This window comes from Bubalus kerabau, chromosome 14 (genome assembly GCF_029407905.1).
Source record: "Bubalus kerabau isolate K-KA32 ecotype Philippines breed swamp buffalo chromosome 14, PCC_UOA_SB_1v2, whole genome shotgun sequence".
In the NCBI taxonomy this organism is placed as follows: domain Eukaryota; kingdom Metazoa; phylum Chordata; class Mammalia; order Artiodactyla; family Bovidae; genus Bubalus; species Bubalus kerabau.
In genome coordinates, this window is record NC_073637.1 from 70,305,133 (window position 1) to 70,377,038 (window position 71,906).

A 71,906-nucleotide genomic window follows, 5' to 3' on the forward strand; every position below is an offset into this window, starting at 1 on the left:
GCATTAATCTGAGATGCAGGTTTCAGATGTTTTAAGGTGAATTATTAACAAAAGGATGCTCCCACAAGGACAGCGAGATTTGCAGGCATCCAGATGGTTGGCCCTTCCCTCAGGCTCTCTGCTAGGGATTTCTCATGGGTTTCTTCATTAATTTCCTTAGAGACATTTGACTATCTGGGTCTAAAGCATGTTAGTACACCTGGAAGATATCCAGCATGGATTGAGTTTTTCTAAGTGAATGAATTTCAGAAACAGGGATTTGATGGGAGCCAGAGAGAGAGCTGGGTTTCCCAGGTGGTGCCAATGGTAAAGAACCTGCCTGCCAATGCAAGAGACGTAAGAGACGTGGGTGTGATCCCTGGGTCGGGAAGATCCCCTGGAGGAGGGCATACAACCCACTCCAGTGTTCTTGCCTGGAGAATCCCATGGACAGAGGAGCCTGGTAGGTTACAGTCCATGGAGTCACAAAGGGTTGGACATGACCGAACAACTTAGCAAGCACTTAGCACACACGCATGCAGGGAAAGGGCCAGGAACAACCAGGTTAAGTTTGCTGCCTATGTATTTGAGTTTTATAAAAGAGTCTCGAATGAAATAATCACTTTGGACAGTTGCTGTGAAGATCTCTTCCAGTTTGTGTGTGTGTGTGTGTGTGTTGGGGGTGGGGGAGAATGGCAGCTTGAATTAATTGGCCTCAGTTATTGGTTTGCTTTCATCTGCAGCCACGTAAGAAAGATAACCCCAGGACTATGCTAATTGTAGAGCCAACAGAACAATTTGTTAAAAGGTAAGCCTAGCTGGTGGAGTCCTAGGGATTCTGTAAACATTTTGTCAGTTTGCACATTTTGCAGACAACCTTTAAGGAAACATCTGCTTGTTTAATGGGCTTCCTTGGGTGAGCTCTGTCCTGGGAGACACTGACTCCAGCTTTTAATCCTCCTTGCATTCAAACTGATGGCCTCTAATGTTTTTTTTTGGCCATTAATCACATGGCCAATGCACCCCGTCTTGCTGGAAACTTGGAGGCTATGGTCAGGGCTGGTCCCAGATGGTTTTCTGGAGAATGGCCACCGTGAGCAGCCGCTCGCCTTCCCTGGAAACTGCCCCCCTCTCCGCCCCCTCAATACATGACTCCTCTGTTCTCCTCTTCTTTTGCCTGGAATGAATGACACTGTTGAAGTAGGTGAGCACTCAGGCAAAGAAATTAGTAGAATAGGGCATTTATTCCAAAGGAATATCTGTATGCCTTGCTAAAAAGTATTATGGAATCCTTTCTAAAAAAAGTACTTTAAAGAATGTTGGACTTTCCTGGTGGAGCAGTAGATAAGGATCTGCCTACCAGTGCAGGAGACATGGGTTCGATCCCTGGTCCAGGAAGATTCCACATGCCGTGGAGCAACTAAGCCCGTGGGCCACAACTCCTGAAGCTGGTGCACTCTAAGGCCCTCGAGCCAAAAGTCCTGAGCCTGTGTGCTGCAAAGACTGAAGCCCGCGCGCCTAGAGCCTGTGCTCCAAAAGAGAAGCCACTTCAATGAGAAGTCCAAGCACATGATGAAGTGTGGCTCTCCACCCAGTCCCCCACCACCTGCAGCAACTAGGTAAAGCCCTTGCACAGCAACAAAGACCCAGCAGCTCCCCCAAATTTTTACAGGGGCAACCCACAACACACACACACACACACACACACACAATGGTTTTCCAAGAGAATATTTGTACTATGTAGCATAAGACATGCTGGTATTTCCTATCCTATTGTATTTTATTCTATCTCATTCCATTCTGTTCTTTCAGTGAAAAAAAGCTGAGGGCCATGACTCATGACTCTGATGTGATAACCCACTAATGTGTTACAACCCACAGTTTGTAAAACATTGTAATCTGGAGCATTTGGAATTGGGTCACAATATTAAAATCCCATTTGTTTTTAATCCAGCATGCCTGGAAAGTGATTAGAAGGCACTCTCTACACTCCAATCAGTCCTCTTTCTGATCTAAACAAATCAGCCTTTCGAATCATGTTGAATCTGATGAAGGGGCAGCCCTCTTTCTCTTACCTGGCTGAACAGGAGTTGGGAGGACGTGGTTTTGCAACCCATCTCTTGTTCCAGTTCTGCCACCAACAGTGAGACCCTGTTCAGGACACACCTCAGCCTGTTTTTCTAGTCTGTAAAATAATAATGTAGCTAACATTTAAGATGTTTCTATGTGCTGATCTCTATTCCAAGTATTTTACGTGCACAATTCACTGCAGATCTGCCAGTGAGATGCTATGTTGGCCCCCATGTCATAGCTGTGGAAGGCAAGCCCAGGAGAGGTTTTGCTAAGGTCTACATGCTAAGGCTGGTGGAGAGCCAGGATCTGTGCCTGGGCAAGCTGTACCATTATTATACACCACCCATTTGCATGCATGCTAAGTCGCCTCAGTCGTGTCCAACTCTTTGCGACCCTATGGACCATAGCCTGCCAGGCTCCTCTGTCCATGGGATTCTCCAGGCAAGAATACCGGAATGGGTTGCCATGCCCTTCTCCAGGGGATCTTCCCAACCCAGGGATGGAACCCGTGTCTGTTAAGTCTCCTGCATTGGCAAGCAGGTTCTTTACCACTAGCACTACCTGGGAAGCTTGCATCTATTTGGGGCCCATTGAAATAAGTGACCTCTCAGGTTTTCCTCAAATCTGACTTTCTGTGTTTCTCCTTGTCATGTGGTTGGGAGTTTCTCAAAGACTCAAACTATCCTCCTTGTGGTGTTTTGGGAAAATGTTTGTGATATATGGCCCTAGAATATTATCACCTCTATAAGATGAACCCCAACCAATGTTTCTTACTCTCAGAAGAGGTGTGAGTGTGTGTGTGCATGTGTATGTGTAGGTGGTCAAGGAGCACGGAAGGCAGGGAAGCTGATAAAAATCATCCAAGCACGTTTCTTTCTTTGCCCTTCGCATCCACACCCGCACAGTCCACATCAGGCTACATCAGGTGCTGGGTGGAAGTGGGCACCATGGAACTGTAACTGTTACTGCTAAGAGCTGATGAGGAGAGGATGCAGACAGGCCAGCCTTCCAGGTGAGGCCCGTGCCTGTGCAGGAAGTCAGTGGTGAGGGTACACAGGCGGGGTCAAAGGTTCCAGGACATCAGGTGTTAATGGAACTGCCGGGAGTAACGGGAGAGAGGTTAGGGCTAGCCTGCAGTAGGAGGCCTGAATGCCAGGAGAATCAAAGATGCTTGTAAAAGAGACCTTTAGCAATGAAAATCATAATGTCAGGTATTAGTGTGTTACACTTCTACGCTGATATTCTTGGCCAGTCGGGCACTGTCTAATGTTGCTAAAATATGAACTGACTTCTAACAGAGGGTCAGACAATCCTCAGCAGCCATTTGAACCTAGAAAAAAAAAAATGCAGCAAGGGAATTGTCATGTTGGTTCCACCCAATTGTAAAAATGTACTTCACAAGGAAGCAGTCCGTATTTACTTGATGCTCCATTTTAACAAATATCAAATAATAAAATCCTCATGGAGGAGATAGGCTCCCCACCTCCCACCCTTTTAGGACCACTGTGGGAAAAGAAATCTCTTAAGGGACACACATGTAAATAAACAGGAAAGTAAACAGATTTGTCTCAAGGGGTAGGTTGTTTTTTGGTTTTTCTTAAAGAGGAAAATTTTCTTAAAGAGGAAAATATAAATTCCCTCTATAAGAGGAAAATATAAGCACCAAATATCCTAATTGGTGCTTTAATTAGGATTAATGTGAAAGGAAAGTTTTTAGATAGGCTGCAGTTCCCAATGGCAGCTACTTAAAGGAGACTAGAAACAGTGATGAAATGAACAAGAATGAAACACATGGCAGGGAGAAAGAGGAGGTGGGGGGTGGGGGTGTAAAGAGAGACTCAGGACCCAGGAGTGCGGACAGGTGACACCCGGGTGCTGAGCTGAGTAGCAAGAGCTCAGGGTGAAAGGGACAGTGGTCAAAAGTCTGAAGGAGGCGGGAGTGGAAATAACTGAAGGCAAAGTGAAATGGTCTTATTTAAGGGAAAATATAATCATATGAAGAAAAGGGATTTAGCACAGTTGCCATGTATTTTGGAGAGGTGAAGAAGGGATGGATTTTAATCCTAAGAGGACTAATGTTGTTTGGTTACTGAGTCCTGTCTGACTCTTTTGCAACTCCATGGACTGTAGCCTACCAGGCTCCTCTGTCCTTTGAATTCTCCAGGCAAGAACACTGGAGTGGCTTGCCATGCCTTCCCCGACCCAGGGATCGATCCCGCGTCCTGTTACGTCTCTTGCATTGGCAGGTGGGTTCTTTACCACTAGTGCCACCTGGGAAGCCCCAGACGACTAATGCAATTTTCCATTGACATTTGTGTAGTTAGGCATAAATCCACTCCTGGTTATGCATACTGATAGGTTCTGTGTAAAGGTGTTAAAAGCCAAACTTGTCTACAAAGCTGTCTAGAAAGTTCTGCCCTTAAGCATATTATTTTACAAATGGGCATTTCTTGAATTGTGTTTTATTAAATCTTTGTATTTTTTTTTATTGTGGTAAACTACACTTTAAAAGGGACCATTTTAGCCATTTTTAAGTGCACAATTCAGTGGCATTTAGTATATTCACATTGTTGTGCAACAGCTATGATTATCCAACTCCAGAACTTTTTCATCTTCTCAAATAGAAACTTTGTACCCATTAAACACTAACTCTCCATTCCCCCTCACCCTAGCCTCTGGCAACCGCTATTCTACTTTTTGACTCTGTTTTTAAAGACCAATTCATTATAAGTTGTAGCTGTGGCATTTCATCATCTTAGCATTTGAGAAGCAAAGTCATGGAGGGAAAGCTTTTCAAGGAAAAGTAGGGCTTATGGTGACATTTCAAATTCTTAAATCCCATATTTATCAATTTCCAAATAAAGTTTCAACCATTTTTCACATTTTAAGTGTTCATTTAATTAATTCTAAATGAGTAGACAACAAATTTGTCTTTGTTTTTAGTGATTCCTAGGATTGGATACATTGAAGTATCTTCAAAAAGAACAGGAAATCAATTGTTGTTCCACCAAACCTTTCTATTTGACTAGAATCTACTGAAACTAGTCAGTATAGGCTTCTGCCCTAAATTCTAACAAAATATATGGAATTGTTTCTATAATGATTGAGAAAACATTCACCAAGTTAATTGTTATTTGCCATTTCTTTTACAGATAAAGCCTGGGATATTAACAAATAGACAAGAGAGCAATAAACAACAGATACTGTGATCATTTAGCTAATTCTACTTAGAGTTCTGAAGCAAGAATAGATTATGATACATTGATAGTAAACATGACATTCTCAGCACATGTAAATAAACCCTGAATTTGAGAACCTCTGTTTTCCCAGAGCCCTAGTAAATACACTTTTAACAGAGATCTCATGTAAAGTAGCCATATGCTTATAATTATCCAAATATTGTAGATCCCCTGTGTGAAATTTCACATCTTTATTGCTTCTATTTTAATGTTGACAAAGTTGGTAGTGATTTTTAAAACCAAGTCTGATCCTAAATAGGAAAGACAATTTCCTATGTAATTGTAGTTTTCTATGCAAGATTTGGCAAAGATCAAATCATTTCTAGAGTTTAATTATCTTTACTCTCATAAGCATACTAGATGCTCATTTGAGAAGGCATTTTGTCTGCTCAATTTAAGTATCCCAATACTTATTAGCGAACTGCAATGTGTTTTTAATCTAGACGATTTGGACAAACATAAAACATGTCGAATCATTATAGAAGAAAAGTGTTGCCACAAATTCACAGTGAAATACAGTAAAAGATCACTATGTCAAACAAATTAAGCTTTTTTAGAGAAGCAACTTAACAAAAGAAATTCTTAAGAGAATATGAGAGCTGGTTAGATTGAAGTTTTAAAATGTAATTCCAGAGCAAAAGTATAAAAATTGAGAAATAATACAGTTACCAGCGAATTATTTTACATTTAAAAAATCCAAATGGCTGAGTAATTAATGGTCACCATATTTACATACGGGTTTCCCCAATGGCTCAGCAGGTAAAAGAACCTACCTTCAATGCAGGAGACTCAGGAGACTCGGGTTCGATCCCTGGGTCAGGAAGATCCCCTGGAGAAGGGAATGGCAACCCACTCCAGGATTCTTGCCTGGCAAATCCCATGAACAGAAGAGCCTGGTGGGCTATGGTCCATGGGGTTGCAAAGAATTGGACACAATTGTAGTGACTGATCACAGCATATACATCAGATCAGATCAGATCAGTCGCTCAGTCGTGTCCGACTCTTTGCGACCCCATGAATCGAAGCACGCCAGGCCTCCCTGTCCATCACCAACTCCTGGAGTTCACTCAGACTCACGTCCATTGAGTCAGTGATGCCATCCAGCCATCTCATCCTCTGTCGTCCCCTTCTCCTCCTGCCCCCAATCCCTCCCAGCATCAGAGTCTTTTCCAATGAGTCAACTCTTTGCATGAGGTGGCCAAAGTACTGGAGTTTCAGCTTTAGCATCACTCCTTCCAAAGAAATCACAGGGCTGATCTCCTTCAGAATGGACTGGCTGGATCTCCTTGCCATCCAAGGGACTCTCAAGAGTCTTCTCCAGCACCACAGTTCAAAAGCATCCATTCTTCGGCCCTCAGCCTTCTTCACAGTCCAACTCTCACATCCATACATGACCACAGGAAAAACCATAGCCTTGACTAGACGAACCTTTTTTGGTAAAGTAATGTCTCTGCTTTTCAATATGCTATCTAGGTTGGTCATAACTTTCCTTCCAAGGAGTAAGTGTCTTTTAATTTCATGGCTGCAGTCACCATCTGCAGTGATTTTGGAGCCCAGAAAAATAAAGTCTGACACTGTTTCCACTGTTTCCCCATCTATTTCCCATGAAGTGGTGGGACAAGATGCCACAATCTTCGTTTTCTGAATGTTGAGCTTTAAGCCAACTTTTTCACTCTCCACTTTCACTTTCACCAAAAGACTTTTGAGTTCCTCTTCACTTTCTGCCATAAGGGTGGTGTCATCTGCATATCTGAGGTTATTGATATTTCTCCTGGCAATCTTGATTCCAGTTTGTGTTTCTTCCAGTCCAGCGTTTCTCATGATGTACTCTGCATGTAAGTTAAATAAGCAGGGTGACAATATACAGCCTTGACAAACTCCTTTTCCTATTTGGAACCAGTCTGTTGTTCCATGTCCAGTTCTAACTGTTGCTTCCTGACCTGCATACAAATTTCTCAAGAGGCAAATCAGGTGGTCTGGTATTCCCATCTCTTTCAGAATTTTCCACAGTTTATCATGATCCACACAGTCAAAGGCATCTTTAATAAGAATTTGCATAATTTGCTGTATGCAATCTACATACAAACCCCAGAGGGGTTTATTTTTACCTCCATCTGAAGTGACAGACGATTGCCAAGGCAGACAGACATAGAGGCACAATAGGTCTCCATTATCACACTGGGGAGAGCAGGGGGAATCGGGGGCTGGTACCTCTAAGGCTAAATTGTGCAAGAGTTTTATCTTCATGTGCACCATTTCCTAAGGGGCTTTTTTTTTTTCCCTCTTTTGCCTTCTCCACCACTTTTCGTCTTTCTTCCTGTTGCTCAGGATTCTGTTGACTATTCACCCTTGACCTCCTTTGAGCAAGATTGCTCAGTACCCTTAAGTATTTTCTTTTTTCTTTTCTGAGGGACTGTCGCCTGAAGATGAAGTCAGGAAAGGTCAGAAACACAGAGCAGGGATGCTCAGCTTGTGGAAATGTGGGGCGCCGGGGCCTCAGTAGTAGGTTTCCTCCTCACGCCTCTTGCTGAAAGCTCTAGGAGCTCAAAGGAAGAGAATTCTAAACCCACTGCCCCGGTTCTTTTCGTCCTTAGCCTTCTTTCAATCAAAAACCTGCCAGTCTTAAGTCTTGTTTCTCTTGGACCATACAGGTATCAACTAGTTACTGTTCTCAGATTATCAGTGTCAGTTTATTCAGAATAATATAATAGTGGTAGTAACACATGAATGGGGATCATACCTGATCCCCATTTGTTTAACTGGGACATTATGAAAACAGTACCACAAACTAAAGAAATTATTTCATTTGTGCAAATTTCAGGTGTTAGACTATCCTCCTAGAATATATTGCAGGAAACTTAACAGAATGTCTACTTCCCCTGTGGGTAGGCCCCCTTCCCCAGTGGCTCAATGGGTAAAGAATCCACCTGCAGTGCAGGAGACACAGAAGACGTGGGTTTGATCCCCTGGAGGAGGAGCTGGTAACTCACTTGAGTATTCTAGCCTGGAGAATCCCCATGGACAGAGGAACCTGGTGGGCTGCAGTCCATAGGGTCGCAGAGTCAGACATGACTGAGCGGCTAAGCACGCAGGGCCCATACTAAAAAGTTAATCTCGTCTGTCACTTCTGTCATAAAAGCTGCTTTTCAAGTGACAGTCTAATGAAAAGAATGGCATAATGCAAGAGATGAGCTCTTTTTAAATTAATGTATTATTTTAATTGAATATCGTTAATTTACAATGTTGTGTTAATCCCTGCTATACAGTAAAGTGATTCACTTATACACATTCTTTTCTATATTCTTTTCCATTATGGTTTACCACAGGATATTGCTGGTTTGTATAGTAGGACCTTGTTGTTTATTCATTCTCTCTATATATGTCCCTAGTTTGTATCTGCTAAGTCCAAATTCCCACTCCATCCTTCCCCTACCCTAAGATAAACTATTTACTTAAGAGAATCTTCTCTCTCTGGGTTAGTATGAAATAATGCTTTAAAGACAACAACAGCACAGATTTCAGAGAGTAACAGGCAATTCTGTTTGCTTTGATTCTGTATCTCTGGGCAGGTAGATCTTTATTTATAGATGTTTTGTTGCCAAATGCTTCACACACCTAATAGAGGACCCTCTAATTTCTCAAACTAGTGTTAATGTAGATGTCACTGTCCCTTGCTTATCTTGCAAGCCCCTGAAAACTTCACCAGGTCCAGCGCTGTTTGGATTCACCACCGGTAACTCCCTCAGTGTCCACAAGGGGGCAGGACACACCATACTGCACAGCTGTCGGTATTCCCTTCTCTTCGGGGGGGAAAAATGTAACCATGAAAAGAATACTAAGCTGTGAAAGGTGCCTATACCAGACCTTCTCATTTCAGCTCAAGAAACTCTCCCCCTTTTTGCTGTTCCTCGTAGAAGAAACAGCTAAAGAAATTACAAGAGAATCTAAGACTGGACAAGAAACAGCTGAAGAAATTACAAGAGAATCTAAGACTGGACTGAAAAATTCTACAACATTGTTTCAAATTCTTAAAATGTTCTGAGAAGGTCTAGAGGCAGATCTTCGTAGTTTGTTCTCATATCTTTATTTTTTACAACACATAAACTCACACACACACACACACACACACACGGAGCAAAGGCCTCTATGTGGCCTTGTTAATGTTGAAATTCTTATTTGAAACATATCCACAAGGGAGGAAGAGGTACAGCTTTATTCCTTACTGAGGATCATTGTCATAATACCTGAGATGTGAAATGTTTTTTAGTATAGGGAAAGCACTGGATTAAGAGTCAGAAAGACTTGCCTCCCTCCTAGTAGTGCAGATCCCTGACTGGCTTGTGACCTTGGGCCCCATTCACTGAGCTTGTCCATCTGCTCATCAGTGTCATTAGAAGTGGTTTCAGGCAAAGGAGAGCCATCACCTCCTTTGCTTGGACCTGAGTCTGGGAGCAATGCAGGAGGATAATATCTGCACCAGTGGAATCCTGCTGGGAGAACAGACCACATCCTCTGTGGTCCCTGTTCTGGTGTCACATCCTCTTACCCATGACTCCTTCCAGTGTTCCTAAGGTACAATAGGCTGATGACTTTGGTTCCTGTTTACTGATAACTTGTGGCAGATAATAATTGCCATGAGCAAAAAGAAGAGAGAACATACAGGACAGCAGCTGCAGGCAGGAAGCCTACTTACTGACTAGGGGGATCTGAAACCATGAATCACCACTAATCAGACTCCATACTGATAGAAATTAAAATACTGATAACCCAAACCACAAGTGTTTGTTTCCCCGAGGGAAGGGATGGAGAGAGACCGCAAGGAGGAGGCCTCTCTGGGTTGACACGGGAGAATACAAGCAGCAGGCGGAAGGGGAAATGCTTCCTCTACAACTGGGAAACAAGGGGTTTTAGTCTGTGGTTTGGGAGAGGTGGCATGTGCAGGGAGGAGGAGGGCTGGTGAAGACCTGCAGAGGGGGACAGAAAGGACACGGAAGAGAGACGTCCAAGGAAATGGCCTTGGCAATAAAACAAAATCAAACCAAACAACGTAAAGGGACCAGCAGACATGCTTCGGACATAACGTTAAGTGACAAGGGGCGGATATGACATAACATCTATCCCTGTGTGGCAATCATAAGTACATAAAAGACAGAGACAGATTACAAGGGGACCCATAATGGCAAGCACATTTTGAAAGTCTGTTGTAGTGGCAAAAATCTGAAAAACAATTTGTTTTGTTCAGTTCCACTTCCTTTTATGTTGTTAAGTTTGAAAAAAAAATTAACTATTTGGAAGCACAGAGAAAGGAAGGAAGAAAAGGTTATGTATGGTAAGGCATCTTGGAGTCTAAAGTCTCAGAACTTGATAATCTTGAAATAAAAACTGGGTCATAAGTAGGCCTGTGATAGAGCCAGAAGGGACAACCACAACAGATCGAGAGGAGACTGGCCAGTTCCATAGCCCAGTGGTTAAGAGCTCAGGTTCTGGAGCAGTGTGAACTTGGCCCTCAGTTCCATTAGCTGTAAAATGGGGATAATACAATCCTGACCTCATAAGATCGTGTTGAAGATGAAAGGAAACAGGTTCTCTTGGGTGTTTGCCATTACCTAGGGAGGCCAGTGTCCAGACCTTAAGGAAGTTTGGAAACGAAGGGAGCAAGGAAGCAAAACTCCCTCTTTACGCAGTCAGGTGACTGGTCTTTGCAGGGACAGAAGAAGGAATGAAATAGCAAAAGGGAGAAGGGGGAAGAAATTGAGAGGGTGAGGAGTAAGAAGACTGGGAACACGTGCGCACACGCGCGCACACACACACACACGCACAATGAGGTGTAGGCGAGGAAATCATCTGACAGCAAGTAAAACCATAAAGAAAAGAAAAAAGCAAGAAGGAAGTAGAGACATCGGCCCAGGAATGGGACCAGCACTGGGTCTAGAGCCTGCGCCCTCAGATTCTGTTTCTGGCCGCACATCCTGTTGGCGGAGCGTCCTTGGAAAAGTCATTTATCCCCTCTCAGTCTCATTGTTTATATCTGTGAATGTGGAAAACTGGAAGGCCAACCTCCCATAGAGGCTGGGGCGATTGAAGAGCATGTTATGGTTGGTGCCGGGGAGCACCCAGTAAACGCACGGAGAAACTCGACGTCCACAGCGCTCCAGGGGCACGGAGATCAGCGAGTGAGAGCAGCCCCTCCGCCTCGATTTCAGCCGTCAGGCCCGGGAATGAGTGAGGCAGTGGGTGGAGAAGACAGGCACGGGGAATCTGGGGACAGATAAAGGAAACTCGTGACGGGGCGAGGCTGAGCTGAAGAGAAACAGATTGGGGAAGAGTTGCAAAGGGAGGGGTCCACCGAAAGGGAAGAGGGGGGTCCGAGGAGGGAGAGGGTGGGAAGGCAGAGAGAGATGGGAGGGCGGTGTGGGAAGAAAAGTAGGCTGGGGAAAGAGGGTTGGAATGCAGAAGGAACTTGGGGAAGGAGGAAGTATGGAAGGCGGAAGGGAAAGAAGAGAGGGGAAAATGGGGACGCACTGGAGGCGGGGGCCAGGCCTTCAGAGGGGAGAGGACCGGAGTGACAGCTGGAGGAGAAAAGAGTCGCCTAAACGCAGCGTCCGAAGAGGCTGGGGACTGCGAGAAGAGAGGCTGGGGCCTGCATGAGAGCGCTGCAGCTTTCAGCATCCATCCAGACTCTAAAGACTCGTGGCCTTTGCGTGACCTCGAGGGTCGGGAACAGACGTCTGGTCTTTGTGGAAAGCGGTAACCCCAGTGAGAGAACGGGGCTGTTCTGGGCTGAGCCCTACGCCTGGCGTGCGCGGCGAGAGGCTTCCCTGGCCCCTGGGCTGGCCATTGAGGGGGAGCGATCGACTGGCCCGGGAGGCCGGAGCCGGGAAAGGAAGGTACCACTGCCCGGAGTCGACGCGCAGTCGGCTGCAGAGACGCCTGCTCGGAGCTGTCCCTGGGGGGCGCCGCCGCCGCTTGCCTCCTCCGGGGCTGCACGTTCCCAGCCAAGTGGAGGCGACCGAGGTGGTGGTGCTGGTGGTGGGGGCGGGGGAAGACCAGGAGCCCGCGCAGCGCGGTGCTGCGGCGGGACCGAGCTTCGAACAGAGCTGGAGGGGCTCTGGCTGCGGAGGACCCTGGCTTCCTTGCCGCCGAGCGGCCTCGCGAGCCTACTCCTGCCCGCCGCGCCGGGCCCCGCTCGGCGCGCACCGCCCGGCAACCCCGCGTACGTCCCGCGGGGGCGCTGCGTGCCCCCTCCCCGGCCGCCCGGCCCACAGCGGCCCCCTCTCCCCCACACCTCCTGCCCACACCACCCGGCCTCTCCTCCCACCCTCTCCTCCCCTCCCCTCCCCTCCGTCCTCTCCCCTCCCCTCCCGGCGAGGGGCGGGAGGGGGCGTGGCAGGGCCGGGATTTGTGTGGCTGGGACCCGGCTCCTCGCACTCCGAGTCCGCCGGAGGAGCCGGGCCCCGGCCGCTGTCCAGCCGTTCCGTGCCGCCCCTCGCGCCCGGTGCCGCCGCCTCTCGGGGAGACGCTGGCCATGGATACCTCCAGGGTCCTGCTCTCGGCCGTCTTCCTCATCAGTTTCCTGTGGGATCTGCCGGGTTTCCAGCAAGCTTCCATCTCTTCCTCCTCGTCGTCCGCCGAGCTGGGCTCCGCCAAGGGAATGCGAAGCCGCAAGGAAGGAAGGATGCCGCGGGCGCCGAGAGAGAATGCCACGGCCCGGGAGCCCCTGGATCGCCAGGAGCCCCCGCCGAGGCCGCAGGAGGAGCCCCAGCGGCGGCCGCCACAGCAGCCTGAAGCTCGGGAGCCTCCCGGCAGGGGCCCGCGCGTGGTGCCCCACGAGTACATGCTGTCAATCTACAGGACTTACTCCATCGCCGAGAAGCTGGGCATCAATGCTAGCTTTTTCCAGTCTTCCAAGTCGGCTAATACGATCACTAGCTTTGTAGACAGGGGACTAGGTAAGTGGCAAAGAGGACGCCCGACTGCTTTCTCCCTGGAGGTCAGCCGCCAGGGCTCAGCTCCGGCGCTGGCAGGAGGCTGCATCTGTGAATTCGCCTTTCCGCTCTGGATACCTCCCCCTTTTCTTTTCTTAAATTGCTTTTTCTGAAGCCCAAGTATGTTTCCAAACGCGGCTGCAGATTTTATTCCAGTGTGCAATTCTCCCTGCCTCTCTTTCGTCTGTTTCTTTCTTTCTCCATTCCTTCCCTCTTCCTCTAGCCTTTTGCAGAAAGCAGCGTGGGGGCCGCATGTCTGGTGGCTGCTGGAGGAAGCGTGGAAGGCGGGAGGTGGCGGGTAGATGACCCGGGCTGGAGAGGAGTCGCGGCGAGCACTGATGAAACCCGCGGCAAGGTATCCCGGATGGTACCGGGTGTGTGGTCCAAGGCCCCGAGCTGCGCGTTGCGAACCGAGTGGCTCTGGGACCCGAGCAAGCCCTGGGAAGCCCCGAGCTCCCATCGGCTCCGGGAAAAGCCGTCAGAAGCGAATGCTGCGGTCCAGAGCAGCGAGTTCTCGAGCGGCGTGTGGCAGTGCCCTGGCCCAGCCGCTCCGCTGGTACCCGACCGCTCCTGGCGCTGGGTGTGGGCATGGTCAGTCGCATAGGAGCCCCGCGCCCTCGGGGTCGCAACCGAGTCATTTCTGCAGAGGCAGCGGCAACAACTGGCTGGGAGAGCCGGGAGCAGAGGCAAGTGGGCTCAGTTTGGGTGTTTTGTTGGTACTTAATCCACGTGGGTGCCTGCCTGTGCTCACCCACCTTTCTCAGCCAGGCAACTCGCCTCTCTCTGCGCATCGACCCAGGGGCCCCGTCTTTGGGCCCCTCCGTGGGCTCGGGTGCATGTGTGGGTGTCTGCAGAAACCCCTGCGCCCCCTCCCTGCCACCCGCGCGGGTCTGCAGCGTGGCGAGTGCCTTGGAGAGAACCTCACGCTACCCTGGTCCCAGAAATTGGGGAGGGATCCGCCGGCGCCGGGCACTCAGCTCCTAAAGAGACAATAACGTGGAAGGAGATGGGATGAAGGGGAATAAAGCAAAGGGAGGGCAAAGGGGAGGTAGGGGGGTGAGGGGAAAGGAAGGAGGCATCGGTCCACTCCGCCACCCGCCCAGACGTAGCTCCTCGGCTTCGATATACCTTCCCAGCCCCCCACTTCGAGGTCAGTGTACGTGAGGTCTCCCAGGAACTGGCCAGCGCCGGGGTTCGGACCGAGACGACCACCCGGCTGACCTGGGTACTGGCACTCCCTTGAAATTTACAGAACAGGCCCCGAGCCCCCGGCTCTTTCCAGGCTTCAGGCCCCAAGCCCCCTTCCTTGCCGCCGCCTTCCTGATCCGCATGGGTCCAGCCCACGAGGCGTTCGCGGCTGCAGCCGGAGGTCAGCGAGGTTCACGAGCTGCCGAAAGGTCTGGGCGGCAAATTAACGCCAGGTTATTTTATGGTGATTTCAGGACTAGTAAAGCCACCTTGGCAAATACAAGTGGCTTCTTCGCAGCTTTGCATCAGGGTCCCCGGCCTCCCTGCTGCCGGCGCCGCTCGCCCTGACCCCACTTCCAACCCTCGCCCTACCTCTGTTGTTTCTCTGCCTCCAGATCCTCTGTGTATCCCTCATCCTCTCTAACTCCCTAATCGAAGACTTCCCCCAGACTTCCCCAGTCGAGAGACTAAGGAAGAACAGAGGGGATTACTCTAAAGGCCTTTTTTCCCCGGGGAAAGAAGTCCCGGAGGCCCAGGGTGGCCAGCGGTTGGGCGCGCCTTTTCTTCTCCCCACGGGAAGTTGCCAGAACCTCTGCCCCTCCCCCAGACAGACGCCCCCTAACTCGCAAGCTGCGCCCCAAGAGTTTGGCAGAGGACCAGGGGACCCTGCGGGCTGCTGGGAGGTGTCTACCGAAGCCTGCGGCGTCGGGGCAAGTGTGGGAGGTCTCTGGGGACTCCAGGTCGGGCGCAGACGCGGGCTCGCTTCACCCTGGCTTGCGCGGCTGCCTCTCCCCGGGCATCGCGCTGGGCGCCCCTGGGCGCCGGAGGTAGGGAGGAGACTGGCTGCGCGCCCAGCCTGGGGGAGGCAGGGGTGGGGGGCGGGGGGCTCTGTTCCTGAGCCAAGCTCTCCAGGCTAGCCGGACCGAGATACAGACGTTCGGCTTCCACTCCCGAACGCGGTCCCCAGCCGGAGGAGACGCGGCGTGACCACCTGGCCCTCCGCGTCCGAGGCGCGGTCTTCCCCGAACCCTAAGGTTCCCAGAAAACGGGAAGAAAAGGCAGTTCTTTGAGCCGGAAGGCTGTGCGGCGGGTAGCACGCCGCGCGGGGGCGAAGGAGTGCGAAGCCGCGGGCTGCAGGGGGCGCGCGGAGGAGGGGGCGCGCAGGGGAGGGGGTGCGTTGCGGGCCACAGCCCCAGCTTGATAAAGGGAAAGCCTCACTTTCCCTCTCACTGATTTTGATTTGATGTGTCACCGGCGGTGACCTCGGGCTGGACCTTCCGGGGCTTGCTTAGCATCGGGCCCCTGATTGGAGTGTTTCAACTCAGCGATCTAATTGAGGGTTCATGTCATAACACATCAAACGGTGTCTAGTCTCCCGTGATGGAAGGGACCCGCCAGCCGCGCATCCCGGGTTCCTGGCGAGGACTTCCGCCCCTCTCACGTGGGGACTCTCAAACCGCGCCAAACCCTCGGGCCTCCCCTCCCCCAGCTGGGGATGGCAGGACAAGGAGCAAAGAGAAGCGGCCAACCGAGAGCCGCGCCGGCCGCGCTGACTTGGCGCCTTGCCTCGGGGATGTTTAAATCGCCGTCGAGTGTGGCAGGCTTGGCTTTGAGAAGCAGCGGGTCCCTCGGGGGCACAAGCAAAGACCACGTAAGGAATCCTGAAGCCCGCTGTTGAGGTCTGAACTACTTAACGTACAGTATTTCTAAAAAAAAAAAAAAAAAAAGTCTTCCTCACCTGGGGGCTCCCGGAACCCCAAAAGTTGCACCTAAAGCTTGCATTTCAAGAATGGGAGCGTGCGGATGAACTTTGCCCAGCGTGGATGGATTCAGAGCGCTTTAGATCTGTGACGACTGCATGTTCAGTACTGCCTCACTCCCTGCCCTCCTTCTCTCAACCTCCCTGCCCCCCCAGGAGACTTGATTGCAAGCTTTTAAAAATATGTCCACCCCTTCAGTTTGCTCTCCAATATAACTGGGATATGTTGACATGCTGAGCATTTACTGTGTACCGAATGCTGGGCTAACATCTGTTACATGAATCATTTCATTTAATTCTAACAACACCTCCCTCCTCCAGGAAGAAAGTGCTACAATCCCTGTTTTACAGATGATTTTAAAGAAGGCAGAGAGATTAAGGAAGTTGTTCAAGGTCACACAGCTAATGAGAGCTGAAGCATATAGCCAGTTCTGCAGGCTTACCTTTGGCGCTATATGGATAGAGCAAGGCAAGAGGAAATTTCTAAAGCATGGTGGCAGGAAACAGAAGTAGAAAAAATGGACAGACTCCCTACCTCTGTAATCTCTCAAGACTTAGTTAGGAGTTGGAGTGAAATGTTGAATTCACAGGTCTAAAACTGAGATGCACCTTGCTTCCTCTTTGATCTCCCTGTAAAAGGCACAAACTGCTTTATCCCTGACCTTCAATTTTTAAAGGTAGTTTTCACATAGCATGTATGTGAGTGAAAGTCACTCAGTCGTGTCCGACTGTTTGCGATCCCATGGACTATACAGTCCACGGACTTCTCCAGGCCAGAATACTGGAGTGGGGAGCCATGCCCTTCTCCAAGGAATCTTCCCAATCCAGGGATTGAACCCAGGTCTCCTGCATTGTGGGCAGATTCTTTACCAGCTGAGCCACCAGGGAAGCCCTGACCTTTAAGAATGCCTCCAAATTGTGCTTTCAAGATGATTTTGGATCCACAGAGATGGGAAAGTGTGTGCATGTGTGTGTTGGCACAGTGATAGGATCAGGATGGACCAGGTTGGATATACAGACATTGCAGTTAGCACATGATAGAGCTTATTAAAAAGACCACAAGTACAGGGGGCTTGGATCCCCAGCCCCGGAGCCTGGGAAAGGCAGACAGTGAGAACTGTGAATTCAGTGTGGCTGTAAGATAGAGGGTGAGGGAGAGTGAGGCAAAACTCCGACTTTAATTTAGGTAGTGAGAAGCACCACTGTTAATTCCAACAAGGGACCAAAAAAAAAAAAAAAAAAAAGCCTCTTAAGGATGAAGAAAACAAAATGAACCTAAGAACACTGCTGTGAGTTAGGTTTCTAGATAATTTTGAAATAAGAATACTCTTAAAGTTTTTTTTTTTTTTTTGATTGTTGTTAAGAATAGCACTCTCAGAAAGGAGGCAGTAGGGAACAGATAAAAACCAACCAACCAAACAAACCAAAAAACAAAAAAACCTAAAACCTAGATCTGAACATCCTTAAAGAACTTGACACCCTGGAAATGAACCTCGGGAGAGTTTGCCCGGGATCCCTGGCTTCTAGGTTTACCTTCTGGGTCGCGATTGCCAGGGGGCAGGGCAGGACAGTTGTGGGGATAGTCTGGCGGCGGGAAGCACTTCTAAGAGCGGCGTCGTTCCCTCCTAATTGAAGTGCGTCTGGCGCGGTATGTTTATGCAAAACAGCGAGTTTCTGGGTGGACCTGGGCAAAGAGTGGTGCAATCAACGCAGCCGGGCTTTTGCCCGAACCCTGTTGTCGTTGGCAAACGGAAAATGAAATATAAGCAGGGAAGTATTTTAATGGGGATGGAGGGAATTCACAACTGTTAATTATTTGGTGACCTTGTATTCGATTTGTTTGAGTCCCTTATAAAAACACTAATGCAGACCAGACGGCCAAGTGAGGAAGCCGGCAGAAGGTTCCAATCTAGGCTTTATTTCCCCGGAAAGAGGGAACAGCCTTGGGAAAGGACTGCTGAGCGTTCAAGTGCGTGCGGGTGAGGACGCGCCCCCGTGAGCCCCGCGCAGGGTTTGCGAAGCCCTCCAGGTTCAGGATCCCAGTCAAGTCCAGTGAACGGGCAGGTCCTGGAACTAACCCCGGGGGTAAGGGAAGGAAGCCTGAAACCAGAAGTTTGTTCTGCCCTTCTGGATGGGATGACTAAAACATTTTTCAGGCCATAAACCTAACTCTTGGCCACGGGCTCGTTGTTAAACAGCAGTTACTGTCACTCCCATCCCTAAGGCCTTAAGGGCCGCCTTACAAATGCCGCTTTAGCAAGAGGCTAACAACGCCTAGTGTCTTCTACAGCGAGAGGACAAATATCGCCAGAATTCTGGGCCGGGCTTCCTCAGCAGGAGAGACTAATCAGAAAAGGACACTGTGCTTTTTCCTGGCGCGGGAGGTTCTGGGACTCTGGGAGTTTGCGAGTTGCTGGGGGGGAGGGGATCGAAAAACGTGCACCAACGTCCTTGTCGTTTCTGCACATGAAAAAAAAAAAAAAAAAAAAAAATTCCCTAAGCCACAACCCACGACAGGCCTTGGGAATCCCTTCCCGCGCAAACTGAATCAAGACAGGAAAGCTCCCTCTTCTGACCAGAGTGACCTCGGGGAATGCAGAGCGTTGGACTGATGGGCTCTCTAGTGCACCCCGTTTTTTTCTCTCAGCTGGAGCTCTGGGGTTCTGGCCGCACACCTCGGGGAAGCTAGTGACTTCTTCCTGGGGGTGGCGTGGTCGGACAGGGAGAAGGCAACTGAGCAGACAGGTAGAGGAAATACGTAGCAGGGCGGAAAGAAAACTTTTGTTTCCTGCCAGGACTTCTGCTTGCATCCAACGACCCAGAGCAAATCAACAAGAATCCCTGGGAGCCTTTAAGTGCAGAGGAGGGCTCTGGTTCTAGAACTCTGCGGGTATGGAATACCCCTGGTTAAGCGATGCTCTCTGGACCTGGGAAGGGGTCCAAGTCGAGGCCGCGAGGAGTGGTGAGCAGGAATGTGGATTCACAGCGCCATTTCCTTGCTTAGTACCTACCACCTCCCTCAACCCCGTTCCCATCACCCCCACCCCAACCCCCGCGCCCTTAAAGCCTGGCTGTTTATTTTTAAGCTCAGTGTCGGTTAAATGGTGTCTCTTGTTTGGTGGTGGTGGTAGTGGTGGTGGTTTAGTAGCTAAGTCGTGTCCGACTCTTGCGACCCTATGGACTAGAAAGCCTGCCAGGCTCCTCTGTCCATGGGATTCTCCAAGCAAGAATACTGGAGTGGGTGGCCATGTCCTTCTCCAGTCTCTTGTTTACAGGGATCAAATAGGTCCTCGTCGGCATAATGGGTTCCAGGGAGGCTGCTGCCTGCCCTCCAGGACAGTCCATTAGCGCTGCTGGGGGCCCAGGGTTCGGTCTGCTGGGGGTGAGCTGCTTCAGGCTCTGGGAGCCGGGAGGCGCGTGCGCGCGGCCCGTGGCCGGGGCGCATGGGTACCGGGCAGGGTTTAGGGACCCGGTAGTGGGCGTGCGTGCAGGGGAGGAGAGGGCGGGTATGACAGCTGGAGCAGAGCGGAAAGCAGGAGCGGTGGCAGCGCGGAGGATTAATTTTGGGGTCGATCGGGGCTGGTTTACCCATACCCCTTCTACCCCTAAATAATCTCTGACCCGAAGAGTATCCGTGCCCCTGTTTTGTAAATTTGGCATCCGGGCAACTTGGTCCAGTCATGATCCCACTTCTCAGCCGACCGCCGCTCCCATGCCCAGTAAGGGGGGCGGGGGGTGGAACTGAAGGATGCTAGACTATGGGTCATAACTGCCACCAGGAATCTCGTTTATGCTAGCGCGCTATTTCGGGACTCAGCCCGAGGTGAACGCAGTGGAGCTGAGTTGCCACGATGCCGGCCTCAGGAGGAGTGTCCGGGCCAGCACTTGAAGAAACACGCATCACTGAGGTTTCTCCTGCGCAGGAAGCCCCCCCTCGCCCCCATCCCGCCCCACCCCCGCCCCGGCGCTGACAGTCCAATATCCTGCACATAACCACACGCCAGTTTGAGCCCGTCCTTCCACCTGCAACTTCAGGACTGGTCATGGAGGGGAAACAACGTAAAATGGGAAGTTTTTCTTCTACTTTGAATCTCCAAGCTCTCAAGTCCAAAGGCATCATGTTCCAGCCCAAAGGGCAGTTTCAGGGCTGAGATGCAACTCCCCTGGGCTCTCAGGTGACCCTATACAGGTCGACATAGCAGGTGGGGCGACCTTGGGCAAATCAACCAGGTGTGGACCCTGCTCCGAGGGTCCAGGAGACAGCAGTGACCTGCAGGCGATGCTGCGGCTGAGGACGCCCGGGCACAGGCTGCTCAGCTGCAGAGGAAAGGTACGAGAGAAGGTCGATGCGTGGGGTGCTTCCGAGCTTCTGTTTGGATTTCAACTGTGGTGCTGTCAAATTAAGATCTGAGCCAATGTGGTCCAGAGCCCAGGATAGGATATCAGTGAAGAGAGAAGCCTGATGAAGTATCCTTCATCTGGGCTTTGCATCTCTGGCTCATGAGCCCCTGCGGCCAGGAGAGTTTGCACCATGTGCATGGAAACTGCTTTATAAATGAATCTGTTTCATCCTGAGAGACAACAGGAGTCTCTTCGAAGTACCTCCGGACTCCTGCTAGGGGTGCCCAGTGCCCAGAGATCAGGTAAAGGGCTGGCATGTCTTCTTCCAGAAACTTGCTGAAAGCTCCCTGGGAGAGCGAAGTTGTCCCCAGCCGGGTGGAAATCGGGGTTCCCCTTCGCTCCCCCCACCCAACCTCACTGGTTTGCCACAGGCTGAGTGAAAACTTGCTGTGGGAACATTGAGGTTTCTCTTCCGGATAGAGGCTGGCCACCAGACTCATTCTTTGTGGTTCCCAAGGCCCTGGCTAGAGCCAGGGAGAGGGGGCAGGGATGTGCTGAGGCTTTGGGAAGAGGGTGGAAAAGTCCTCTGTGGAGGATTTCCCGGGGCCTTTCTGATCTTTAAAGGGTGGAAAGAAACTGATAAATTCAGGGCAAGCTATTGGGGAAAACACTGGGGAAGCCAACAGACCAGAGCGAAGGCTCATTGGGTGAATGTGTGGTGAGGAGGCGCTGGCCCAGGGGAGCGTCTGTGGGACTGTGATGCCACGGCCTCCTCGCACTGAGGCCCAAGCGTCATTCATGGCTATGACTCCTTCTCCTCCCAGCTGCCTGATGAAGCTAGGGAGCACCTCTCCTGTACCCTAGATTGGCTCTGTGGACAGTTTGTGCCCCACAAAGGTGCCAGCGGGAGAGTGGGAGGCGAGGAGCAAGGAGACCAGCCACTAGGGCTCTCAGGGGTGTGGTAGATTTGCATACTGCCTACCTGCTACCTGCAGAGGAGGGCCCTATCCTTGATGAGGTTCTGGCTGGAGGTTGGTAGTTCACTTGGCATTGTGGGAGGGACCCAGAGCAGTGGATAAAGCCTAGGGACTGAGATGGAGCAAGGTGATGGGGGTGAAGCTGAAACCCTTATGGGCCTGGCTCTTCACTGGAAGCCCTTGTTTCTTTCTTGACCCCCCTGCCCAGCACCTCCCCTCCACTCACTTCTGAAAATCTTGTGGAGAGAACTGGACTGCATCTCAAAGAAGACCAAGAGGACAGGTGCGTCTTCCCCCCAGGTCCCCTTACCTGGCCGTAGGTAGTTATAGTAATATTGGCTGCATTCGTTGGGTGCTTCTGTCTGTCATGCACAGCCGGCTCTGGTTGCCTCCACTCTGACCTTTACAATGACTCTGCAAAGTGGACCGGGGGGGGGGGGGGGTGTCATTTTCCTGCTTTACAGATGAGGCATATGATACAGGGAGAGCTTATGTGATTCAGTCCATCCAAGATCATCCAACCAATAAGTTACAGGTCAGGATCCCAATCGGAGAAGGCAATGGCACCCCACTCCAGTACTCTTGCCTGGAAAGTCCCATGGACGGAGGAGCCTGGTGGACTGCAGTCCATGGGGTTGGGAAGAGTCGGACACAACTGAGTGACTTCTCTTTCCCTTTCCCTTCAGGATCCCAATCACGGCTCAGACTCTAGATTCCTATCCTCTTTCCATGTCATCAGTAGTAACAGGTACACATATCCTCGGATGTCTTTCTTACTCTGTCTCATTTGCCAGCCTTCCCTCAGTGACTGTGAGCTGGCATGACGTTCTCATTTAGCAAAAGTTGTTTCCATCTAAGTTCTATTTCAAAAGTCCAGTTGTTGGCATCCCCTTGGTTCTGCTGATTAGGAACTGATTGACACTTGGAGATGAGGGATGGATGTCCTCCCCACAGTCACCGGCAACGCAAAAGAGCTAGAGAGTTCTCAGGGTCTCTACCAGACACACAGCTCAGCAGCTGGGAAGTCCAGAGTGGTGGCATCAGTATTGGAGCCAGACTGCCACATCTACCTCTGTCTTGGACAAGTGACACTTGAGCCCTCTGTGTTTTAGTTTTGTGAATCATGACATAACAATGATTTTTTTTTTTTGAAGAAAATGACTTAGATAGTTTTGAAACTTAAATGACTTATTATAAGTTTAGAATTTAGATCATGCCCAGCACACAGTGGGCTTCTCAGATGGCGCTAGTAGTAAAGAACCTGTCTGCCAATGCAGGAGACATGAGACATGTGTTTGATCCCTGGGTTAGGAAGATAGATCCCTTGAAGAAGGGAATGGCAACCTACTCCAGTATTCTTGCTTGGAGAATCCCATGGACAGAGGGGCCTGGCAGGCTACAGTTTGTAGGGTAGCAAAGAGTCAGACACGACTGAGGTGACTTAGTACGCACATAGTGAGTGCATAAAACAGAGTTCACTGTTAGGATTGTGCTGGAGTTGAGCAAAAGCATCCCAGACAGGGTGAATTGTGTGGGTGGACTCATGAATCAGTGGGACGGCTCAGCAAGGTCAGCAGTTTGCAAGGCTCAGATCTTGGTGGAGGTGGGGCTCAGGACAAAATGACCAGGAGATCACTGTCCCAGAAGAGGGTCATAGTTGGAGAAGAAATTATTCAGAGACCTTCATACCCCATCGGAGAGAGGACCGAAGACTCCTTTTCACTCACCCAGTACACCTGGCTCTATCTCCAACTTGTGGACTTGGGCAACCTCAGGGCATCGTCAGGGCTGAGTGACCTGGGAAGAAGAGGCTCCAAGCCAGCTCTGAGTTCCCTGCTTGAAGGTCTTCTCATTTCCAGTAAAGGGAAAAAACAAAAAAGGAATTCCTGGTAGAACCCAGCGCCCTTTGTGTTGGCGGATCTGTGATGGATGTGGGTCTCATGTCCTCCCTGTTTGCCCAGCTGCCCAATCAGAACTTTGGAAGAGGGGCGTGGCTCTAGTCCCAGGGTTTCGGTCCGAATCAAGACCTTCAGATCGTGTCCCCCTTCCGAGTTGCAAGACCCTGGGCGAGGGATGATGACTCCTCGTGGAGCCCGCTCTGTCACCTATAAAAGAGTGAGTGCGTAACAGTTAGAACGGGCCTCCCACGCTGTCGCTGAGGATTCACGCACGGGACCGAGGCCACCAAACCCTGAGCACGTGCCCGGCACAGAAGCGCTCCCGGGAGCATTCAGGGATGTTTTTGAAGGTGGGGGGGGGGGTGGGGGTGAGGGGGGTGGGGTGGGGGGCGGAGGAAGGAAAGGCTGAGCAGCGAAGACCTCCGGAGTCTCCTTTGTGAAAACGGGCGATTATCCTCCCCGCTCCGTCCCCACCTAGCGGACGAGGGGTGGGAGACCCCGCTGTCATCGGAGCTTTCTGGGTCTCAGCCCATCGCCGGAGGACACGCGGCCGGACGAGCGGTGGGCGGCCGGTGGAGGCGGGTGGGGCCCGCCAGTGGCCGCTTAGGTCACGGCGGATTTAGAGGACGCGAGCGGGACACGCACTAATTGGCAGCGTCCTGGAGCCCAGGGTCTGGGCGCGAAGGGCCTTGGGGGGCGAGCTGGAGCTGCGGGGCGCCCTCCGGGCCCCGCAGAGTGACGCACGATGCAACCAGGACTCTCAAGAGGGACCTCAAGTTGCGGACATAGGGCAAGATGTCCTGGGGAAACGCATTGCGGGCCGGGCCCTTTCCGCCCCAAACCAAAGGATGTTTGGGGTTTTAGGAGGCTGTCTGCAGGATGGCGGGCGAGGGAGCCGTCCGCAGCTAGATTAGTGCGGGTGGGCGGGGTAGGCTGGCCTTACTGCTCTCCTGGGTATCCTGACTTAAGGCGCCCTCGGGTATCCTTTTTCTTTACGCACTGATTATTTGCTTCTTGGGAGTCCCTGGTGGCTCAGATGGTAAAGAATCTTTCTGCAATGCAGGAGACCCGAGTTCTATCCCTGGGTCAAGAAGATCCCCTAGAGAAGGGAAGGGCGACCCACTCCGGTATTGTTGCCTGGAGAATCCCATGGACAGAGGAGCCTGGCCAGGCTACAGTCCATGGGGTCGCAAAGAGTCGGACACGACTGAGCAACTAGCATTCCAATGATGGGAGAGGAGGCTTGTGGGAGGGAGTGTGAAGGGCTGGTTTTCTACTCACAGATGGCCAGGACAGCAGGAGCCAGGCCTTGTGATGCCAGGATCGTCAGGCAAAGTGTCTGCAGGGTCACAGTGGATGGTGTGCGCACTCCCCAAGCTGGAAGCCTCCTCTGGGGCTATTTCTGTGATGCATGCCTCCAGAGCAGGTCCAGACAGGTGGAGAATGTGTTCTGATGGGGAGCTTCACAGAGCCACCACGGATGGTGGATTAGAGGTTCTGGACACACGTGGCTGTAAGAGTTTTTTTTTTTTTTTTTTTTTTTTAAGTGGGGGTGTCTGTGGCAGGGGGCAGGAGGAGCAGGGAGCCATAGGAACTTGGTTCTGGTGAGTGCTGCCTTAGCTCTTGCCCTGGCCTTGCATTTTATCCTCATGGGGCCCTCCCCACCTGGTGGGGCCTCTGAAAGAGCCCAGGGGGTGGGCTCATCTAGACGTCTGTGTGGTTCCTACAGTGGTGACCCAACCAGCATCACCTGGGAACTGAGGAAAATGCAAATTCTGGGTCCCACCTCAAACCTCTGGGGCCCAAGAGAGTATACATTTCTGACAGGTTCCTGGGGAAAGCTGATGATGCGTTTTTAGGGACCACTGCAGTTTCAGTGGCTTGGAGAGCTATTCACACTGCTCTACTCTGGTACCCGAGTCACCGCATTCTCACACACATGGCCCTGAGCCCACTTCCAGGCCCTGGTCAGCTTCTTCTCTGGGTCTGTGCTCCTAAGGGTGTGTCGACTGCCCAATGTGTGCGCCTGTAGCTGGGGAAGTGTGCACCTGTGGCACGTGTGTCCATGCAGGTGAGGCCCCCCAAACTGTGGGATGGAGCTAGTATGGGAAGAAAAGAGAGCAGGATACAGGTGGAAGCCCCCATTTGTATTCTTTCTCCTAGCTCTGGAATGGGTGGGGAAGCAGGCTGATCTTGCTAGAAAAATCACGTGAATCCCAAGGCTGCAGAACCAGTGGAAACCTCTTTTTACAGAGGTTTTCTCTGTTTTGGCCCCTCTTGAGGACTAGAAAAACATGACTCAGCTGTGTAGACTAAGCATTTATTAGTTCACACTTTTACTTTTTAAAATTTAAATTAAAAACCTTTTTTTTTTTTTTTTTTTTTACAATATTGTGTTGATGTCTGCCATACAACAATGCAGGTAGGGAGGGGATTAAGTGTAATTATGGCTGATTTGCATTATTGTATGGCAGTCCATGCTTTTAAAAAAAGGAATGAAGACAAAAGCTGGCTGATTTCTCTGTGTTGCATGAGAGAAAACTAAATAAATTGTCTTTTACACCTGCCTCTTCTTCCCCTCTACCTCTCCAACCAGTGACAAATTGTCTCAAAAGTTATGTAAGCAGAGATGGAAATGATTTCCTAAAGGATCCCAGGTTTGATTCCTACCAAGCCTTGAAAATACAGTTTGGACTGTATGCTTCATCACTTATACCTTGGCCACTCCCAGTTGCCTTGGCTCCAGGACCTGGACTCTAATGGATAGGCAATGGAAGCCATGGGCTGCTGCTGCTAAGTCCCTTCAGTCATGTCCGACTCTGTGTGACCCCAAAGACATCAGCCCACTAGGCTCCTCTGTCCCTGGGATTCTCCAGGCAAGAATACTGGAGTGGGATGCCATTTCCTCCTCCAATGCATGCATGGATGCATGCTAAGTCGTTTCAGTCGACTCTGTGCCCACCAGGCTCCACCATCCACAGGATTCTCTAGGCAAGAATACTGGAGTGGGTTGCCATTTCCTTCTCCAGGGAACCATGGGGCTTACTGGCTAAATGCTCCAACTCTGGAATTAAAGAGACCTAGATTTGGGGCTGAATACCACCACTTATTGGGCTTCCCTGGTGGCTCAGAGGTTAAAGTGTCTGTCTGGAATGCGGGAGACCCGAGTTTAATCCCTGGGTCGGGAAGATCCCCTGGAGAAGAAAACGGCAACCCACTCCAGTACTCTTGCCTGGAGAATCCCATGGAGGGAGGAGCCTGGTAGGCTACAGTCCATGGGGTCCCAAAGAGTTGGACACGACTGAGCGACTTCACTTTTACCACCACTTATTAGTTGTCAGACTCGGGTAATTAGTTTTCCCAAGCCTTGGTTTTCCCATCTGTAAAATGGGAACAATATGAGTACTTACCTTGCAGGACCGATCTGTGCTCGTGGATAAAGTAAGGATGAAAAATATGTCAGCCCTCAAGACATCGAGCTGGTGCAGCAAGAACCTTAGGTTTGTCCCTCTTATCACCTCCTTAGTTTGGGGAGAGAGAAATTTGAGAGACAGGAAGGGGAAGCCTCAGGCAATAATAGGCCCAGAGATCTGGGTGGTGGTTGAATGTTGTCAGACACAGGTTTCTTTAAAGGAGAAGAAAGTGTGCTGAATTCCCACTGATTTTAATGTGACCCTGGTCGGTTTGAAGGTCTCGGCTTCCATAAATCAAGTGCCTCCAGCGGCTTTTCCCTTTTCACCTCTTTAACCCTTCCCACAGCTCCATCTCAGGTCCGGACTTGCAAGACTGAGTGAGGCGGCCGGCCGCCCAGCGGTCAGCCTGGAGTGGGGACTAGGTGTGGCAGAGGCTCCAGATCCAGTGCCCCGGGGCTACATCTGGACAGGCATCGAGGGCCGGACCCCAGGACCCGGTGACACTTTTACTATTGAAGTCTACCCCAACTTTACTAGCTTCTGGGGCAAGCTGGGGGCTTTGGGGATTTTTGTATTTGCTGGGTTGTAAATATTTTATGAGAAGGCAGCCCAGGAAAATCTGGTTAGCTTTCTGCCTTGCACACTGAAGTGGGATTGGCTTCATGCACAGATGTGTCAAAAAAAAGAAGTCCAGTTTTGCCTGGGTCCCCAGGAATTCACCTTGAGTTTTTAAAAGCTTGTTATTGTCCCTCCTCCAGGTGCCCCCATTTTTTTCTCAGTGGTAACCAAAAATTTTATCTTCAGGATTAGTTGCAAAGCAAGACGATTTCAGATTGGGTAGGTGGAGGAGGGGAGAACGTCAATCTGTGTATGTATGCATTGCTTAGGTTCTTCTCCTTGCTGATGTATTTATTTCTCATTGGCTGCAGGATCTTCTCAATGGATAGATGCCTGGTGTTAGTGTTGATTCATTTGCACCCTTGCAGACTTTGGAAACCCTTCTTGCTCTTATGTTTCTTAAGTGACTGATGAATTTAAAAAAGAAAGAAATTGCCTTGCAGCTCCGCATTCTGTGAACTTCCTAATGGGCCTAAAGGTTTCAGCAAACCTGTCTGCTGGGCAGCACCTTCCACCATTCCACCAGACACCTGGGTTTCAACTTGGGCTGTCCCTTCAAATAAGCTTGGAGCTTTTTTTTTTTTTTTTTTTTTTTTAAAGCAAAGCTAAGAAACCCCAACAAAACTCCAGTACCCAGGCTCTGTCCTCAGATATTGATCCAGTTGACTGAAGCACACCCAGTGCTGTCATTTTTAAACTCTCTAGATAGTTATAAAGGGCAGCCAAGAAGTTCCCCACTTACTGACTGGCGTGTACCCTGGGTCAGACAGGCCTGTAGACGCTGCGGTGAGCAAGATTGGCCAGCACAGGGGGCTAGCTCCTGCGGGCTGCTGGAGGTGGGGCATGGCTGTTGCTGGGAAAGGCAGACCATGAGGAGACGAATACAAACGAAGTCCTTGTAGATAGTGCTCAGTGCCGGGAAGGTAATACACCAGAGTCCCCCGATAGTGACCGAGGGAGTCTGCTTTAGATCAGGGTGGTCAAAGATGGCCCTTTCGGAAGAGGTGACATTTGAACCGAGACGGGAATGATGAGAACGAGCCAGCCGAGAGGAGGTGTGGAGGTATTGCGGCCACAAAGGGCGCATTAGTGGTTACGCAGGCTCCTGGGGGTGGGTGGGAAAACCGGGAGGCCGCTGCGGCCGCCTTCTCCACTGACTTCCGCGCAGGGTGTCCCGCGCTGATGGGGACGAGGGGGCCGCCCTGGTGCTCCTTCCTTTTAGCCGCGCTCCGCCGGGGCGGGGAGCCGGGGTGGTCAGCCCTCCGGGCAGGCGCCCCGGGACCCCTACCGACCTGGCCCAGCTCCCTCCCAGGGGCGGCCGCAGAGCTCCGGGCTGATCTCCCTCTTAAGTGAAACTGACTGTAATTATTATTATTATTTTTTTTATCTCGCAGACGATCTCTCGCACACTCCTCTCAGGAGACAGAAGTATTTGTTTGATGTGTCCACGCTCTCAGACAAAGAAGAGCTGGTGGGCGCGGAGCTGCGGCTGTTTCGCCAGGCTCCCGCTGCGCCCTGGGGGCCGCCGGCCGGCCCGCTCCGCTTGCAGCTCTTCGCCTGCCAGTCGCCCCTGCTGCTGGAAGCGCGGAGCCTGGACCCGCAGGGGGCGCCCCGGCCCGGCTGGGAAGTCTTCGACGTGTGGCGGGGCCTGCGCCCCCAGCCCTGGAAGCAGCTGTGCTTGGAGCTTCGGGCCGCGTGGGGCGGCGAGCCCGGCGCCGCGGAGGACAAGGCGCGCGCGCTGGGGCCCCAGCAGCCGCCGCCCCCGGACCTGCGGAGTCTGGGCTTCGGCCGGAGGGTGCGGACCCCCCAGGAGCGCGCCTTGCTCGTCGTGTTCTCCAGGTCCCAGCGCAAGACCCTGTTCGCCGAGATGCGCGAGCAGCTGGGCTCGGCGACCGAGGTGGTCGGCCCCGGTGCCGGGGCCGAGGGGTCGGGGCCGCCGCCGCCGCCGCCGTCGGGCACCCCGGACGCTGGGCTCTGGTCGCCCTCGCCTGGCCGCCGGCGGCGGCGCACGGCCTTCGCCAGCCGCCACGGCAAGCGGCACGGCAAGAAGTCGAGGCTGCGCTGCAGCAAGAAGCCCCTGCACGTGAACTTCAAGGAGCTGGGCTGGGACGACTGGATTATCGCGCCCCTGGAGTACGAGGCCTACCACTGCGAGGGCGTGTGCGACTTCCCGCTACGCTCGCACCTGGAGCCCACCAACCACGCCATCATCCAGACGCTGATGAACTCCATGGACCCCGGCTCCACCCCGCCCAGCTGCTGCGTGCCCACCAAATTGACTCCCATCAGCATCTTGTACATCGACGCGGGCAATAACGTGGTCTACAAGCAGTACGAGGAGATGGTGGTGGAGTCCTGCGGCTGCAGGTAGCGGCGCCTTCCTGCCGCCTCGGCCCGGGATGGCCCGGGGGGAGGTCCGACCGCGGAGAGGCGGAGGGGAGCTGGCCCCCGATGAGGCAGAGAGCGGGGCCGCAGCCTGGACTTTTTTCGGCCGGTGGGAGACCAGGGAGTTCTGCCTTCCCAGAACCTTCCACCTGCCTGCCTAGAGGGAGAGACGGAATTTCACACCTTGCCCGGGGGGGCCATCCTGGAAAAACCAGCCAAGGAGGAATTCTTCAATTTTTTTTTTTTTCGGTCGTTATTAGTGTGGGTTTGGGTTTCCTCATGTGTTTCAACAGATTTCCATGGGAGGTGGGGGGCAGGGGAGACGCATACCTATTTCTCAACTGCTCCAAGGATTGGGGGGAAAAAATTAATAGTTTAAGAAGGGAACCTGTGGAAGAAAGACTCACCTTCGACCACATCTCGGTCGCATTGTTTTCTACTTGTGTAAAGGAGGTGGGTCTTTCTGGCCCTGTTCCGTGACCCCGACCCCGCGCCCCTGCAGAAAGTGTTAAGGTAGAGATATTACAAAGTCAGAAGGGGTCCTGCCTTTGAAAGAGCTTTGCGAGACAAGAGGCGGATCCAAGCGGGCCTTTACCGCTTGCTTGTATACCCAGCTTTGCCCCGGCCTCTTCGGGTATAGAGAAGTGGCAACCTGCGTCTCACTCCAGGGGGCTCAGGTCACCGCCTTCACTGGCTTTTTCTGGGGGAAAGGGGAGCTGGTATGGATGGAATGACAAGAATGAGTCCAAATGGAACCCCCTGAAGGATAATGAGAAACCACAAGACCAGCCTCTGACGGGCTGACACCGAGGTGCCTTCGCCCAGGCTGGAGGTAACCTATGGAAAAGCCCTTCCCCATGTCTGTTTCTCACAGATTTCTTTAGGCAGAATTTGCCAAAATTCAGACATCCCCTTTGAAGGGGAAGGTGATTTCCCATTTAAACAAAACCAAAAAAAAGGGCAGAACTGGGGAACTTAGAACTAAAGTAAGAGATGCAGAGGATAGGAAAGTGACCCAAGAAGAGGAAGGGTGAAGTCCAGAGGGGAGGTGATTGCCCCCCTCCCTCCCCAAGGATGCGGATGGAGGGTCAGGCCCAGGAGCTGGGAGGAGAGGGATGAAAGGAGGCACACGGCCTTGTCTTCGAAGTTTCTTTGGAATCTCTCTTCCCTCCCCTCTCTCTGACATTCCTGAAAGATTACCAGCCAGCAATAGCCCAGGGCTCCCGCAAAAGAATTGTTTCAGATTGTAATTACCAGTTAGGCAATGTTTTTAAAACTTAGTAATGAGGAACTGTGAAAAGAGCAAAGTGTTACATTGAGCTTGGGGTGGGAGATGGGGAACCGTGCGTTGAGGAAGAAGGCAAGGATGGAATTGATCTTCGGAAGCAAGAGAGAGCCGGGTGCAAGTTAAATACCCATCCTCAGGTTGCCAAAAGCATGAACTTTCCCCAGCCTGCACCAGTATTATTTTCAAACATCACCCATAAGTAGGCCCTTTGAAGAGTTAGCTTCCTTCTTGTCTTTGACCATGAAATGGTTTAAACAAGGGAACTTGTACCAACCATTACAAGACCTTTTTGTTCTTCCTAAGTGGTGTTGCTCTCTCTGAATCTAAACCTGTTGCTTGTTTGGTTCAGAGAACTACAAACTATCCAAGAAAGGGTGAGACTGATAATAAATGCTAATATAAAATGCTAAGTAAAAAAGAAAAAAAAAAAAAGACTTGGCCAGGAGAAATAATTTAAAATGCACATTTGCTTTGGATGCACTGTTGTTCTGTTAAGGCTGTATATATTTGTTTATTTAAGGTGACTGAAAGTGCAAAGAGGAAATGGACAGCATGCAATTCATCTTAATGTACAAAACGTTATATGCACTCAAATGTTATAATTTCTAATATTTTTAAAGTTTATATTCGAGTTGTACAAAGTTAAGCATTCATCAGATATTTCATTCTTTCATAATGTTATCATTTTCTTAAATATTATTACAAAATTTTAAGTCTGTCTAATGGAGAGTTTTTTTAAAACTGTCTACCTCACTATAATACAAGTATTTACGACACAAAAGTTACCAGAGGTCAATTAATATTCAAAACATTTTTTACAGTACACTTTTCCTGGATGATACTCAATCTAATACTGTATTATTAAACTCATTTTTCCCCTTAATAAATCTGCCTGTTTTATATGGATCTATTTAGAAAAATCATGTTCTCAAGGAATTACTGTCAATGGTATTTTGGTCCAGTGTGGGACTGAATATCTGAAAAGGTGTTGATGATTTTGAAATCCATCATTCAGAGCATTGCAGTTTCTCCTCACAACTCTTCCATAACTCTCTTTTCATAAAATTTTCATTCACTAGATTAAAGCCAAATCCTTGCCAACTGTTAGAACAGCGTTTATGAGCCTGTAACTCATTCCAACATCTCCAAAGCCCAGATAGGAACTGGATTGTTTCTTAGTTTCTTTAATGTTGAAAAAAATTGTAAGTTAGCTAGGCCAGCCAAGATGTCCATAATTACCACTTACATTATGGCATAGGGGGAGCAGAAGATATGAAATGCTCCTTGCTATAAATTAGGGAGCCCGTGTATAAGTGTAACTCTGCATGTTCACTTTGTCAGGCATGATGCTGTCCATGGATTATCTCATTTAAACCCCTCAGAAACTCCATGAAAACTTATTATAACCCCCATTTTGCAGATGAGGAAACTGAGGTGTGGCAAGTTAAAGTAACCTGGCTGTGGTAGTTAGGATTTAAACTTAGTTCTTTCACATTCTAGAACCTGAAGAATTAACCGCTAGACACTTCTACCCTGAGATATCTATCTGCTCTCTAATTGGTCCTGAAAAGTGGGGATTTGCTGTTAGCCACTATTGTCAGGAATGACCAATTGGAGGAGGAGTTGCTGCTCCAGGGGCCACCAGGATTGTCTGAAGTTTTGGAATATGTGAATTATGACTGCTGGAATAAGGAACCTGAAAAATGGGTACGGATTGCAAAATCCTGGGAGTTCTCAGCTTAGGGCTCGCTTCTGCAAATGCATGGTTTAGGTCATTGCTGGGCTTCTGTAGCGTCTCTGCAATTTTCTGGAACTGCCTTGGGTGTGGTTTTTGTGAATTTTGGTTATCAAAATACTGATTAATTTACAGATAGGTTATGTTTCAATAGACTGGTTTTAAGAGGATGTTAAGAATTGAGAAACATTTTCCTTTGGAAGCAATGTTGTTTGAGTTGCCAGGTCATCTTGCAAAAGCTTTATTTACCCTGATGGAAATTCTGCCCCTGCCACCCCACAGAAGTTTTTAACAAAGCAATTTTGACCAATGGGTTTTGGGCACAGACAATCACCTGAGAAAGCAAAAGAGAAGCTCCTTCTCTTTCCTGGGTAGAGTCTCTTTTTGAAATAGTTGAACATTCTTTGCATTTTCCCACTACTTTTTCTGTACCCTTCACTCAAGTCCCTCAACCTCACAACTGCCCCAGGACTTCCAGCCCTGCCCCCTACTCTGCTCCCAATCCAAAGATTTCCCTTCTCTGCACGGATATTTCCATCCCCAAAGTAATTTTCCTCTCTTTCCTCTGTCAGAAAATTTATTTCTCAACTCAGATGTTAGAAGAAACAATCGACTGAATTAGATGTAGATGTTAACGTCTCCAAGCTTCCTAAGCTTGGAGACATTTGCAGTTTAAGAAAAAAAAATCTTGCTTAACTCAGATCTCTTGTGAGTGATGTGAAGTCAATATAGGAGGACTCAACACAATTTTGAGCTAGGCACTAAGGACAAAGGGATGAATGAAGACACTTAGCAATGTGAAATTTTTTGGTGTCCATTGGGGGACATTTTGTGCAATAAAGAGACTATTTACAGCTAACATTTAAAAATTAATATCCAATGTATTAAAGCAAGAAGTTAATAACTTAATTGTTTCTAAAGCTCGTTAATTTAATGAATGTAGGCCCCATGAAGCTTTTTGGGGGGGCTTGTTTTATTTCTATATTCTTAGCATACAGAATAGTGCCCAACATATGGCATGCACTCAATAAATATGTTGAATGAATATTTACAAATCCAATTTTACTTATAAATCTAGTAATTTTAGCAAGCATTTTCAAGGGAACCTTTGATTTTCGTCTTTTCAACTCAAGTTGAGTGGACCAACCTCCCTTAATCAACCAGTTCTGGTTACAAACCTAGTTAATAAATTTCTTTTAAATATCATACATTGCTTTTGTCAATTTAATATATTCATTTTCCCCTCAAGCCCTTCACATTTCCCTAACAGAAAAAAAAAATCTTCCCACGTACTTAAGTTCTTCTAAGTATTTCAGTACTGCTTACACCATTTGATCTAACACTGGGTGGGAATCTAAAGTTAATTGCCCAGTTGACCATTTAAACCAACATCAGAAGGCTGTTAGATACCTTATTAAGCCACGTTTTCTTCAAACGTGCAAACATTTAAAATATCAAATAAATATTGGTTGTCTCAATGATTATAAAACATTATTTTAGAACTTAATATAAGTATTAATTTAGATTAATTTAGGTTCCAATTAATCTTTGTACTCTATTCCAAAGTTTCTTTGGGTTAAAAACACTAACCCACTACTATAGTTTCACAAGCAAGTGAAGAGACCATGTCAACAGACTGTGTGGTTTCTAATCTACCAGAGGTTCAGTTGAGGAAGAAGCAGATGGAGTCTTCTGAGAGGCCAGAATGCCAACTCCTTCTTAATAGTCACCCACCAACAGGAACTCCAAAGCCACGTCTTTTACGAGTTGGTCTCTCCTGGGTTCAAGAGAGGCTGTTAACCCATCTTTCCTTCTGATTTGAGTAAACTGAATTCCATGCTCCCCATTAAGACTGAGGCTTTTTTCATTAATGAGCTGGATTTCACATTTATTTAATAACCTTAGGACATTTCCTTGTTTTCACCTTTGGCTTTAAAATTACTGCCACTCTATTGAATTCTTCTGCCCTTCCATAACTTTTCTACCAGCTCTTCCAACTTATCATCAAACTCTGGTAATCAGAATTCTGTAATCTTTTTCTGTATTTGTCCTGTCTGGAAAATCTGCAACTCTTACAGTTATGAAAATGACATCTAATGGAAACTGCACATGCTTGTTCCCTGCCTGGTTCTGTGGTTCACCACACAAAATTGTGGGAATGAGAACACAGTCCCTGCGCTTGAGGAGTTCACAGGAATATTATTATTGTTATGTTTACTATTATCTCCTTTGTTAATCATTACAGGAAGTCTAATTATGATTGTTCTGCTTTACAGATGAGAAAACTGAGGCTTAGAGAGGTTCAAGCAATTGCTGGGGAGAGCTAAGATTTAATCTGATAGACACCAGAGCATATTTGCATCTGCTCAGTCTTTCGGCGGTTATTTATTAAGTTCCCATAGTGTGAAAGGCTCTGTTTGAGGCTCAGAGAAACTACAAATAGAGCTAGAGGTAAAGGAAGTTCCAAAATTGAGCTGAACTTTCCAAGACTTTGCAGACTCCTAAAGACAGACTGCTCTCTCTACCTAAGTTCTGCTTTTAATGGCTTATTTCCTTTCCAACACACAAATTCTCTGAAAGCTTTATCCTCCCTCCTCCAGAAATGTTGAAGAAGCAGGCAGAGTAGGATCAGGACTTGAGAAATGAGGAAAAGGGCAATATTTGCAGCCATGGGTTCTCTGTACCATTCAGATGTTCAGAATTACAAAGGGTGTAACGCTAACCCTTCCAAGAAAGTCCAAACTTATTAGTAATAAAATGTGTTTGATTTAAAAAGAAAGACTTTAATAAATACTTATTATATATTAGTGTCATCTGTGACTAGGGGCAGAATTCACCAGATGTAACTGAGGATGATCACATGAGATGAAATTAGAACCTCTTGAGGCAACTTTGTTTTTGAAAATTCCTCTTTCCAATGATGATTCCTTTACCTCTACTGGGAGTTCTTAAGCATGATAATTATTCAGAAGTAGGAATGTGAAAACTAGTTAATATGCCTTTTCTTCTCAAAACAGCTAGGGAATCAACAGTATGTGCACCGAGAATTTTAAAACAAGTTTAACAGGATTATTTACTTTTGACCTAGGCAATGACCAACTGGGATACATCCCTGATACAGGGATTCGGCAGTCCACACTTCCAAGTTTGGCTGCGTTTGCAACAGAGGGAATCTTCTGTCTGTACTGAATGGTTTACTTGGGATTGCCAACTGACTTACACCAGCCAGTTTTTTTTTTTTTTTTAATTTCTTAATTTGATTTCTATTTTGTTAGAATTCATTTGTAATTTTTAGGGAAATTATGTTCTCCAATTTGTCAGAAGGAAGGGACACTTGGATTGCCAAGTATCTACCCTCTTTGCCTTTGAAACTAATGCAATCATTTACATGGAGGAATACTTACCTATGTTGAGACAGTCTTAAAAACTCAGAGTTTCTGTTTTAATCTTGAAACTTCCCTTTATCTCCAGTTTTATATCTAAAATCTCCAATAAGTTGAGCAAACCATGGAGATAGTTAACTTCCGAGTTATATTTTTGTCCTTACTAGTGGTTAATGCTTGTGGGATACCAATAACATTCACGTCGTGGTAGAAGATTGAAATGTATTCAAGGCCCTTGGTGGAGAGCTCAGTTCATAGTTTATTCTCAACAGAAAGAATTTTTAATGTGGCTTATTTTAAAATTGCTGTCCAGAACAAATGGACAAAATCCACCTTATAAGAATGTTTGGTTTAGGCTTAAACAATTTTGTATGTATTCATTCCAGATTTTAACTTTTACTGAAACCTGACTGCTAAAGCTTCTTGGGAATGAGCGTCCAGTGAGAGAGAACCTCTGCCACTGCAGGGAACAAATGGTTTTTCCAAATAAACAGATGATTGTTTCACTAAAAAAACAATTTTCTGTTTTCTAACATTTGCTCATACTAATTGGAAAGTGACGTCTCAGCCAGCACATTGGTAGTTGTTGCCTGGCTGGCAGTGAAAGCGTCTTGGGTTGAACAGGAGGACAGCAGAGTGGTTGAAGAGTACCATGCTCTGAACAGACACTGTATCTTAGAACTCCTCCAAGTTATCCCAAATCTTTGAATTTGGGTTATTTGTCTAGAGGTGGACTGCAGGTACAGGCAGATCTAGTTTCATATTCAGTTCAGTTCAGTTCAGTTCAGTGTCCGACTCTTTGCGACCCCATGAACCGCAGCACGCCAGGCCTCCCTGTCCATCACCAACTCCTGGGAGTTCACCCAAACCCATGTCCATTGAGTTGGTGATGCCATCTAACCATCTCATCCTCTGTCATCCCCCTCTCCTCCTGACCTCAACCTTTCCCAGCATCATGGTCTTTTCAAATGAGTCAGCTCTTTGCATCAGGTGGCCAAAATACTGGAGTTTCAGCTTCAACATCAGTCCTTCCAATGAACACCCAGGACTGATCTCCTTTAGGATGGACTGGTTGGATCTCCTTGCAGTCCAAGGGACTCTCAGAGTCTTCTCCAACACCACAGTTCAAAAGCATCAATTCTTCAGTGCTCAGCTTTCTTTATAGTCCAACTCTCACATCCATACATGACCATTGGAAAAACCATAGCCTTGACTAGACAGACCTTTCTTGGCAATTTTTAATATGCTGTCCAGGCTGGTCATAACTTTCCTTCTAAGGAGTAAGCGTCTTTTAATTTCATGGCTGCAATAGTGTCTTCCAATCTCTTGGTGTCACCTAGGCTGCAGGTGGTCACTCTGTAATCAGGTTTCCTGGGTCCTTATTAGGTCCACCCATGTTCCTTAGCAGGGAATTAGCCAGGAAAATTTGTATCTTCCCTAGCAAGTCAAGAGGGTGAAGGAGAGGTTATAAGGGCAAGAACTTTGCTCCTCCTGTTGGCATGTTGGTGGGTTTTGTGGTTTGTGGTGAGCTTCAACTCTCTGCTATTTATATTATGTATAGACAATGGTGATGGTAATGGTAGTTACAGTGTCAGTCTGTTTAACTATTAGAAATTAGAGATAGGGACTTCCCTGGTGGTCCAGTGATTAAGAAACCACATTTCCACTGCAGGTGCATGAGTTCCCTTGGCAGAGAACTAAGATCATGAATGCCATGCACGGCCAAAACATAGGATAGAAAAGAAATTAGAGATAAATATATGATAATAATAGAATCAGTTAGGCCTATTCAGTTTTATTCAATAGAAAGCTCTTTGGTTAAGAATAACTTAAATAAGAAAAGTTAGTTCTCACATAAAAAGAGAAAAGTTTAATGATAGTCCAGGGTTTAGTGAGGATTCCACAGTGTCTTCAGAGTCTGAGACTCCCATCTGTTTGCTCCATCATTTTAGCTCAGTTCTTTCATATTCAAAGTAACCTCATGACCCAAGATGGCAGCTGGAGTCCAGCAATCACATCCCAACTGGAAGTCAAAAGATAAAGAAAACAGCCAGAAGGGAAAAAAAGGACTTTCCCAGCTGGTTCAGCTCCCTTTAAGCAGCCTTCCCAGAGGTTCCAAACAACATTTCTCTTTAATTTTCATTGACCAGAACCTACCAACAGCTGGCTTTGAGGGAGACTAGGGAATGTAGTCTTACTCTATATAGCATGTGGGCATCCTTTGGTTAGGCAGCAAGTAGCATTCTTGCCTGGAGAATCCCCATGGACAGAGGAGCCTGGCAGGCGGCAGTCCATGGGGTCGCAAAGAGTCGGACACTACTGAGTGACTAAGCACAGCACAGCACAGCCTTGTGATAGGAGGGGCTTCCTTGGTGGCTCAGATGATAAAGAATCTGCCTGCAATGCAGGAGACCTGAGTTTGATCTCTGGGTCGGAAGATCTTTCGGAGAACAGAATGATATTACAACCATAGATCCAACCCCATCACTTATGCCTCCTATTCCCTGGAGCTTTCCTAGCCCTGAGTACTCCTCACATAGAGTAGAGTTAAAACCACAATGGAAACCAAGTGTCCCTAAAGTGACGGTTGAGAAGTGCAGGCTCTACAATAAAAGCCTGACTAGAGAACAAGACTGAGGCTGGGAAGACTAAAGCCCTTTACTCCCTTCCTCCAGAGTTGAAAATGCACACCACCCTGATTTAGCTATTTAACTGCAGAAAAAATGACGGTTAAACTGAAAGACAAGAACAAGCACTTATTAAGGAAAATGTCCACTGGGAAGGCAAACGGTTGACTTTGACAGATCAGATTAGGAATTCCTCCTCATGTGAGAAAGTGCTGATAAGGGAAACAGCATATGTGGAGGATCCTATCTCAACATTAGCTCTCTTACTATAGGTGTTCATATTATGCTGAATGTGTATCTAGCCATACATAGTTATAGATGTATAAATAAGCCTATTATTATATGCACATGGATATATTCTCTATCTTTATCTGTTCCATGTATCATATGTATCACCGTGCATAATGTTATAACCCTGAGCTTTACAATCAATGGGCCTGGAAGGATTACAGTTGTGCTGAGATACTGGGTCTGGGGCAACCAAAGTTTTAGCAGATTACCTCGACCCAAGAGCAGACTCTCTGTTTGTTCCATTGTGTTCTACAGACATTACCAGTGGCAATGTACACTCTGACTCAAAAAAATGCTGGCAGGCACTGCTAAAAATTAGTTTGTTTTAGACAGTGTCATGGTATATACCATGAGAATATCACTTTTAAGTGTCATTTATCCATGCTGGGAAATAAGTAAAAACTCAAGTTAGTTGTAGGTGCCAAGCCATTCTTGATTGAAATGCAGTGCTAAGCTGGGCTGTTGATCCGGGGTCAGTGCATAGAAGTAAGAACTAATCAGGCTAACCATAATTAAGAACCAAAAGCTCCTTAGCCTCTGGATCAAAGAACTTTAATAAGATAAATGAAGAGACCAGGTAACTCAAAGAAATTATAGTGTCACTGATAACTGCGTAATAGTTATGTATACACACCATGTATAATAAAAAACAAAACCAAAAGCAGTATTCCACTACTTGGATGTTTCCAGCAGGGTTTCTGTGAAGTTCTGTGAATAATGCATCAGCATTCAAATGGCATCTTTTGCTGCACATCTCAAACATTCTACCTTATTCATTATTCATAACATATTGGCCTTTACAAATGGGCAAAATGATGAGTTTTAATGATTGTTAACAGCTGAGATTCATTCAAGAACCAAGCCTTGAGGGCTCAGTAGCTTCATATGTTATTTTGCTCAAATGTAGACTAGAGAACAAATATTTCTCCCCAAAAGTATGCTCAGCGAGATGTTCAGAAGCCAGTTCGGGTTGGTGTGGCTGTGGGGATGAAGAGGAGGGGCTTTCGGTGACCATGGCATCAAATGGCGTGGCTTCTTGATAGTATGTGTCATCTGCAAGTGTGGACCATAGGCAGAGCTATAACATAGAAATGTGCACACACCTACGTTTAACTCGTTTACAGGGATTTTTCAAGTTTAACAAATGACCTAGTATGTAGAAAATACTCAGCAATTATTAATTATTATCATCATCATTATTCTATTGCTTTTGGGTATATTTTTGAAAGCTGTATGCATTTTTGACTGGTGATAGAAAGGACAATTCAAATGAGCTGGTCCTAAGGAACAATCATTTATTCGTGAAAAAGTTGTGAGTACTTTTTTGACCTCTATCATATGCCAGATGCATCAGATCAGATCAGTCACTCAGTTTTGTCCGACTCTTTGCGACCCCAGGAATCACAGCATGCCAGGCCTCCCTGTCCATCACCAACTCCAGGAGTTCACTCAGACTCACGTCCATTGAGTCTGTGATGCCATCCAGCCATCTCACCCTCTGTCGTCCCCTTCTCCTCCTGCCCCCAATCCCTCCCAGCATCAGAGTCTTTTCCAATGAGTCAACTCTTCGCATGAGGTGGCCAAATACTGGAGTTTCAGCTTTAGCATCATTCCTTCCAAAGAAATCCCAGGGCTGATCTCCTTCAGAATGGACTGGTTGGATCTCCTTGCAGTCCAAGGGACTCTCAAGAGTCTTCTCCAACACCACACTTCAAAAGCATCAATGCTTCAGCGCTCAGCCTTCTTCACAGTCCAACTCTCACATCCATACATGACCACAGGAAAAACCATAGCCTTGACTAGATGAACCTTTGTTGGCAAAGTAATGTCTCTGCTTTTGAATATGCTATCTAGGTTGGTCATAACTTTCCTTCCAAGGAGTAAGCGTCTTTTAATTTCATGGCTGCAGTCACCATCTGTAGTGATTTTGGAGCCCCCAAAAATAAAGTCTGACACTGTTTCCACTGTTTACCCATCTATTTCCCATGAAGTGGTGGGACCGGATGCCATGATCTTCGTTTTCTGAATGTTGAGCTTTAAGCCAGCTTTTTCACTCTCCACTTTCACTTTCATCAAGAGGCTTTTGAGTTCCTCTTCACTTTCTGCCATAAGAGTGGTGTCATCTGCATATCTGAGGTGATTGATATTTCTCCCAGCAATCTTGATTCCAGCTTGTGTTTCTTCCAGTCCAGTGTTTCTCATGATGTACTCTGCATATAAGTTAAATAAACAGGGTGACAATATACAGCCTTGATGAACTCCTTTTTCTATTTGGAACCAGTCTGTTGTTCCATGTCCAGTTCTAACTGTTGGGGATGACTTAATAGGAAGATCTCTATAGAAGGGAAGACTTGCTAAAGTCACTGGAGCACAATGCAGTAAGCATCATTAGATAAATCAATGCAGAGAATTCATCCTGGTGCCAAAAATATGTGTCAGTTAGGATCAGGTTCATCTACTTGAACAGAAAGCCCCAAGTAACAGCGACTCAAATCAGATAGTTTGTCTCAATTTTGAAAAAAAAAAAAAAAATGGAATTTGACATTCCAGGGTTGATATAATGATTTCTTAATCATTAGGAATTTTTTTTCATCATTTAAATGTGGTTTCCATCCTCAAGTTTGCCACATAGTTCAAGATAGCTGCTGGAGTTCCAGTCATCACATCCATGTTCTAGTAGGCAAGAAAGGGAAACACATGCAAAAAGAAGGCACCCCCAATCCTAGCAGTGTCAGCTACCTTTACAGAGCCTTTCTGAAGTTTCACATAACGCTTTGACTTATATCTCACTGACTAGAACTTAGCTGTGTGATCTTACCTGGCTACAAAGGAGGGTGGAAAATGTAGTCTTTTACCTGGGCACATAATTGCTGGGAATAAAACAGTTTCTGTGGTCATGGAAGGAGGTAGCACATGGATATTGGGAAGATACTGGTTTTCAAGAAGAATATCAGTACAAATTCTCCCCAGGAGTATGGGACTTACCATTGGAAATAGAGAAAGAGTAGCCAGGAATGTAGGGTTAGCTTAAAAATTGTTTTTTTCTAAAATTGAAATATATAGTTGAATTACAATGTTGTGTTACCGCTGTACAGAAACATGACTCAGTTACACACATACACACACATACATTCTTTTGCATGTTCTTTTTCCTTATGGCTTATCATGCTATGCTATGCTAAGTCACTTCAGTCGTGTCCGACTCTGTGCAACCCCATAGACGGCAGCCCACCAGGCTCCCCCGTCCCTGGGATTCTCCAGGCAAGAACACTGGAGTGGGCTGCCATTTCCTTCTCCAATGCATGAAAGTGAAAAATGAAAGTGAAGTCGCTCAGTCGTGTCCGACTCTTAGCGACCCCATGGATTGCAGCCTAACAGACTTCTCCGTCCATGGGATTTTCCAAGCAAGAGTACTGGAGGGGGATGCCATGGCTTATCATAGGATACTAAATATAGTTCTCTGTGCTATTGAGTAGGACCTTGTTGTTTATCCATTCTAGTATACCAGTTTGCATCTGCTAATCCAAACTCCCAATCCATCCCTCTCCCACATCCCTCCTCCTTGGCAATTACAAATCTATTCTCTATGTTCCAGATTAAAAAAAAATTGCCTATTTTCTCAATTATGAAGATTTATTTTTAATATTGCTTACTGTTATTGTACAATGTACTATCAGATACTGCTTTCTTCAAATATCTGGAAAAAACTGTGACCCCATGAGAGGAGAAAGCTCATGTTACAGAAGATAAGGGTGAGTGCTCACTTACTTGCTCTAAAGAGCAGTAGCAGCTGGGTTTCCTATCCTGTGAACAGCACTGGAAGGGTTAACCAGCTAGGGCTTACCCAGGACTAGAAGATGAAAACCAGTAGGCTGGGATATTACTTTTATTGTGTTGACACAGATGCATTTTTGTAAGGATTTATAAGAAACTTTTAATTTTTCAAAATACTCTGCCTCTTGCTTTTCAAATTCCATTTTACTTATGTATGTGTCATCGAGGCTACAGCCTCACAGGGGGAGAACGACAACAAAAATACTTCTCTTTTCTTTGAGGTTTTACATTCGTGGGGAACATTTTTACTGAGTCAATAAATTGCTGCTTACCAGTGAGGGTTCCCCAAAGGAGCTGATTTTCAGAAAATTTTCTGAAGTTTGGGCAACGTACTAATCATTTCAGGAAGAAGGAACAAACAAAGTGAACCCGTTAACTTCCAAGAGAAGCAGGAGTTTTTGTGTGATAACATCACCATCACCAATAATGATTAAAAAACACACACACACACACACACAACAAAACAGCAACCATTTATTGACTGCATGCAGAAGCCAAGCTAAGTGTCTTCCTCGAATCCGCCCCTCCTCCCATTTTCTGCTGTCTACTTCCACCATCCCCAATTTACAGATAAGCAAACCGAGGTTCAGAGAGGTTAAATTAAATGCCTGAGGAGACAGCGGGCAGGGGGTGAGGGGGTGGGGTGGGGGAAGCAAAGCTGGGATCCGCACCAGGCAATTTGATCCCACAGCCCACAGCAGTCTGAACCACTGTGTAATATTGTCTCACAAACATCCCTAAAATCTGCTCCATCTCTTATCACCGACAAAGCCTTGGATTTGCTGGTGGAGAGAAAAATGCTTGAAATCTAACTGGGCTCCTCTAGTATCTGTTTTGACAGCCGAAATTAATTGTTCATTTTCTGAGCACTTTTTGGCAAGTCTTTCTTATGACCCGAACTGCCGTCTCCTTCCTCCGGGGCTTGGCAGGTCTCCCCGGTGCGGAGCTCGGGGGTGGGCCCGAACTCCAGGGTTGCAGCGCGCTGGCAGACTCCAGGATCTTTTGGGGAAGGACGGGGTTGTGCTCGGCTCTCTGGGGTTGCCGAGAAGGATGGTGGGCAATCGCTGCGTCTCTGATGAGACTGCAAGCCTCAGAAAGCTGATTAAACCAAATGCGATAATTGAGTTGAGCCTATCGCACATCTGTGCCGTTCCTCTTGCCAAAGTACAATGAACCGTCTTTCTCACACCCCATCTCAGCGCCCTCCGGGGAACGGGAGAGGTCTGTCCTTCCCGGCACGTTCCCTCGCTGTTGACCAGAAGAGGGAGCAGCTTCCGCTGGAAGGTGAGGCGTAGACAGACACCCGTCGGAATGGCCACCCATCTCCCCAAAGGCTCGGACTTTAAAAATAATAATTGTGAAAAAATGCTCCCGAGGACAGAAAACTATCAATATTTTCCGGTAGTTCTGAGCCCCTGGGTACCATTTGGGGCAACTTGATTTAGAAAGGTAAGAAGCTGTCCCTAAATGTGCATTAATTATTTGAGAAGACCCTCCACATCCTTGATATCATTATTGTCAAGATACCCACGTGCTGGTGTCTGAAACAGAAGGCACGAGTCTTCTGTGCAAAGTACTTATAAGATAAAAATGTAAAAGAGATTATGTGGATAAATGCCTTAATTTCCACCCCTCCTTAATTTCTCTGGGTTTCTTTCTTGCCAATAATATAGGATGCAAGTAAATGGGGGAGGTTAATGTTTGGCTTTGGATGAGAATGTTTTCTCCTCGGATTCTTCACAGTCATGGCAAGATTCCTGGTAAAGGTGAAGACTTCAGGCTGAGTTTTAAATTAGGAGGAAAAAAGTCCATTGAAAAAGGGGAAGTGATTCCTACAGGTGAGGATGGGATGGAAGAAGAGATGTAAAAAAAGATCAGTCACCAGTGTCTGCTTGACAGCAGAAGGAATAAAGAATTAGGATCAGGCAGACTTGTGGCAGACTGTTGGGGGAAGAGGAGCATGAATTTGAGGATGGAAGCAGTGGGAATGACTGAGGCTTCCGTGAAGAGTAAGGAGATGCTGGCAACCTCAGATAATGGGGAGGCATTTAAAGCAGTGGGTCCCGGTGGGGAAAAATTCAAGAAATAAAGCCAAAGATATTAGGGAGGTCAGATGTACTCATTAGCCAGGCAAGGTCCCAGTGTTACCTGCTGCCAGGGGAAACTTTTAATAGCTCCTTTGTTGACTGTCCTAGAGTCCCGGTTTGGTTGGTAAATGGCAAAGTCATGCTAGCCTTGGTTTATACAGGGTTTATGGTCAAGGAGTAAAGCACCTACTTAGCTATGCATATGGAGAGAGAGGAATATATTCTGGAGAGATTGTCACACACACACACACACACACACACACACACACATGCATACACACATATGAGAATAACCCTACCAGGTAGTGGGAACAGTGAAAAGTCACCTAACTCTTGATTCCTTGTCACAAGGGGATATAGTGTGGGGACCATGAGGGAATGATGAGTCACTCCGTTTGATAGCAGAATCCCCAGGGACAACTGATATTTATTAAATAAAAGAATGTTGAACAAAATATCCACACTTGTTAGATGAATGAAATTGTGCGCAGGTGGAGGGAGCAGAGCTCGATGTGAAGAAGGGGAGAGACCAGAGCCTGAGAGCGACCATTTGGGTTGAGAGCGACCTGTTGGGTTGAATTTCCAGGAAGAAGCGTAGAGGGCTCTGTGGAATCTCGCTCCGAGTGGGTTGGCCTCAGTGGACAGATGAGAAATACAGAGGCCATGTTTTGGGGGCATGAAGGAGACGTAGAGCAGATGAAGCTTCGGGGCTGGAGAGGTGGTGAAGACCTCACGTCTAGTGTGTGCCAGCAACCGCACCAGGCGTGAAACAGCAGGGAGTGGTGCACGGGGGCGGCCCTCACCGTGATCCTGGTCTGGCACTTAAAGACATGACAAAGAGCAATAAATCAGAGTGATAATGTTAGAGGAGGGCAGCCAGGAAGGTGAGGAGAGAGTCCTGCAGGGGAGGGGCTCACTCTTGGAGAAGGAATAGGGCTTCTCCAGAGGCAGAGGCGGAGGAGGGAGGATAAGAACATTGTGGAGGGATCAGTTTTGCAGAGAGCTGCAATGGGCATTCAGAGTATCTCTAGGACTAGACAGCAGGTGGGGGCACAGGGTGAATGGCCTTGAATTCAAAGCCAAGGCACGTACATTTCATCCCGTGGCTCACCGTAAGTTGTTAAAGCAAGGGAGTATTTCACAAATCGGTTCTGTGCGTTGGATGGAAGGACAAATTGAAGGATGGAGAGACTGGAACGAGGGAGACAGGTGAGCCGAGAGAGAGATCTTGATATAGCAGAAGAAACAGAGGAGGGGATGGCGCTGGGGACTCTTGCAGGGTCTACTCGAAAAGTTCCAAGGGCAGTTTGGATGTGGAAGATAAGGGAGAGAGAGGACTCAAATATTTTGACTATGAGGAAATTTGGGGAGGGTGGTGAAAGGAGACAGCCCCAGAAACAGAACTTCAGAGATGTAAGAAACGAGTTTGGTGAAAGAAAGCAGAGACAGGTTGAGAGAGCTTAAGCCTGGAGGGGTTGAGATGGGGTGAGAGTGTGATGGGGGGAGGAGACAGAGAACAGGAAGGAGAAGGGTGGAGGTGGGCTCGCTGCCAAGGCCGCGAGAAAGTGGTTTTGTCTTGTTTTCTAAGATGGATGGGAAAGCCTGGGTATATTTGGTTTTGATGGGGTTATAGAAACAGAAGGAAAAAGCTGATGAAAAATGAGGGAGATTCTGTGGTCACCCGAGAAAGCAAACAGCTCCAGCAGCTGTTGCAGTTCTGGTAAGAAGCTTAGTACCAGCAGGTATTCTAATTCTTGAAGATGATGCTGGCGAGTTAAAATCCAGGTGAAGATTGGGGAAGGAAGGCAGAAAAAGAAATGTTGCTGAAGAGGCAGAGAGCAGCCAAGGACAAAAATGGAACTGATGTGTGTTTAGTAGGGATTGATATGTCAATAGAGAACGAATGAGAAAGAGAGGGAAGGTGTGGGATCCTGTGGGTCCTGATGACACAGGAAAAGATAAGAAAACCAGAAAGCAAGTTGAAGATGACAGTGGGTGTCGATTGTTTTTGTCACCTGACATCCATACCTACTTCTTGAGGTAAGAATGCCCCAGGGTTTGTTTTGGAGATACCACACTTAGTCAACGTTTAACTCACATGATTAGAGTTTGGTTGACTGCACTGAACCCCAGCATGGCAATGCGAGACTGAGTCTAGTCCTAATGGTGTATTCTACCCTCTGAGATCGGTGATTGGTACATGTGTATGACATGGCTAAATCAGAGCAAGGGAGGCTCCATTCTGGGATTCATTATGGTGCTATTGGGGGAGAAGACACTTTGTTTAACCCTGGACTTGAACCTTAAAGAATATAAACTGGAGTTGCTACAGATACATTACAACTTTGAGGGGAGAGCCCATCTAGGACAAAGGACAACATGGTGGAATGAGTGTTGGCAGATGGAGAGAGAAACCAAGCCCCATGGTATCATCTGAGCCTCAAGCTTGAAGAGAGCCCTAGCTCTGGATGGCCTTTGGTTTGGGTTTTCTGACTTGCAATAGAGAGTTGCAATGGATAAAAGGATATAGAGGGAATGTTATGGAAACACAAAATGGGTGACTGAAGAAGGAAGATAGTTGAATGTAGGAGTGGGAGAGAGGCACAAGCAAAGAGATTGTTGGAGTTTATCAAGTGGATAGGGATTGAAAGGAGAGGATGACCTGACCAGACATTTAACATGCAGAGGGCACCTTTGGAGTATAATATATTTCATGGGTGGACATCAGCCTGGGAATAGAAGTTGCTCTGGGGATTCAAATATATTTCCTTCATGAACACAAAGAGAACAACCTGCAGTGATGATCATCACACTCTGGAATACATTCTCTCATTCATTTATTTGCTCAGTAAAAGTTTGTTAGCATGTGCAAAACACTATGCTGAGAATCAGAAGGTAGAAAAGGCATAGTCTTCTCCCTCAAAGTGCTTCCTTGAGACAGGGCAGCAGTCAGATGTCATCATAGTTCTGGGTGGTCTGCAGACTGGAGAAAAGTCCATGAGTTTGAGCTCAGAGGGAGCCAGAGGGAGGAGTCTACGTGGCTATAAGTTCATGCAAGTTGTGCATCTGTCAGATGCCTCAGTTAACTGCTGGTTTTGGCACTGGCAGTCTAGGTGAACTTTGTTCTCTCTTGGAGTCTCGGTCCCACATTAGAAAAGAGGAATGTGGTTCTCTCTGTTTTCCTGTTCTGTTTCTTTTAATGAGAATGGACACTGACTTATTAACTGCGCTAACCTCTGGTTATTGTAGGATGCTGTTCGTTCAGGCAATCACATGTAGATTTTGAAAGTCCTCTTAACTTTCACCAATTGGTTGCACTAAGTACAGTTCTTTTTTTAAAAACAAATAATGATACTATTTTGTATATCTAGGTCCAAAGGCAGGCTCACTCTATTTGCTTTTTAGAACAGTGTGTCTAAGCAGCTGCAACACATATTTGATGCAATGAAAAAGCAATTTTTGTCTTGAAAAGAAACCCCAACATTTCTCCCTCTGTAAGCCTGTCCAGATGATCATAAGCCAGATAAGACCCTGAAACAAATTCTCTTTTACCATTTGTAATGAAAAAAAAAACTCCTTTATTTCCAGCGAAGCCTCCCCTTTTCATTAATGGAAACACAGCTCTTATCTTGATGTATGTGTAGCTGGTGCTTCTTCAGTTCTGACAACAAGAAAAGTGAGCATCAGAAAATAATGGAGCCCTGAAAAATTGCTGTACTGATACCACTGAAATTTCTCCTTCTTTCAAGCCAAATCCACCCACATGTCATGTTTGAGAAATGAAAAGCACGAGAGACATCTGTTAAGTCGACAGTCTGCAAAAGGGTTTTTCTTTTAAATAGTCAGCGATTATTTAATCATTGGCCAGCCTTGAACACTCTTCTAGGTACGGTGACAGCTAATAGAAGGGAGAAGACATCCTCTTTTTCAGAAGCTTCTAACTTAAAATGGTAAAAAACGGTTAGAAAAATAAATGTAAAAAGCTGCAGCAGTTTCAGAACGCCTGGACTCAGATGCAGCGGCTGCAGCTTCCTGGGCCATGTGCCATTTTGACCGTGTGTGATAAGCAGAAAAAATGTACCATTGCCTCATTCTTCACATACTTTGAGGTGAGTGAAAAATAAAAATAAATTCTACTCTTGAGGGAAGCCTAGCCTACCCAAACTGTCCTGTGAGGCAATCAGGTGGTGCCAAGGTCTGGCTGGTGTTCAGTGATGCGCCCCCAGCACTTACAGTGAACACTGATTTGTAGCTAGTTCGGAGCTCCATGTGTTGCCATAAAGCTCAGGTAGTTGATGTGTTCTTCTTGCCATCTAGAATGATTAAAACCAAGGCCTATAAAATATATTTGCTCAAGTCTTTTCAACTGGATCTCCAGATTAGACAACCTTGTCTTTAGTCTGGAGTGGGCCAGGGCCACAGAAGGAAGAAGCAAGGATGAGCGACTCCATCATGAGACAGTATCCAGGGCATTTAGAGCTGTTACAGGCTTTGGGGTTTTCTACTGACTCTGGGTGGGGGATGAGAGCTCTGGCATGGACACCTCGCTCACTTGCAAGACCTTGACTGGGACCTCACCACCTCATGGTAGCCTTACCCAAAGTCCGAGACACCTTGACCAAATACCAACTGCTCTGTCCACTGATTGGTGGTTGGTGGAGTGTTCTCATTTGCTCTTGAAACTTCAAGATGTGACCTAAGTATTATAGACTGCATATTTCCATCTCCCTTAAATCCATATGTTGAAGACCTAATTCCTAATGTGATGGTATTCAGAGATGGGGCTTTCAGGAGGTTATTAGGTCATGAGGATGGAGCCTTCATGATGGGGTTAGTGCCCTTATAGGAAGAGAAATAAGAGAACTTCCTTTCTCTCCCTCTTTCCCTCCCTCCCTCACTGTCCCTTTTATTCCTTCTCTCTTCTGTCTCCCTCTTTCATGTAAGGATCCAGCAAGAAGGCATCTATCTGCAAGCAAGGAAGTGGGCTTTCACCAGAACTGAACTGGCCAGCTTGTTACATTGATCTTGGACTTTTCAGCCTCCAGAATTGCCAGGGATAAATGTTCATTGCCTAAGCCACCCAATCTATGGCATTTTTGTTATAGCAGCTCAAACAAAGACACGTGAGTTGGTCTGCCTGTCTCTATTTCCCTGGGCAGTTCAATACTAACTTCCATAGCAGATAGTCTGTGTGGTCCCTATTTCTCAACTCATTTCTTTATGCTAGGTTTCACCTCACCACCAGTCTAGCCAACTGGTAATATCGAGTTCCAACTGAACCAAAGCTCATTCAGAAAACCCTCGATGCCAGTGCAGGATGTCAGCATGAGACCCATTGCCATCATTTTCTGGGAGCAGAATTCTATGAAGGAAGTAGATAAACAGATGCTCAACTGAAGAACAAGAGCAGCAGCTACTGCAAAGAATAGATCCCCAACAATGTCAAGACAACTATCTACAACATTTTGCCCAAGGGTTCAAGGCAGCCATCAGCAAAATCCACTATCTAGGAGCTCTTCAAGGGAATCTCCCAATCTAAGCAGCTTAGTGTCAAATCCAGTCTGAAAGCTTTCTCTGTGAGAGTACAGGAAAAGGGATGGCTGACATGGAATTCCTGGAGGATGAGCGCAGTAAGAACCACTGTCTCAGAAAATCAAGAGAATCAGGATGTCACAAGAAAGAATAAGGGTACTTCAGCAAAGGAGCAGGATCTCAGTTCTCCCAGCTTTCAACATGGGCCCATTTCCCCTCCATAATTAGCATTTTCTGTCCTGGCCTTTCTTGGTTATACTGGGGGAATTTGAGGGAGGGGAACCTGTCTCTTCTCTTTGGAAACTGAAATGAGGGGATCTCCATTAAAATTCAATAAAATATTTCTGTCTGGGGCTTTCTCCCCCCACGGGTCTGCTATCAAGTGCCCACAATTCAGAGGACCTGATCTAGCCCAGGTTATGGCCAAGAGAAAAAGAGAACCAAGATGACTGACTCTCAGCCAGTAGCAGCTCAGGGTTAATCCCGACTTTCCCCTTCATGTACTATCTCCAGGTGGTTTCCTGGTTTCCCTGTGTTCCCTTCTCATTCTCTCCCACTCAGCTTCAGGACTGGGTGTTGATGTTATTTCCATGTTGAGTTCACCTCTGAGTTCTGCTCTGAGCTCTAGTTTTCCTCTGGAGGAGACTCATGCTGTCAAAGTGATATCCCTACTTTACTTTTCCTTGGGACTGCCAGGATTGGGGGCAGGAGAGAAAACCACCTTGACCTCTCAGCCTCTAGAAAGGAGCCCTTCCTCATGTCCCCTTGCTCATTACATCCCTTGTTCTTTGCATCCCCTTATCACAATCGAATATAAGGCAGGGACTGCAGTGACAGCTAGGAAGAATGTAAAATATTCCCAGGAGGAGCTGGGTGTGGGGATCCCAGGACACCCCACTGTTACCTCTTTGTCACTTTCTCTTTTTCTTTTACTCCTGGAGGACTTTCTCTGCCTCCTGTTTTCCTATTCTGCCACTCAGATTCTGTTTTGTGTGAAATTTGCTGCTTTTGGGAAAGATGATGTTTTGCTACTGTGCAAAACCAAACAGAAAATGGAAAAAGAAAAGAATCTGAGCTAAACCACTTAGACTCACCTCTTGCTTCCATTCAGTAAACTTTCCTTAAGCATCTAGTGTGTGCCAGGCATCTTGCAGGGAGGTATATATACCACACCTCCTGCAGAGGGAGATGAGCCAAGTGGAAGCTAAGGAACAGGCCACCCTGTGGAAGGCAGGGATTAGGGCTGGATGAAGGTGTTAAAAGTGGCCAACCAAGACAGAATAAGAAGTGAACTGGGATTATTTTCTGTGACCTCATGACTCATCAAAGCCCCTCTGGGGGCGGGCGGTGGGGGGGGGGGTGTTGAAATTCCCAGTTTAAGGAAACGTAGCACGCACACACACATACTTTCCCCAGTGGGTCATAGCCATGGATAGTCACACATTTATATAATTACTGATGCTTATTCTAAAGTCGTGGAGCTTCACTGGTGGTTCAGATGGTTAAAAAATCTGCCTGCAGTGCAGGAGACCTGGGTTCGATCCCTGGGTTGGAAAGTTCTCCTGGAGATGGAAATGGTAACCCACTCCAGTATTCTTGCCTGAAGAATCCCATGGACAGAGGTGCTCAGCAGGCTATAGTCAATGGGGTCTCAAGTCAGACCCGACTGAAAGACTAACGCATATACATTCTAAAGTAGCGGTTCTCAACCAAGGGAAGTCACACTCTCCCTTTTCAGGCACATTTAATAATATCTGGAGTCCTTTATTTTGGTTGTCAAGACTGGGTGGGTAGGCGGAGGGGGGAAAGAGAGGTGCTAGTTACCAACTTCTAGTAGATAGAGATCAGGGATGCAGCTGAACATCCATCAATACACAACCTCCCACAACAGAGAATTATCAGGCCCCAATGTCAGTGGTGCTGAGGCTGAGAAACCCTGTTCTGAAGGAGACCCCTGGCCTCACTAATTGTGCAGCGATACTAATAACTAACATTTGTCAACCCGTTGCCTGGTGTCAGACACTCTTCTTAGGATTTTACACGTGGCCTCTCATTTAGTTCTCATAACAGATTACAAGGTAGGTTTTACAATCATCACCTTTTTTTTTGTTGATGACAAGAGTGAATCCTGGAGAGGTTAAGTGGTGTGCTGAAAGTCCCACATTTAGAAAGCAGCTGGATCAGGATCTGAGCCTCAACTTAACCACTTCTGTCTACCTTTCCTCCCATGACAAAGCATGCTAAAGTCCTTTGTTCTCGAGAAGACAGAGTGAAGAGAAGATCTCAACAGCTTGTCTTTATAATGGAAATCACTGAAGTTTCCAGTCTCTAAAGGCTGCCCTGGTGTGGGTGGATACTGGTGAATAAGAAGAAAGACACAGATAGGCCCTGAGTTCATGACTGGACAGGTGTGGTCACCCTGCTTCGCGGGTATCCCTGCAGCATGAGCCAGACCCAGAAGCTTTTGGAATACCACTTGGAAACTTCTTGGCAAAGCCTAACAATGGAAAAGCATAAGCAGATCCTAAATTACCATTATCATTAATCGGGCTTGACATGAACAACCCCCTCCTAAGTACTGTTCAATCATTGCCCCTTTTCATGCTTTTCTCCCAGATTCCCACAGGCCTCCTTAGACTGAAGGGTACCTGAGCCCTGCCCCTGTGTGTGGTCCTCAGTGGAACAATGGAGGCAAAGGAATCCCTGACAGAGCAGGCTGGGACCTTGGACATAAAGCAGATACGGGGCTCAGACCGGGCCCTGCAGTGTGAGAGAGGGCCATAGGGCGCAGGACAGGAAAGGGAAGAGGAAGCGGGAGAGAGGTCAGGTCTGAAGGGGTGGGGTGGGGGCGGAGAGAGCCAACGATGGAGCAGGTTTTTGTTCAGACACATCCAGAGCTGTCACTTTAATGGATTCTGCAGGAGGAGGCAGGCCTGCTTTCCAGGTAGCCTGGGAAACCAGCTTCCCATGAGAGAAGAATTTTTAAAAAGCCCTTTATTCAAGAAACCTATTTATTAGTTATTATTTTAGAGCATTCTTCTTTTTGATATGTATTAATTATGCTTCAGATTTTTTCTCAACCCATGCAGGTTTTAGGGAAAGGCTGGACCACACCTCTGAGCTGTCCACTCCCTTGTCCTCTTATTCTGCAAATATTTGTTGAGATCCCACCAAGTGCTCAGCACTGTTCTCAGCATTAGGGATACGGCTGCAGACAGAATAGACATGGCCTTGCCCTTGTGGAGCTCATACACCAGAGAGGAGACAGGAGGAAAAAACAGTAAGTAAAATAAAATAATAAATAAATAACTGATGTCTGTGCATCAAAGGTGGAGAAGGCAGTGGCACCCCAATCCAGTACTCTTGCCTGGAAAATCCAATGGGCGGAGGAGCCTGGTAGGCTGCAGTCCATGGGGTCGCTAAGAGTCAGACGTGACTGAGTGACTTCACTTTCACTTTTCACTTTCATGCATTGGAGAAGGAAATGGCAACCCACTCCAGTGTTCTTGCCTGGAGAATCTCAGGGACGGGGAAGCCTGGTGGGCTGCCGTCTATGGGGTCGCACAGAGTCGGACACGACTGAAGCGACTTAGCAGCAGCAGAGCAGCAGTGCATCAAAGGACCCAAATGAGAAGAATGAAAAGGCAACTGATGGAATGGGAGGAAAAAAATGTGCATATCATACAGCTGACAAGTGGTTAATATCTAGTGTATGTAAAGAACTCCTACAGCTCAACGACAAAAAAACTCAGCCAGATTAAAAATGGGGAAAAGAAGATAAACAAATGGTCAACGAGCACATGAAAAGAGGTACAGTGGCACTAGCCATTGAGGAAATGCAAATCAAAACCACAGTGAGATTCTCCTTCACACTCACTAAGAGAGCTTCTGTACAAAGATAACAAATATTGGTGAGAATGTGTAGAAATTGGAACCCTTGTGCATTTGTTGGTATGAATGTAAAATGGTGCAGTGCTTTGGAAACAATACTGTGGTTCCTCAAAAAAGTAAAAACAAAATTATCGTATGATTTAGAAATTCCACTTCTGGGTATGCAACACTGGGTTGGCCAAAAAACTTGGGGTTTTCTATAACAGCTTATGAAGAAACTCCAAACAAACTTATTGGCCAACCCAATATATTCAAAAGAATTGAAAGCAGGATCTCAGATATTTATGTCCCCAGCACCACTATTCATAGCAGCTGAAAGGTAGAAGCAACCCCAATATCCATCGATGGATGAATGAATAAGCAAAATGTGATCAGTTCAGTTCAGTTCAGTCGCTCAGTCGTGTCTGACTCTTTGCGAGCCCATGGACTACAGCACCTCAAGCCTCCCTGTCCACCACCAGCTCCTGGAGTTTACCCAAACTCATGTCCATTGAGTCGGTGATGCCATCCAACCATCTCATCCTCTGTCGTCCCCTTCTCCTCCTGCCTTTAATCTTTCCCAGCGTCAGGGTCTTTTCAAATGAATCAGTTCTTCGCATCAGGTGGCCAAAGTATTATATACATGATATATACATGCAATGAGGCATCATTCAGGCTTAAAAATAAAGGGAATTCTTTACATGTCCTAGTACATATACTAGGACATGGATAAAGCTTGGGGACATAATGCTAAGTGATAAAATCAAGTCACAAAAAGACAAATATTGTATTATTCCACTTATATGAGGTACCTAGAGTTATCAAATTCAGAGACAGAAAGTAGAATGAGGGAAGTTGGGGTGGAGAGTTAGTTGTTTAAGAGGTAGAGAGTTTGGGGTTTGTGAGAATTCTGGAGATTGATTGCATAACAATGTGAATGTACTTAATACTACTGAACTATACACTAAAAAATGATTGTGATGGTAAACTTTGTGTTATGTATATTTTACCACAATTAAAAGTATAAGTAAATGATGATAATTTTGTTAGAAGGTGACGAGTGTCATGAAGTAAAAATAAAGCCATGTGATGGGAAGGGGTGTGCAGGATGGATTTGGTGTTGCAATTTAAAAGTTGACATCTTTAAGTCTCACTGACAGTGACGTTTGAGCAAAGACTTGTATATGGTGGGGGTTGAGCCACGTGAATCTGGACGAAGAGCGGTCAGGCAGAGGGTGCAGGTGGGACAAATCTTTAGGTGGCTTGGCATGTTTGAGGGACAGGAGCCCAGGGAGCATTGAGCCAAGTGAGCAAGGCGGGGAGAAGGGGCAGATGGTTCTGGGCCTTGGGAGCCACTGCAAAATCTGACTTTATCCTGAGTGAGGGCAAAGCCACCAAAGAACTTGGAATGGAAAAGCGCCGTGGGCTGGCAGGCCTTTCAGTGTGGTCGTTCCCTCTGCTGTGCTGAGAAAGGGCTGTAGGGGGCGCGACAGGAGACCAGGAGGACATCCTCCTGAGTGAGAGACCCACAGTGGGATCCAAGTGGGAGCAGTGGACATGCTGAGGGGAAATTTGAAGGGAAAGCCAGCTGAATTTTCTGATGAGTTGGAAAGCGTGTGTGTAAGAAAAATGAATGAATCCAGAAAGACCCCAAAACTTTTGTCCTGTGCCATAGGAAGAGTGGAAGAGTCATGAGTTAACTGAAACGGGGTGAAGAGCAAACGGAGCAGGTTTTGCAGGGAGGAATCGGTGTTACGTTTGGATATGTTGCATCCGAGGCAATAATCACCTCTTACCACAAGAACCTCAGTGGATGTTCAGGCCTGGAGTTCAGAAGGGACCTCCCCTCTGGAGACTTTGCTTGGGGAGCCAGCAAGCTGTAAAAGGTAGAAGTTGAAAGCGGTGAGTCAGGAGGAGTCGCCTTCAGGGTGAATCTAGAGAGAGAAGAAGCCCCAAAGGCACCCAGGGTGACCTGATGTCAGTAGGTCCCAAGCATAGGAGCGACCAGAACAGGAGCCTGAGAAGCACGGGCAGAAGTTATGCTTGGAGCCCACAGTCTGCAGAGAAGCTCCGGAGTGGAGCACACTGCATTTTGAATATAAGGAAAAATCGTGTCCCAGATGAGAGAGGTGATGTACTCAAGTCTCGTTGCTCGTCAGTGACCATCGCAAAGGAAGTGCTTCTCACAGGAACTTGCCTATCCAGGAGCCAGAAACAGCACCTACTTTTAACGGGGGCGGGGACCAAACATTCGGTAAAGGAAGAAAGTTCTTTGAGGCTCATCTGGACGCGCTGTGTAATTAGACAGTACACTACAAATGCTATAAAACTGACAATAACAATAAGCAAAGCCAAAGGAAAGAAAAGTGGACTGTAGATCTTGGAGTCTTCATGGGGTTGAGCAGTTGATAGGCTAGTAGTACTGGCGCAATTATAAATTTAACTTTCACATCTGCTTCTTCTTAGACATTCTCTGCTCAACCCGATGAAAAACCTCATTTTCTCCAAACCCTTTCAAATGACCAGAACCATCAGAATACCTGGAAGTGTTTTGGACACTCATGTTGTAGAAATTCTCAAAGTCCACCAGGTGGAATTAACGGTGTTTTTCAACCAGATGTTATCTGTAAAATAAAGACTGAAAAGAGATAAAATGTGTATTTTGAGACAGTCAGTGCAGTGGAAGTTTTTCTTGCAATATCATTTCAATGGCGTTCTTTTCTGTATTGTGTGTTTTACCTTGGCCTAATCTGTCTTTGACAAAGATTCAGAGAAATAGACATTGCTTTTTCAGTAGCATCTCAATATTATTTTTTCCTGTAGTATGTGTATCTTTTTTTTGTTTTCTTCTTTCCCTGATGACTGGCCGTTCCATATCTTACCCCTCATAGTCTTAGACTTTCAGGAAAACTTGGTAAAGGGAAGAAATTAAATAGCCAAATCACCCACAAAAATAAAGTTATTCTCCAGAATCAATAGCCAGTACTAATATTTTAACGTGTTTACTTCTAGTGAATTTCCTCCCTAGACTTAATTCCTTTAAAGTTATTCATGATTATATAAATATAACATTTTAGGTTATTAATACTTTCTAACCAGCTGGACTATTCTGGGTTCCTTGCTTCTGGAGAAATATGTGACTGAGTAAGGAGCAAAGGAAAAAAATCTCTCCCTGGCGTCAGGGTTTGAAATGCCCACATGCCTGGGTGTGTAGACATCACAGAGTGGAGTTTTGAGAGCATGGTTGGAGTAGTACGGGATCTTTCCCTTCCTTCCACCTCCTCTACACACACACACACACACACGCACACACGCACACACATACACGCACTTCCTCCTGGGGAGAAAGGAAACAGGAGAGGTTCAGAGGATTCAGAAGGGCCTCAGGCTCTGTTCTCCGGGGAAAATGGCAACAACTCAAGACAGATAGTCTTATGCGGGAGCAGAGGGGGTTGTTCCCATTTTTCCAGGTGAGAAGTAAGGAAGTGATAAAATTATAGGGAAGAAATGGCTGTAGATGTGTCCAGGCCAGAATGTTTAACCAGCCTCATGAAATGTCCAATCCTGTGCTGTGGTCAGGAAGCAAAAGGGTGACCCAAGATTAGAAGATGACTTTTGCTGGAAATGAGGACCATATCCAGTCTGGAGGATAGATTTCTCCATAGATGCCCAAACTGAGGAGCTTCCAGGAGAAAGGAATTCTGAGGTTAAGTTTCTACCACTCTGAAGGATTTATGTAAAAAAGGAAGTTGAATTGTTATAGAAAAATACTATTTTCACCCTTGAGTTTGTGGACTACAATCTGTGCCAAATTCTACAAATTTATTTCATCACCTGATTTTCCCAATATCTTAAATGTTTCTGTCTTAACATTATTTTTAATGCTGGCTTACTATTTCATTGAGTGGATGTCAATTTTCTTAACAATAATTGTTAAACATTTTGTTTTTTCCATTTTTTGCTGTTATAATTAAAGTTGTATGTATCCCTAGGCACAAACATTGAGGATGAATGGTTTAAAATCAGTTACAGAAGTGAGTTATTGCTCAGAAGGTATGAACAATTTTAATTCCCATAATGCATATCCAAATTCCCTTCCAAATGCTTGGCAGGAATGTGTACTTTCCTGAGCCATTGACAAGAGCTCACTGTTAGAATTAAACATTATTTTAGCATCAAATGACTTTGCTGTGTTATGGTTGAAGAAAAGATACCACTAGTTTACAAATATGTTCTTTTTTCTCTGATTGAAAAAGCAAAATATGTTCATTTTAGGACATTTCAAAAATGTAGAAAAGTACAAGAGCTAACTAAAAATCACCTAAAACCCCATTATTGGAAGACAGCCTCTATTCACCAGCTGACATCCAAATCCCAGGCTTGCTTTCTATTAATTTGTGTGTCTATTCACACATACAACCACATGTGCCTATATCTGGCTTCTTACAGAACTGGAATCATTATATATAGCATTATGTAAATTTTTTATTTAAAAATTCCATGAACATTTTTTAAAATCATAAAATGTTCTTATCAAAGTCATTTACACAATTATTAATGTTCTAAACCTGTCTTAGATACAAAACAGTCAGTGATAGCCTGCTGTTGACATGTTGGAATGATAATAAAAGGATACAAAAGTGCACACACCTATTTCACATAGATTCTGACCCTCAAAGAGTGAGATTCAGTGCAATTTAGTGAATGAGCACTGACATTGAAAATAAAGGCTTCATTTGGTTGTGTTGCTTTCTATGAGACTACAAGACTCAGTGAGCATCACCACCCTTAGGGTGGTTGCAAGTCTTAAGGGTTTGTTGCAAGTATGAATAGGTAAAGAAAGGAAAATGTCATAAGACGTATCATTGGCTGGGATATCATATTCTCTGTTAAACTTTATATTTGAAGTACACAGAACCCAGTGAATTAGCCGAGACCAGAGCCCAAAATCTTACTTCTGGTTGGCATCCCAGGGCTTCTCTCTTTCCAGCAATTGTAACAAAGTGCTCGTGAGCTGTAGGATTACTACTATAAAAGGGCCACTGGATCCTAGATCCCAATCTTTTTTCCTTTTTTAAGGACTGGACCAGAACAGATTTTTTTTTTTTTAATCTTATCAGGTTATCTTCTGTCCAGTTGCAAGCTGGTTGTCCATGACTTTCTTCAATGGCTCGCCACACACGGGCGATTGCTAACTACTGAGTTCTTGGGCATAATCATCTCTTCCTCTCACTTTTGCATGGGGCTTGTCTATTTAAAAAGCTGTCCTATTAAGTGGAGCAGCTTCTACATTCAGCAAAGTGATCATGACAAAATCCAGCCAGCATTTGCCTTGCAACAAGTGGGTACTTTTGACTGTGAGGCTTGTGCCATGCAATGTGAGCTGTCTGATCCAATGTGACATAACTTGCATGGTGCATTTGCTCTCCTCATGCAAAGACATCCTCTATTGTAAGGCACTGACCACTGTATGTGAGCGATAGAGACTCAAGACTCCATCCCTCTTCAGACACATCTCAGGTCACAGTAGGGGTTTAGCCCATCGTGTTTATTGGTGGTATTTTAGCAGCGAGATGTTGATTTTACAGGCACATTATTTTTAGGATTTGTTATTATGCTACTTATAAAACACCCAATTCATGTGGACGTTTAACAGTGACTGAATTATTACTTAGTAAATACTCCTTTGAAATCATTTAGAAAATATTATTTTGTCCCCCAATTTCTTTAAAGATGAGTTAAGAAGACTCTCTGCCACCAGTTCCTTCAGCAGCCCTGAGAAAATTAATTTAGTCCGCTTTACTTTAGCTTCCTGTATGCAAAGACAAAGGTTTGGGCCTTTAGAATTTCCTGAAACCTTTAGAAAAAAAGGGTCTTTGAGAACATCCAGAGGAAGAAGAGGTGGGAGAGAGGAGGAGAGGGTGATAAAAATTACTTTGCTCCCTGAGGCTTGGGGTATGTCCCCTAAAGAAGTTTCTTCCTCTCTCTTTGATTGTTGAAATATGTTGAGTCACTGGGAGAACTGTAGTTTTCTTACATGCTCAGGGGAATTTTACTGTGGACACATCCTTGTCATCTATGTGTATAAATGCATGTGCACACACACATTCATGCACACAATCAAAGGCTCCATACACATACACAAGGATTCATGGCTTTTGGATAACAGACTCTTCAGTGAACAATTAGAACTTGTGTTTATTGACCACTTACTATGAACTGGCACAGTTTGTATGATCTCATTTTGTATTTCATTTTATCATCACCAAGAAACTCTCATCTGAAGTGGTTGCAATTGTTGCCCTCTTCTAAAAGTGAGCAATGTGGGGCTCAGGTGGGTTGTAGAACTTGCTCACGCTCCTACAGCTGTTCTGTGACAGAGCCTGAACTCAGGCCCAGCTCTGACTGACTCTGAAGTCAGATTCTCCTCAGAATGCTAGGGACTGGGGCTCTAGGCTTCTTAGAGTTCTAACCATGAGGAATGGCAGAATTACTTCAGGACCTTTAGTCTCTTACTCAGTGTGGGGTCTGTGAAGACAAGAAGTGGGTACTCAAAGCCCTGGAAATGCTGAGCTGGGTTTATACCCCTGACATGAGAAATCTGTGTTCATTTCTTCTTGTGAACCTGTAACAGTTAGTTTTATGTGTCAATTTGGCTGGACTAAAAGGACACAGATATGTTTTCAAACATTATTCTGATTGCTTCTGTGAGGGTGTTGTCTGAAGGAGCTTCAAAACCATTTAAATCAGTAGACTTTGAGCAAAGCAGATTGCCCACCAAAACATGGGTGGGCCTTACCCAATCAGTTGAAGTTCTGCATAGCACTAAGACTGACTTCCCCTGAGCAAGAAGGAACTCTGGCAGCTGATTACCTTTGGACTCAATTGCAACTCTTCCCTGGACCTCTAGCTTGCTGGCCTACCCTGGGGATTTTGGACTCACTGAGCCTTCATCATCAGTTCAGTTCAGTTCACTCAGTCGTGTCTGACTCTTTGCAACCCCATGAATCACAGCACGCCAGGCCTTCCTGTCCATCAACAACTCCAGGAGTTCACTCAGACTCACGTCCATTGAGTCAGTGATGCCATCCAGCCATCTCATCCTCTGTCGTCCCTTTCTCCTCTTGCCCCCAATCCCTCCCAGCATCAGAGTCTTTTCCAATGAGTCAACTCTTCGCATGAGGTGGCCAAAGTATTGGAGTTTCAGCTTCAGCATCATTCCTTCCAAAGAAATCCCAGGGCTGATTTTCTTCAGAATGGACTGGTTGGATCGCCTTGCAGTCCAAGGGACTCTCAAGAGTCTTCTCCAACACCACAGTTCAAAAGCATCAAGCCTTCATCATAGCATGAGCCAATTTGTTAAAATAATCTCTTCATCTTCCCATTTATCTATCTATCTACATATTCCAAATCCTGACAGATGATGCTGTGAAAGTGCTGCACTCAATATGCCAGCAAATTTGGAAAACTCAGCAGTGGCCACAGGACTGGAAAAGGTCAGTTTTCATTCCAATCCCAAAGAAAGGCAATGCCAAAGAATGCTCAAACTACCGCACAATTGCACTCATCTCACACGCTGGTAAAGTAATGCTCAAAATTCTCCAAGCCAGGCTTCAGCAATATGTGAACCATGAACTTCCTGATGTTCAAGCTGGTTTTAGAAAAGGCAGAGGAACCAGAGATCAAATTGCCAACATCTGCTGGGTCATGGAAAAAGCAAGAGAGTTCCAGAAAAACATCTATTTCTGCTTTATTGACTATGCCAAAGCCTTTGACTGTGTGGATCACAATAAACTGTGGAAAATTCTGAAAGAGATGGGAATACCAGACCACCTGACCTGCCTCTTGAGAAACCTGTATGCAGGTCAGGAAGCAACAGTTAGAACTGGACATGGAACAACAGACTGGTTCCAAATAGGAAAAGGAGTTCGTCAAGGCTGTATATTGTCACCCTGTTTATTTAACTTATATGTAGAGTACATCATGAGAAACGCTGGACTGGAAGAAACACAAGCTGGAATCAAGATTGCCGAGAGAAATATCAATCACTTCAGATATGCAGATGACACCACCCTTATGGCAGAAAGTCAAGAGGAACTCAAAAGCCTCTTGAAAGTGAAAGTGGAGAGTGAAAAAGTTGGCTTAAAGCTCAACATTCAGAAAACGAAGATCATGGCATCCGGTCCCACCACTTCATGGGAAATAGATGGGGAAACAGTGTCAGACTTTATTTTTTTGGGCTCCAAAATCACTGCAGATGGTGACTGCAGCCATGAAATTAAAAGACACTTACTCCTTGGAAGAAAAGTTATGACCAACCTAGATAGCATATTCAAAAGCAGAGACATTACTTTGCCAACAAAGGTTCATCTAGTCAAGGCTATGGTTTTTCCTGTGGTCATGTATGGATGTGAGAGTTGAACTGTGAAGAAGGCTGAGCGCCGAAGAATGGATGCTTTTGAAGTGTGGTGTTGGAGAAGACTCTTGAGAACCCCTTGGACTGCAAGGAGATCCAACCAGTCCATTCTGAAGGAGATCAGCCCTGGGATTTCTTTGGAAGGAATGATGCTAAAGCTGAAACTCCAGTACTTTGGCCACCTCATGCGAAGAGTTGACTCATTGGAAAAGACTCTGATGCTGGGAGGGATTGGGGGCAAGAGGAGAAAGGGACGACAGAGGATGAGATGGCTGGATGGCATCACTGACTCAATGGACGTGAGTCTGAGTGAACTCCTGGAGTTGGTGATGGACAGGGAGGCCTGGTGTGCTGCGATTCCTGGGGTCACAAAGAGTCGGACACGACTGAGTGACTGATCTGATCTGATATATATATGTAAGTATATGTGTGTATAGATACATATGTGTGGATATATATAGATGTGTGGATATATATGCGTGTGCATATGTATCTGTATATATATGTTTGTGTGTGTGATATCTCTTGGTGTTTCTGTTTTTTTGGAGAATGCTAACTAGTACAGACCCTGTCCCATTTAGAACAGGATTTCTTTAAAATTGTTAATGGATCACCGAACTTTTCCTTTAGGATCTCCTGCAGCTTATTATTTGGAGAAGGCAATGGCACCCCACTCCAGTACTCTTGCCTGGAAAATCCCATGGATGGAGGAGCCTGGTAGGCTGCAGTCCGTGGGGTCACTAAGAGTTGGACACGACTGAGTGACTTCACTTTCACTTTTCACTTTCATGCATTGGAGAAGGAAATGGCAACCCATTCCAGTGTTCTTGCCTGAAGAATCCCAGGGACGGGGGAGCCTGTTGGGCTGCCATCTATGGGGTCGCACAGAGTCGGACACGACTGAAGTGACTTAGCAGCAGCAGCAGCAGCTTATTTCCTCCAGGAAAGCTCTGTCCAAGAATCCCAAAGACATGCTTCTTTTCTGATTTTTAAAAATTGTATTCCCCCACTTCCCTTATCCACCTCAGCTGTTTTCTAAGTGTGAACTGGACAGAGCCAGGAGTTTCTGCTCCATGGCGGGCACCCCTCCTCTTGCTATCAACACTCACTGAAGCTGCACTGACTTTCTTTTTGTTCTTTGATGAGGTTCCTTTTGGGCTCTGTGTGTGAAGCCTGGGGTTCCTGTGACAATAATACCCAAGATGGTCCCTTCTGTTTCCTTCTCCACATTTGGGTGCTGGCTCTCAAGATTTTGAACACCTGGGACAGAGTGGCTCTCCTGTGTCTTTCTAGCACATCACCTTGTTTTATTGTCTTTCCTGATGTGTCTTGTTTCACTTGTTTAAAGTTTGTCTTTCCTCATCCCAATGTCAACTTTGTGGAAGCTTGTCTTCCTGTCTGTCCTTTCATTGCTGTGTTTCTAGTGCTTAGAACATGGCCTTGCTCAGAGCTGAATCTCAGTAGACAGTGAGTGAGTAAGTGAATGAATGAATGAATGAATTTCTTTTATCTGTAGTACTTAGCTGGTGAGGCATGGTGCACAGGTGTGTGATATCCTACTGGTGAGAAGAGAGTCAGTCGTTCATTTTTGAAGATGCTTAAGTCTTGCAGGCCCCCAGGGTATCGTTTAGTTCACTGGAACGGTAATTTACTAAACAGTACCTTAGGGGCCTGAAAAAGTTAATGCATCTCCAAAAGTTTCTAATTTACACCAGGGACTAGTTTATTTACCCAGCAGGGTTTGACCTAATAGGTCTTAACTTCATTTAAGACAGTCATTAGGACTTTATCACTTTTCCACCTTCACGTTTCCTACCCTTAGCGTTTATCTCTTTGTGGAATACTGTTGCCGGTTGTTGGTGTGCACATGTGCACACACACACCCCACATCCATGTGTGTGCACACATACATGTGTGCACCATATACCTATTAATACCAGGACCCAAGAAGGATGTTGCTATGTTCTGGCACTTGTATATGTAAATACTTCATGTGTATTTTAGTATGTATAATAACAAAAAGAACCAAGCCTGTGTATTGCAATCCATTCAAATTTAATATTATTTCAGTGCTTTCTTGGTGCATATTACAAATAATTGCTTAATTAGTTCACATTTTGTTTTTTATCCAATAATTAGATCACAAAGTTTAGAGAATGTAAAAAATTCAATGTATCTGACTTACCAAGCTTTATCTATAACATGCAGCCCATTATTTTATTTCTTTTTGTTTTTTCAAATAGCAAAGCTGCTTCCACTCCTAATCTTGGACACGTTTGTTCTGCGGTTTTCCAGATTTAGCCTAATCTTTCCTCTTTTTCTAATTACTGTCAGTTCTGTACTATTGTGGCATGTCAAAAAATTTCCTTCACTCTTGAGTTTATTTTTTTTAAATCATTCTTACTGATTCAAGCTATGGGAATATCTTTACTTATTGTTACACTGATGTTACAGGGCTTGGTAAAATGTTTTTCTCAACTTTAGGGTCAAATCAGATATGATTGTTACCAGCAATAGGTTTTGGTAAAACAGGTTGTGGGTAGAGATATCCTAGAATGGTTACAAAAAAAAAAACAAAAACAAAAAAAAAACACATTAATTTAGAGCTCCCTAATTTAGACTTTGTAATAATTCATCCTGAACTGGGCTTAAATATAGCCTTGCTGTAGAATGAGGGGTTTGGTAAGCAAATAATGCTCTAAACCAGATTGTGGAGAGCAAACTCTTTTGAGAACATTAGCTTAGTATGATGAAATCTTGATAGGGTTATTGAATTTTTTTGTATCTTTTTGGTTAAACATTGTAAAAATATATCCCCTTTTGGTTAATATGGTAATTGAAGTCAGTTTATGGATATTGTATTTTCTCAGGAATATTATTCTGAACAATAGTCACAAATCTGCATTTGTAATTAGCTGTTGATATTTAGAATATTGAGTCTATAGAAGTTTAAAAGGACATTTTCTGATGCAGGTGTATGCGGTTGTGAGCTGATGCATTCTTTTAATAGTGGGCTGCAGCAAAAAACTCAACAGGATCTAGAGAAATCAAATTTTCACTGTGATTCAGTAAGATTGCAGAGATTCTCAAATTTTAAACAGATTATTTATTATAAGAAGTAGTCCATGTGTTTGAAATAGGCCAACTTTATTTTAAAATTCTATCATTTCAGATTTTTCACGAATTCAGAATTTATTCTTCCAGTTAAAGTGGTTGCCTCTAAATTATTGATGTACTAGGAAAGCACTTATAGTAAGTAGATTTCAAAAGTGTGCTTTTCTGAAGTATTTCTTTTGTATCTTGTTTAAAAAAGAACATTAAAACTGGACTACTAATGGACATACAGATAGTGTTGGAGAAGGGGATGGGGGACTGCTGTTGCCATGGCAACCCTCACTGGTCCTCAGGCAGGGATTTTTCTACCTCTGTGTTATCAACAGGTGGTAACAATATTTGAAAGATCAAGGGTCTAGCTTTACTAACTTGACCCTGGCATTCTGTAGAGCTACCCTTAAATTCCTAGCTCTTTAATGGAGCTCGTGCTTGCCTGTCAAGTTGTAGCAGTAGCTGGTTCTATGTTCTTATTCTATTTTCATATCCTAGGTTTGAAGCTGTACCTAAATTCACATTCTTTTTCCCCTGAGCTCTACCATATATGACTGAGCTTACATCTGACAGCTGAGGATGAAAAACTATATCCTGCAAACGGTCCTTTCTTATAAATAGAGAAATCTGAGCTGGTTTATCACTGACTGAGTCGCTTTCAAGAACATAATTTGGGTCTTGTCATTTTCTTTAAAACATTTATTTTTGGCTTCTCTAGCATAAAAGACATCCAGCGGGTATAGAAGCTACACAACAGATTTATGTCAGAAGAAGGGAAGAGTGTAATTCCCTGGCAGTCCAATGATTAGGACTCCGCACTTTGACTGGGAAGGGATGGGTCCAACCCCTGGTTGGGGAACTCGGATTCTACAAGCTGTGTGTTGCTGAGTGGAGGGTGGAGATGGGGGTTAGGAAGCAGCGGGAAGGGGAAAGGGATAGTATATTAACAGGAAATATCAAGCTGAGTATTCTGTAATTAAATGTGATGGTTTTAGTCAAAATGACTTGTTTAGTGCTACCTTTGCATGTCTTCCAATATATGAATGACACAATTTTGTATAGCATTCATAGATCTTAACAGATTCTTCAGTTAGATAAAGTGTTAAATCTTGATGAAAGTTAATGCTGATTCATAATCAGATCGAGGTCTTTTCCCTGTAGCCTACGAGAACACAGATGAAGTTCATATGAGAAATCCTAAATGTCACGAGATACATAAAAATCCTATGTGTTTTAGGAGTGGGGAGGCACTTGTCTGCTTCAAGTTATCCTTGGATGCTCCATCCTTTTAGGGAATTTGCGGTATATCTATCGGTAATTTTTCACAAGCTTTCCTAACACTGAAGACACATGTAAATACGTGTGAGAAAGCAGTAGTTAGCCTCAAGTAACAAATAGTAATCATTATTTTAATCTTATATTTCAATTAGCCTTAATCTTTTGTTTGTATAGCCTTGAAAAGCTGTAAAAATCAGTCATTATAGTTTAATTACTAACCATTATCCTGGGTGGCTAACTCCACTTCCTTCTAAACAAGTTCCTTCTTTCATTTTGTTTTTAAAGGCTGCTACGGGCACTCTCTAACAATAGTGTTATCCTTTATATAGCAGGCTTTGTAAGTTCCTCTGTAGAATATTTTTAAGTTTTGTTGGTTCCTCCTGGTACGAGAGAGCTGCCGCTGCGTTTTTCTTTTTGAACGGGCCTGTTCGCTGTCCCACTTCAGGATAGAATCACACTTAAGTTTTACATAATGACAGAAGTTGACTGTTTCCTGCTCTAGTGTTTATTTAGTAAAACATTTTACATTCCTGGATAGATACCAGTCTGTCATTAATGGATTCTTGGCTTTGGGCCAATAGCTAATAGTTTTATTGGTCCTCATAACATAGCTATGTGATTTTTGTAACCACAAGGGGCTCTTTTCTGAGTTTTTCTTTCTTTTTCTTTCCTTAAAAAAGAAGCAACCTAACAACCCAGAGGTGCTCCAGATTTAAAGAACAGAGCACTTCTTTTCAAATCGCTATCTACTCATCTTCATTCATTGTTTTTGTGCTTAGTAAAATTCTCACAGATCTTGGTGTATTTGGAACAAGGGTTGGGACTCAGTTGCTCCATCTTATCCCAGCTTTCTCGCTGCCTTAAAGAGGCCTGGCAAAGCTCATTTTCTCTGCTAGGTGGTGTCTATTTGCCTGTCTAAATCAGGGAGGGGCAGAGAGGTTATTTATAGTGTGAGAGTTTGTCAAACTATTTGATGGCCTTTTAAGTATTGAGGAAGGGGGACCAGCATTTGGAAATCATGGCATTAGGTCCTTAAAAGGAAAAAAATGTCTTTCCACCTGGGTATGTGTGAAGCCTGTGAATTTCATGTGTTTTTTTTTCCACCAGGAGACACAAGTGTTATAGTTGTGAATTCAAAACCTGCCACGGTAGTCCTGCCCTCACACGAGAGTGTGTTTTGGTGTCCTTCAGAGCTTCGATGCCTTTTTCCTCTGAGTGACGTTTCCTGTCTAGACCTTTCTCCCTCGACTCCCCTATATATTTTAAACTGAAAGTTAAAATATACTTTGGGTCCCTAAATTCTCCTGCAATTCGATCATCTCCCTAATGCATATGCTACTGTACAATTCCAGGATCACAAAACCATCCTAACATGAAGTTAGAAGTTGGTCATGGTGCTAATTAGGTTGTGTTCCAGGGATGTCAGATCCTGTTTTTTTTTTCTTTTTTTTTTGCCTTAATAAACACAAAAACAGTAACAACCTAACATGAAGGTAATTTCTGATTGTGGAAACTTTGGAAAAAATAAAGAATACAGAATAAGACAGTCACCTTCCAATCCCAGTCTCCACTCCCACTTCCCCATTTCACCACAAGGACAGAGACACACTTTAGCTTATTACCTGCAGCAGTTTTCCCCCTCTATTTTGACTCATACTTTGCATTCTGTTTCTTTAAAGCTTGTTATATAATGCTCATGTCCACATGCCACCTACATTTTCCATTAGCATCATTTTAAAGGATGCATAATCCATCATAGGAATTATGCCATCATTTACTCACCCATCTCTCAATATGGAGCATTTTGTTTGCTTTCCCTTTTATGAAAAACCGCAGTGAACGTGTCTGTGTGTAAACCCTGGCCTGATTCTTAGGATTCTCGAAGACTTTGCTCCGTTTTTAAGACAAGCCCACAGCACATTAGAGGAGTCCAGTTCTATTGGTGGAAACTTAACTCCAGGCAGCTGAAGTAAGTAATTCCAGGGAAAATACTTTCCCTGGGGAGTAGTGAGTAAGAATGCTCTACTTCTGGTACAAGGATTTTGCACCAAAAAAAGGGTGCAATTCTCAGAGTTCTGGAGGTGGGGATAAAGTCCTAATTATTTTTCAGAGGGAGACGTATTCTTGTTCAGCTGGAGAAGCCACCGTATGACACATGTGTACATGCATTTTGGTGGCATGGCGCAGCTGGGGAGCAGCGAGCACTTTGGTACTGCAGGTCAAGTTTACTTAACACTGTGATGTTTTAAAACAGGATGATGCCAGTTCAATTAAATGTCCCAGAACAGCAGTGTGTTTTGGGAGGCAATTCTTTCACAAACAAAACAAAATAAATGTTTTTCAGTCTTGAAAACAACACCTGCAAATAAATTGGACACTACATGAAACATGCCAGCCACAAGCTAAAATGATTAGAAAAGTCCCAAGAGAAGGCTCTGAATAAGGGCCTCACTAATCACCCATTATTCCCTTAGCTGTGATTGCTTATTTTAGTCTTTCTGTGACATTAATGCATTTTACCATTATATTAAAAATAATGTATGCAGTTTTTGACTCAAGAAAGTAATAGATAAAAATAAAAGCCCACATTCTTTTATGTGATATGATTATTGCTAGTATTTTGGCTTGCTTAGCTGATGCCTTAAAATGGCATGTTTCTTCTACTGGGCCCAGCCTCACTCTCTTTTCCTGTTAATATCAGAGCCAGGTGTATTTGGAAGCTGAGCAGAGGACTCGAAACGAGCTATCGCTCTCTCTGTTTCTGATTATTAAATTAAGGCTGTCACTTATCAGATTTTAGGAGGAACGTTTTCTTTCCTCTGGATACCACAGAGCTCTGTTTGGGTAAGCTCCGTTCAGGCTGCCAAGCCTAGCTGTGAGTTTTGACAATTGACTGGGTTGATGGTTGAGTTAAAACTCCATCCAATAGACCAGCAGTGGAGAACAGCTCTCTTGAGTTACTTTTGTGTGAAAATCAGGGTGACCAAATGGGCTTCACAGCCCAGTGAGACAGTTGGATGTTCAGAGCAGTCTCTGGGTCTCTGGGAGGTCCCACAACTGGCTGGAGGAAAGGGGCACAACTTTGGCTGTGGCCAACAGTTTCACTTGGCTTTTGCCCAAGAAGGGCATAGTTCCAAAATCAGAGTATGTAGTTTGATTTCTCACACTAACAAGGGAAACTCCAATGTACCTGAGCAGTGATCTGGACCAACCTCTGGACGTAACCTCAAAGCCAAGGGAAGAGGGGATCCTGGGTTTTTTGGAGATAAAAGCCACATCTTCATCCCTCCCTGGGCACTTAGCAGCATGCTTTGTATATGGCAGTTCATCCCTGAACGTTTGTTGAAGGGATCATCAAACAAATCAATTAGGAACAGGTATTAGGAGCCAAAATATATGGGAAGAGGCAAGTCTTGTGTCAAGGCTAGGGGTATGCATTTTTGCCTTGCGGTACGTGAGGCCACAGGACACTGAGATACAAGAATCATAAGGCTCCCTTTGTTTCGTGGTTTCCAATCTGTTAACAACAGTCAGAGTGGGTGACCTGTCATGAAGTAGACTGGGAGGAGGGGACTGAGGAGGAGGTGGCCACCTGGGCTGCAATGAATTCTCACCAAGCAGGGCCTACTATAAACAGCCGTGTTTTAAAATAGCAGGATGATAATGTGAGGGATTCCACAAATGATCTTTTCTCTCTCAAGTTCTCTCTTCTTAAATGGGTTATGAAGTCATGCTCTTGTCTATGCACTTTCCTTTTATTTTGAACTCCCCATCTCTGCTGGAGCAAGAATTTTGCAAGCTTTGAAATATGTCAACATAAAATAAGCTTTGAGACAGCTTGAAAAATGTAGATTCATAATGGACTCCACTAAAAATATGGTTTGTTAAAAAAACAAACCAGGCTCGATCTTCCTCACTTGGAAAAACAATCAGATGGAACTTGAGCTATCACCATCCTTTTATAGATTCCTGCACCACGAGAAGCCAAGCATTTCCCAATGAAAGCTGGCATATTTGTGATGTTCCTTTCAACCACTCACCCAGTGACCTCTGTGACCTCTTCAAGTTCTACGGGATAGTCTGTGAGGCTCGTACAGAGGTTACCTATTCCATGAAGCCTTCCAGACTACTCCTCATATGACAACCTATCTGTCTGAGTCTACTCTAGCTGTATATTGGCTTGTATTATTCTGATTAACTCACTGGTATTTTCCCCATCTTCCCAACAGACAAGGTCCTTGGTGGTAAAAATGAATGGGATATATTTATTGGGTGACTGCATTTAAGTTAAATACACACACTGACTCTAAACACATTCAAAGTAATGAGATGAATTTAATCTAAGACTTGTAAGGATTCTGGGGACCTGGGTTGGTGAGAAATGATGGGGGTTGGCTGAGGGTCAAGGAACTGGGGGAGTTTGCATTTTTGGTTTAGTGTAGGCAGTTGTGGGGATGAAACAGACACTGGCTATTAGAAACAGGTGCAAATACAGGAGGGAATATAATTTAGAGGCTAGTCTATTTTCACTTCATTCATTTTCTGTGGTAGTCTAGGTTTTTTTAACCTCATTGTTTTTCAGGGCCCACTGCATCATGTTTTCCA

General features: G+C 45.9%; 1 protein-coding gene across 1 annotated transcript; it reads left to right on the forward strand.

Annotated features, from left to right (window-relative positions):
* Positions 1 to 12,816: 12,816 nt before the first annotated feature.
* Positions 12,817 to 29,841, forward strand: GDF6 (growth differentiation factor 6). The gene is made up of 2 exons (XM_055546894.1): positions 12,817 to 13,240; positions 28,865 to 29,841. The coding sequence occupies exons 1-2, from the start codon at positions 12,817 to 12,819 to the stop codon at positions 29,839 to 29,841; spliced, it is 1,401 nt and encodes a 466-aa protein (XP_055402869.1).
* The last annotated feature ends 42,065 nt before the right edge of the window (positions 29,842 to 71,906 follow it).

Coding starts and splice junctions, on each gene's coding strand:
- GDF6 (XM_055546894.1), top strand. CDS start 12,817: ATGGATACCTCCAGGGTCCTGCTCTCGGCCGTCTTCCTCATCAGTTTC. Junction 13,241..28,864: donor CTTTGTAGACAGGGGACTAG/GTAAGTGGCAAA, acceptor TTTATCTCGCAG/ACGATCTCTCGCACACTCCT.